This window comes from Apteryx mantelli, unplaced genomic scaffold, assembly GCF_036417845.1.
Source record: "Apteryx mantelli isolate bAptMan1 unplaced genomic scaffold, bAptMan1.hap1 HAP1_SCAFFOLD_91, whole genome shotgun sequence".
NCBI lineage: Eukaryota > Metazoa > Chordata > Aves > Apterygiformes > Apterygidae > Apteryx > Apteryx mantelli.
In genome coordinates, this window is record NW_027118813.1 from 72,204 (window position 1) to 143,688 (window position 71,485).

A 71,485-nucleotide genomic window follows, 5' to 3' on the forward strand; every position below is an offset into this window, starting at 1 on the left:
GTTTGCCCAAAGATGGGAGATCTTTGGAGAGCAGCCTCCACCAGGAATATCAATGACTCCCCCACTGCTTCTGACCTTCCTTCTCTTTCTGCAGGGGTGGGAGTGAGGGCAAATTTAAGATAGCATTTAAAATACCAGCAGGAAATTAGTGGAAATGGAAAGGTCCCACGTCCATGTAAGATGAGTTTGCAAGAGAGAGATGATGAATTATCTTCTTGAACGGCCTGTCTCCTTCCTTTACTACAAAGGCAGTTTAGACAACTAGATTAGATTTAGTCACCTAACTTTTAAATAGCTTAACTGCAGGGAGATGAATCCCATCTGCTGTATAGACATGTGGCATGTGCTCAAGATCCATGATGGGTCTGGATCTACTGCACAGCTATGTCCAGGAGATGCATTTCACATTCTCTGAAATATCACACTGAGCTGCACCGTGTGCTGTTCTGACTGTCTTTATGTGCACAGTAAACTATGCACATCCCAAAATCTGGGATGCATTGAGCCTAATCAACATGACATGGAGAAAGCATGTGTGAAATTGCACGTGCATGTGTTAAAAAAAAAAAAAAAATCCTGCCCCGGAAATCCACCAGCCTTACCCTCCCAAGCCTGCAGTTCTGCGCCATGCCATCACACTGTATTTCCATACCACAGCAATGCAGGAGGCCAGGCTCCATGATTACTCTTTCAAATGCTCATAGGTGTGAAACACTTGGGGAAAACATACAGGAAGACTTCCTTACTGAGCTTTAGCTGTATGCAAGTGACCTATTTAAAGCTAATCAGGCTTCCTCTGTGTTCATCAGAAAGAAGTTAGCATCTTCACAGAGGGCTTCTTCCTTAGGGTGGGTTGAATCATCTCCAGGAGCTGCCTGTCTCTCTCCATTGAGTACAGAGGGGGTTTAGATGACTAGATTAGATTCAGACAAAGCTTTTACATACTTCCTGGTAGATGACATGAGCGTTTTCACCCACAGTCCTCCCTAATTTCTCCCTTTTATCTCTACTGAGAGATCTCAAACCACCTAGGCACCAGCATGAGGTACTTCAGTAGGATGCCTGAATTTAGGCGAGATGAACTGAATCCTACGAGTCAGTTACTCTAACACAAACAGATAATGTAACTCCCTGTATTTCTCTTGTTGGCAGATGTTGAACTTTTGACGTATTTGGTGACATAATTAATACATTCATAATGGATAATTTGCTGAAGGAGCACAGTAACTTAATTACTGCAAGGTGGAAGTTTCACAGTTATTCGATTCACCTCACAGAAGAAAATCCTCTTGTCTTCCCTTTACTCTGCTTCCCAAAATACTTGTGCTGCCTCCCCAGCTATAATACTGGATTGTGTCACTTCCTCCTTTACCTATGGATGCCCCCTTGCATGATTTTTCATAATTAACCTGTGCAGGAGAATTATGATGATTTTCAGAAAAGTTTGTTTTTTGTTTTTTTTAAATTGCGCCCTACTATGGCTAAAGAAAATTCAACAAATAAAATAGCCATCTTCAATTTACCTAAAAACATCAGCACCGGTGTATACGCATTCATACACACTCAGGTTTGTGCCTTCGCCATCTGGTGGCAAAGCACGATCATAGCATGTCCACAGAGCTGAGAAAGTTTTTGGACCGTATATATTTGTTTGAAAATGGGGATTCTAAATAAGTAAGATGGTTGAGAAAGTTTCCGTTTTTCAATGTTTGTTGATAATACCATCAGTTATATATATATACATCATTTGGAGAGCTTCTATTTTGTAAATAGGTGATACTTATTGTTTACTGCTGCTACTTGTTTTAATGTATTATCTTGTATTATCTTGTACTGAACAACATTGCATTGCATCATATCTGAGTGTTGTGGCACAAAAATATCCGACATGCTCTTTTCAGATAGTTGACTATGCATCTAGTCATAGGCTTGAGCAAAAGGCTGTCCCAGCTTATTCCAGTCATAGGTGGGCGCATTGATTTATCTTACCCAAATTTAAACCTCTGCAGCAGATTTGAGTCCATCTGACCTCACCAATCTAATCTTCCTTTAAGGTTTAAAAAAAAAAAAGGGGGGGCCACTTGGGCACCATTCATCTTTTCTTAGAAGAGACATCTTCATAGCCCGGGATCAATGAATCTTCTTTGTAAACTATGAAGAACACGAGATGAAGAGCTTAGGTGAAGGCAATTACTTCCGAGATCATATACCTTATATCATAGACAGCCAAAGCACAGACAGCAAAAACCTCACATCTTGTCCTTCCAACTGGGGAATCCAAGTCACTGAGTGTAATTATAACCCGGTTACTTTCTCATGTATCCTGAAATATTGGAGCTGAGAAAGATATCTGAGCCATATTACATACTAAGATCAAATTTAAAAAAAAAAAGTACTTCTCTTTCTTTTTTCTAACTCTTACATTGCATAGGAGGGAATTTACTAGTTACACTGGATAGTATGAAATTTGCATTTTCCTGGCCTTCAACAAGAAAGGCAAAAAGAGTAGTCTGGAACACCCTAGAGGGGTCCTAGAGGGTCAAAAAAGTAAAAACTGGGGAGCAAGGAAGAACTCCAGAGGTGGTCTGAGGGGACAAGAGAGGTTCTGCAGGGTGTGCAGGGCCAGAAGACAGCTCTGGGGCACAACCAAGGTCTCTGGAGGTGTTCTGGGGGAACAAGAGGGGTCCTAAGGGATCTAGAGGGCCAAGATACAGCTCTGGGGCAGAAGGAAGCTGAAAAAGTAGTCCAGAATGGACTAGGGGGGTGCTAAGCGCTCTACATGGAGAAAACACCACTCTGGGGAACAAGGTGAAACGTGGAAGGCTTCTGAGGAGACTAGAGGGTTCTGAAGGGGGCTGGGGGGGGGGGGGGGCGTGCCGGACAGCTCTGGGGCACAAGAAGCACCCCACGAGGGGTTCTGAGCAGACCAGAGGGCTTCTAAGGAGACTACACGGCCAAGACATAAAAACAGGGCAACAAGAAAGACCTCCGGAGGTGCTCTGAGGGCACAGGAGAGCTCCTATGGGATGTGAATGGCCAAAAGAGGGCTCCAGGGCACAACAAAGGCCTCCAGAGGAGTTCTGAGTGGACTAGATGGGTCCTAAGGGGACTCGAGGGCCACAAGACAGCTTTAGGGCATGACAAAGGCCTTTGGAAGGGTTCCGAGGGGACTACAGTGGTGCTAAGGGGTCTAGAGGGCCTACAGAGGTCTGTGGGTGTAAACCAAAAGGCCAAAGGAGGGGGCCAAAGCAGAATAGAGGGCTGCTAAAGGGGCTGGAGGGCCAGCGGAGGGCTCCGGAGGGACTCTGAGGAGACTACAGGGTTCCACAGAGGGCTGGGGGGCCAGAAGACAGCTCTAGGGCGCTATTGTGGCCAAAAGATGGGTCCAGGGCAGACTAGAGGGTTGCTGAGAGGGCTGGGGGACCAAAGCAGGGCTCCGGGGCACAACAAAGGCCTCTGGAGTGGTTCAGAGGGGACTCGAGGGGTGTGAAAGGGGCTGGAAGGCCAGAAGATGGCTCTGGGGCACAAAAGAAGGCTGAAAGAGTAGTCCAGAGTGCACTAGAGGGGGCGCTAAGGGGTCTAGAGGGCCAACAGAGGTCTGCGGGTGGAAACTAAAAGGCCAAAGGAGGGGGCCAAAGCAGAACGGACGGCTGCTAAAGGGACTGGAGGGCTGACAGAGGGCTCCAGCGCATGAAGAAGGGCTCCAGAGCGATCCTTGTAATCTTGCAGGATCTAGAGAGAAACAAAGACTTCTTAACGGACAGGAGAACAAATGCAGTGCCTTGGAGCACACCTAAAGGCAAATAGATAGGTCCTGAGGGAACTAGGGAGCAAATGTGTGAGTCCTGGGGAGACAAGGGGGAAAACTGAAGATTCTGGGGCATTAACTCACCCACCATAATCTTCCTGCTTCGACCCTATCTCTTACCTCTGAGAAGTTGGCCTTTGCTTTCATTGCACAGGCAGCTGTCAGTTGTTGCGTAGTCTTGGCAGACAAGTTAGGGACCACTGCCCAGGCAGTCGTGACCCACAACACCACATGCTCAGAAAAGTTCTCAGGAAGTCATGCAGATTCATAACCTGAAGGGCAAAAAGCAAATATCTCTTAAGAACAGTTTTTATTTCATCATAGGAGCAATTTTTCCCTCTCTTCTCCATTGTACTGCCTCTAACAACACATCTTCCTCATCACCATTTTCCCTCATTACTTCTACTCTTCTCAGTTGCCCCTGTTGCATCTCAGTTGCATCTTAGCCCTCTAAAGCAGCTGTTTCTCATCCATATGTACTTTTGTTTCCTGTCACCGATTCCCCTTCCTGTTTGTCCTATAGCAGGCAGCCAAGACACCCCGGCCTGGTGTTTAGCCGCACATCCCTTTTCGTCTGGCCAGCAGCTGAGACAGAGCAGAGGGCAGGAAGAAGGGTGGCTCTGAACAGAGTAGACCTGGGTACCAAGCAACACAGAAGCAGCAGCAAGGCATCAAAGAGATCGTATCTTTGTAAAGAAAATACTTATAGTTCCAGGTCCTTAGAGGCAACTGGGGATTCTCTGTATCCGTGCCCAGGCCTCCTGCAGGCTCTTTCCGCATGGTTAAAGGTACCTGAATGCAGTGACCTTGGGAGGCAGTGACACAGTGTCCCTGGGGCTGCTGTGGGGTACCTGTGGCTGTTCCAGGGTCTCTCAGGCTGTTCTAGGCTCCTTGGAGAGAAACAGTGCTGATCACGTTTCCTTGAGGACTTTCCCTTGTGCTGCATAACAGGACAGCTCTGCACCAAGCCCTCCCAGCACCACTGCTCCTCATAGCTGATGCCTAACTAGCCTCAGTTCTGAGCAAAGCTATGACTACCAGTCCACACAGCCCCTCACACTCTCCTTGCCCTCCCCGTTGCTGAGAGTAACAGCCCCAGCCCCTGGGGACAACCCTGCCTGGTCACACCAGAGATGGAAAACACTTCCTGACCTGTACGAGGGAAAAACTGGGAAATTCCACTGTCCCCAATGACCTATGGGGACTCTTGCGTGAGCGGCACATGTCCAGTAAGGACCAGACACAGCAGGCCACTGCTGCAGGGCGGAAAAGGCACAGGCACCTGGAACTACAACTGCTGGCCTGCCACAGAGCACAACGCAAACGGCTGCTGGGAATCCCGCTGACAGAGACCTGCACCTCCTGCCACCTCGAGAGGCGCAACATGGTCTCCCAGAAGGCCAATATAGGAAGACTACACCTCCCGGCAAGCCCTGCAGAGCAAAATGGCCACCGGGAAAACCATTGCCAAAAGACTATACCTCCCAGAAAGCCGTGCAGGCTAAAATGGCCTCCAGGAAGCCCCGTGCCGGAAGACTACTGCTCCCGGCATGCTGCGCAAAGCAACATGGCCTACCGGAAGCCCAGTGTCAGAAGACTACTGCTCCCGGCATGCCGCGCAAAGCAACATGGCCTACCGGAAGCCCAGTGTCGGAAGACTACTGCTCCCGGCATGCCATGGGGGGGGGGGGTTGTGCAGCGCTTCGTGAGGTTTGACCCTCTGGCGATTCCGTTCCGACCCGCCCCTATTCCCCCCCTCGGGACCCGGATACCGCCGCAAAGCCGGGAGCGCGGCCCCGCGAACCCCAGCACCAGTCCCGGACTCCCACGACACCGCCGCGACCGGCCCCGGGTCAGCTCCGACACTGCCTCTGCCCCCCCCCCCCCCCGCAATCCTCCCCAGGGATTCTCTTGAGATCCCTCCTCCCCCTCCCCGACACACTCCCGGTCTGACCCAGGACCACCCCCCCCCCCCACTCCTCCGACCGCGCAATAAACCCCACCACAGCCCCGGCGCTCCCCCTTCCTACCCCCCCGCCCCACCACAGCCCCGGCGTACACCCTCCCTGCCTGCTCTCCATGGCCCCAGTGCACCACTCTTCCCCACCACGTCCTCGGCCGGCCCCCACTGCCCCGGTGCACCGCCATCCCCAGCCCCGGTGCGCCCTGGTTGTGCCGCGTTGCCCGGGATGCTCCCGTCCGCCGGGACCCCAGCACGTGGGGGACCCGCAGCCCCGAGTGTGGACACCCTTGCCCTGCTCACCTCCTCCATGGTGCAGCTGCCGTGCTGGTCCCAGCAGGCGGTGCTCAGCAGCAGCTCCATTGTCCCAGACTGGCCCCAGCACAGGCTTCCCCCAACTGCAACCCCAACCCCGGTGTGTACCCACTGTTGCCATCAGCCCCACCTGGGGCTCATCCTGCCCCCCCAGCCCCACCTGGGGCTGGTCCCAGCCCTAGGGCCCACAGCTGCAGCCCATCAGGAACTGGGGAGGGGGAATGGCTATCAGCCCCATCATAGGCAGCTGGGGCTCCCAGGGTAGCAGAGGCACCCCCACTCCTGAGAGCAGGTTGCTGAAAGCTGAAGGGAGACCCCTGGGGTGTACAGAGAGGAAAAGGAAGTATTCAGGAGACAAGAGAACAAATCCAGAGCTGTGAGTGCAACAAAAGTAAAAAAAGGCAATGATAGAGCAAACAGTGACTCTGGGCGTGCCAAAAGGCAAAGGGAGGGCCCTGGGGCACACCAGGAAGCACCCAGAAAACTCTGGGACAGGGGAGAAAGCTAAATGGAGAACTTTGGGGTGTGCTGCAAAGCAAACACAGGGCCCTGGGGCACACCAAAAGGCACAAAAGGGGGCTTGAGGGCAACCCAAAATGTGAATTGAGGGCTCCTGAGAGCATCAGAGGGCAAACACAGGGCTCTGGGGCAAACCAAAATACAAACGAAGGGCCTTGGTGCACACCAAAGGGACCATAAGGCACATCACACGGCTCGAAGTGGCTGATGGGACAGTGCCTGCAGGCTCCCCCCATCCCCACAGAAACTATCTCCCAGCTCCAGGCACACAGGCCTCATCCCCAGACACACAAGGGACATGGCGAAGTGCTGAAAGCAAATCCGGAAGCAGCCTGGAGACCTCACGCAGCCCTGGAGGGGCCCTGGCTGCCCCCAGGATGATGAGAAACACCACCGACACCACCCCAAGGTCCAGGCAATGCAAGGGAAATTCCCCACAGCCCTGCGAACAGCACTGGGTTCCCTGGGAACCGCAGGGACACCAAAGTACGAGGGACTTGGGGACCAGCTCCCAGCAGCACACACAGTGTGTAACCTCCTCCCCTGGGCATTATCTTCAGGCAAAGTGACGGCAGGAACCACAGACATGAGTGCAAAGAATAAAGCAACTGTTTATTGTTTTACTGAACAGAAACAACACCTGGGCATGAGTCTGCCATGCTTCCCCTTATCCTGTGACACCTGAAGAGTCATGACCGCACCAGCGTTCCTCCATCCGTCGGGGAAGGGTCAGCTCCTGCTGCTGCCCCTGACGTGGCAGGTTTCTGAGTAGTCAACAACCTACCCCCTCTGCTCTTTCCTTCAGGGATAGGATCCAGCTCTGAGAGTTGAGAGGAAAATGCCTGATCTCGCCTGCCTGTGCTTCTGCCCTACCCCAGACTAGAGCCCTGCAGGACGCTTTCACAGTGCTCAGCTCACCCATCGCATCGCCAGTCTCGGTGTGATGGGCCTGCTCCGCATGAAACCCAGACCTCAGGTCAGCGCACAGGGCTGAACGCTGGGTACAGGGGAAGGTTACAAACCTCAAAGGAAGGTTTGCAGCCTGCTGCTTAGGCTTCAGGGCTTACAGTTTATTATCCAAGGATTTAGCCCTTTTCGTTTATCAGTAAGCTGTAAACCCTGCACCCTAAGTGACAAACTGCAAATCTTGGAATCCAAATGGTTGCCAAAGCTTTAAAATTTAGGGATGAGGTTGGATTTTAAATTCTGCGCCCTGACTGCTAAATGAGCAAACTGTAAACTCTGACTGATAAAGACTGAGCCCCACAAAATGAAGTAATACACCATAACCCCTGAGTGACAGACCCTCAACAACAAACTAAACAATAAACCTTAAGTGAAAAACTTCAAACCCTCAGCTTTAAGCAAGAAACACCAAAGCACCCATGAGCATGAGAACAGTACAGAGAAGCCATGGGGTTTTGCCCACAGTTTAAGAAGTTTCCCCTTCATTTAGAATGGCAGCAGAACAGGAAGACACGCACCAAAATCACGTGACAGTTGCTGTTTATAGGCTTGGTTTTAGCCACCATTCAAATGTGAGCATGTGCAAGAATCATGCCACTGCACTGCACTAAACTGCACTTCCACTGAACCTACCTGAAACACTGCAAGCACTAATTCATCTGTGTTACAGACAATTACATTTTTGGTCCTCTCAGCTCTATGGGCAAACATCCACAGCCAATGACACCAGTAACCACCTAGGGCAAAACCAGCTTCCACCTCCCAGCCCTGCTCACATACAGTGCAGTCCCAGGATTTAGCTGTGTCAGCGCTGCAAGTCAGAGCTCATCCTCCATGGCCAGCCACAGATCTCCACAGAGCTCCCAGCTGTGACAATGCTCCTTTGACTGCTGGACTATGCTTCAGCCACCTGCAAAGCGGCCAGAATGGTTACTGAGAGGCACAGCCCTCCTAAAACTACTCCCTAGTCCAAGGCTCATAATTGTTTCCGCAATTATGACTGACCCTCTGTGCTGCTTCACTCACCCTCTCTGGCTCCATTTCATCGCAGGGATGTCACAGCAACCCTCACATACAGTCAGGCTCGCTCAGTCACCTGGCCACCTCCAGCCTTTGGTAGATCATCCTCCTCAGGGAAACTGCCACGGACAGACACTCTCAGAAAGCGCTGTCCAGCCAAGGCAGGATAAAAACTAAGGCCTCCAGAAACTCCAAACTCTGGAGAGACTGAGCTGATGGGAAACTGACTCTGGCTGGGACAGTGCCAGGAGGAGTATTTTGCTTCACTCGCTCAGGCTGCCTAGCGGACAACACAAGCGGCCCAAGTCAGACAGACCCTACTGGAAAGCCCTATGACACGACAGTGTGCCAGAAAGCAGAGTTGAGCGCAGGCTCCTGGAAGAGGAGCAGAGCAAGGCTGATGTAGGGAAGACACCAGTTTGCATAAAGGCAGACCTGACAGAAAACTGGGCTCAATGCCAGCATCACGATCGTGACTCAAGCTGCACCACACAGCAGCCCCGTCTGCGCACAGGCGGACAAAACGCAATAACTGCAGACTGCGCTGACGAGTAGGACAGACAACAACAGCAGCAGCTCCAGACCGCCCTACCACGAGCACCTGTCCTAACATCCGAGTACTCAGAGCCTCTGCTGCTCTCTGCCTCCGTGACACCTTCCTTCCCCAGGAGCCTCTTCACTGCCTGCTACATCCCCCACTGCATCTTTGGCCCATTACTGCTCCCCCACTGCACAGCCACAGCCCTCCACACGCAGAGTCACTGCAGAGGTGTCTGACATGACTGAAACCAGGCAGACTGATGGGACCCACTGGTCGCTGCTGGCACCGGACAGAGTGACAGGGAAAGAAAGAGAAGGATGGCGAGCTGGACAGAGGGACAGGGAGTGGAACCGGACGGATCCAGTCAGCCCGGAAAAGCTCTCGCCACACTCCAACCCACTTGCCTGCCGAGCACGCAAAGTCCCTGCAGAGGTGTCTCACAAGACCCGAACCAGGCAGATTGATGGGACCCTCTGGGTGTTGCTGATCATCTCTGCTGAGTGCCAACTGCCTCTTGGCACCTGCCACACCAGACAAAACACAAAGGAATGACAGACCTTCAGCTGGGCACAGGGACAGAGAACAGAAGAGAAGAAAAGAGGGATAAAGAGCTTGGCAGACGGATGGAAAAAGAAAGAGAAGACTAGAGACCTGGCCCCAGGGTTAAGGGTGCTGCACAAAGGAATAGACAGAGAGGGATAGAGGGCCAGACAGATGGATGGAGGGCTGCACAAAGGACTGGGGAGCAGAAGAGGGAAAAACAGAGATACAGAGGTGGACAGAAGAATAAAGAGAGGAAAGGAGGGAAGCGGAAGCAGACAGAGGGACAGGCAGCAAAAGAGAAGGGGGAAGAACCAGAGAGAGGAATGGGGACTGGAAGAGAGGGACAGGGAGCTGGTCAGAGCAATGGGAAGAGAAAGAGAAGGATGAAGAACCAGCCAGAAGGGTGGGGAGAGAAAAAGAGGGAGGGAAAGTCAGACAGAGAGATGGGATAGAACAGCAGAAAAGAGGGATAGGGAGGCCAATAGATGGATGGGGAGCTGAACAAAGGGACGGAAATAGAGAAGGCTGGAGAGAAGGACAGAGGGCTGGAGAGGCAAAAAGAGGTACAGAGAGACAGATGAGAGCGGCAGAAGGATGGGGAGGCGGACAGAAGGACAGCGAGCAGGTAGTGGGATAGGGAGAGGAAGAGGAGCTGGACAGAGCAACAGGGAGCCAGTCAGAGGGATGTAGGTATTGAGAGAGGGATGGAAAGCGTACAAGAGGAATGGGCAGCTGGGCAGAGAAAAGAGTAGCTAAACAAAGGGATGGGGCACCGGACCGAGCCATGGGGAAAGAAAGAGAAGGATGGAGAGCTGGACAGAGGGACAGGGAGCAGAACTGGATGGATCCAGACAGCCTGGAACAGCCCTTGCCACTCTCCATCCCTGTTCACCTGCCAAACACGCAGAGCTCTCTGCACACCACCGTGCCCAAAGCCCACTTGTGGGTCTGCTGGCCTGTTTCCCTACAGCTCCAGGGTGTCTGCGTCTGCAAGAGCGAGGGTGCACGCACAGGCACAGACTGGGGAGGAACTTTGTGTTCACTCACGGTATTTTACTACTCCTTGTGCCTTAGCCCCTTTCAGAGGCTTAACCCCAAATTCTCGCAGCCCTTAACAACTTCAGTACCCATGGCACCTAGTTTTTCCACTCTCCAATCTTCCTTGCTCTTTCCCGTCTTGTTTGAAAATCCTTCTAGACCCCTTCTGTAATAACACGCTTCCTTAAAACAGTATCACCAAAATCAACAAAATGGGCTGAGCTGCTCCTCTTCAAGTTGCCAGCCCTCAGAACGTTAGCCTGCAAATGAATCAAACCACCAAGGTCACTGGGAGAGTCTCGTTTTGGAGCTCTTCCCCCCCCCCCAAAGCTTTAATGATGGTTCCCTAACCTGGGCAAACACAGATCCTCCTTTAAGCACTGTAGCGGTTTTTATTCTGGGGTCCCAAGTTGCTGTTATGACATTAAGCAGCCACCTTGTGGCCTCGCTAGCAACAGCAATGCCGTAGCGATTGGGCTACCAGGCGCTATTCCCCCCCTCCTTTGCTGGTCTGTGAATTGTGGCTTATTACTCACAAGTCCGGTAAGGACGCGGCCGACCCTCCTATGGCCAAAGGCTCCTCGTCAGGACCAAGCAGAGAACCTTTCCATCGGCATTGGGAGTCTCCTGGCTGCTCTTGACACGTGATAACTTACAAAGGGCTGAGGGCGGTAGCCTGTAGTTGTTCATGGTGGCATACAGTCGTTCCCCGATGTTCTGAACACCTAGAATTAACACAATTTATAAATACAAAAATATTACCACTATAGGGTATAAAGCCAAGCTAAAATTTCTGCAGCCAAAGAAAACCTCTTCATGTCTGACAGAACGAGCTATATGCACCAGCGCCTATAGCTCAAGGCTAGCAACCCCTCCCAGGCGACATTCTTCTGGCAGGCTGCGTAGCTGAACTCCTCCGTCTTGCCTAAGAGTCTCTGCTGGGACATAACAACTTTGTCAGCCAGTGCTTGTTGATGGAGGCATAGTAAAATCCATCGCCCTACAAAAGTATAAAGCAAAGCAAAAAAACAAACAAAAAAAACATTCAAAGCTCTGCAGAGAATCATAAGAATCCAAAGCTGTTTATAAGCACAAAAGCGGATCTAATACACACACAAGCAAGGTAAACAAGAATACGCAAGCCACAAATACCGCTTCCCCCAACCCCTCTTTTGGGAGCTATGACGACAGTCGGGCTTGCTGTGAAAGGGAAGTTAGACTAAGTAGCCACTAGAGATTAATCTTTCAGAAGCCTCCTGTGTCCACATTTTTGGCACAACTGTGCTCTGTCAATTCAGACACACACAAGAAGATCCACTTCTTGTAACACTTGCACAGTAAACCCCCCCACCCCACCGCACCCCGCTCGTTAAGATTAGTGCCCGCTGTGCCACTCGGATAGATGATACTCTGCTGTCTATTCGCTTCCCTGACATTAGCTACTTCAGAGGGAATTGAGCAGATTGGATTGCCTCTGTCCTCTCAAAGGTGAAAGTCTCAAAGACAGTTACAGCCCAGACTGCTGCTAAACAGTCTTTCTCGCAGCCGGAGAATTTTTGTTCTGGCCCCAAAGGGGATGTAAGGATGATGCTACTGGCGCCCACTTTCCCTTACCGCTGTTTTCTAACGGTGCTGCTCCCATGGACTCAGCAGATGTGGAAAGCATTACTGAAAAAGGCTTGCCTTGTCCTGGGAATTTGAGGGCAGCAGATTTTACAGCCACTTCTTCCAGTTCAGTGAAAGCAGCCTCACGTTCCTTGTTCCGTTCCTGACTCCTTTCCAGTAATTTCCACCACAGTCTGCTGATACCAGCAAAGCTATGTTAACACTACAGGGGGAAATTAAATCCTCCTAAAACTGCTCTAAGTGCTGATGAGAAGGAGCCTTAACTCCACAAGGCTTTAACCTTTCTTCCATCTACTGTCTTCCCGTTTCCCCAAGTACCATTGCCAGGTAATTAACCTGGGGTTGTGCTAACTGAGCCTTCCTGAAAGCGCTCTCTTAACTTTACAATTTGGACACTTCTGTCTCTCTGTCTCTTCAGTAACTCTGGCCACTTGACCACCATTCCCCTAAGGTAATAGTTTGCTGTCTTGTCATAGATGCATAAAGTCACACGCGCAGAAATATATGTATGTAGCATACTTTCTGTAATGCGTACAGACCTTCCATTGTATGCTGGTGATCTATTATTTCGACCGCTATTAATGGCGATCCTTCCTCGCCAGGAGGAACGGGCTTTCCCTTTTTGGGCGATGGAGTTGGTTCCAGCTCTCAGTTGGTTCCATTTGATTTCATTACTTCAGCTTGCTTACATTTTTCTGATCTCTTCAACTTCAGCCATGGCAATTAATCTAAAAATTAAATATTATATCTTTCCCTTTCTATATATGCACGTATGATAACAAAACGGAACGGGTTACTTGGTCCTCAGTGCTGCCTCTGGGAGGCTGAAATAACTAAGAGTCATTATCAAGAGTTACCTTAGTTACCCATGCCAGAACACCTCCTTCTGTAGCAGTTTCTGGTGATATCAAGGGTCCGCTAAACTGCATTTTGGCTTCCTTGTTTCATCCCATCCCTTCAGTATTAATCACAAAAAAACTGCTTGTCCAGCTTTTCTCTTTGTCAGCATTTCCTATCATTGGTTCCACCTCCGTTAGAAAGAGATAAACTTGCATTTTACTTGCAGTGAAACATTACTTAGATTTATGCATGTTCTTTTTCTCTTTACCGTGTTCTTTTCTTTTCTTTTTTTTTTCTTTTCCTTAAAGGAAAGGTCTTAATACAGCACCTTGCATCATACATTGCAGGGTAAACAGTTTGGAAACATGACACACAGCAATTAGGGCTAGGTTAATAGACAGGGAAGCACATCACCTAATACTTACCTACACCATCTTCCATGAAACCTGATTTTTATTCTGCTTCAGTATTATTGTTACTGTTCAGTATCCTTTCTCAAACCCTTGTATACACACGCTTAACCAACAAGTCTCTCAGTCTTTAGCTACACAGAAGAACAACAGCACTTGATTTGCCTCTCTCTGCTTCAAACCTATTACTTTTTTGATACAGCTCCTAGATTCCTCTTATGCTCGGATGCTGACCTCACAGGTGATGACCAAAATGAACAACTGGATCACTAGGTCTAGCTGCTTCTCTTCAAGATGCCCCTCTTCAGTGGGCTACCCTGCCAAACAAACCAAGAAGACTGATGAGGCTGTGAGGGTATCAGATCCTTGGACCACTTCTCCAAGGCTTTCTGGGTGATTGACATAATTGCTTCTCTTCACATTACTCAAAGCCACATTCATCTATTACCTAAGACTAAACTGTTTCTATTTGAAGAGGGGACTGTTGTTTGTTGAAACTTTACATATAGTCCATAACCTGCTATGCATCATCTCTAGTCCCTTCTGCTTTCACAACGCTTTCGGTAATTAAAGGTGGCAATTAAGAGCACCCATTGTCCTATGGGCTGGAGTAAGACATTTCTCCTGCTCTGAGGAGGTGCCTAAAACCCATGCTGTTTTCTGCAGCATCACTGGGGCTTCCCATAGCCCATCAGTGCTCTCTTAGGCTTTTCCCAAGACTTTTATTTTTTTAGGTTATTCCTTAGCCTGTAATTTTATGTCAATGTTCTCCTTAAGCATTGTGCACAACATGATTATCCCAGGTCAGCCACCTTTACAGAGTCCTCTTGCACGCACAGAGCCTACTAAGAGGTGGCTCAGAAGAAAAGAGAGAAAAATCTGTTTGTCAGCTGTGCACCCACCCATCAAGATTCTTCACCAAGAAGTGCTGTAAATTCCCTTTTCTCTAAAGTGGGACCAAGTCCAGGGGGAGACACAGATCACCCCCCATATTTATTAGAACACCTCACTGCTGCGGGGACTGGCTCTGGGAGTGGTTTTAGGATTGTTTGGGGCTTTGGGACAGAGTTTAGGGGAAAGTCTGGAGTCAGTGACCATGTTGCGGCAGGGTTTGGAGGCATTTAGAGGCCTGTGGGGCTGTTGGGGCAGGACTTGTGGGTGGTTTAATGGCTTTGGGGGGGCTGGTTGCAGGAAGGGTGGGAATCTGCAGGGCCCTCAGGGTGGGGGGGGCCATCCCAGATGCGCAGTGAGCGCGTAGGGGTGCCGCATGTGGCTGTCAGCTTTGCAGGAGGAGCCACTGGTCTCCTGCCCCATGAGAGGGGAGGAGGAGGAGGGATCTACGAGCTTGCAGAGAATGCCAGAAGAGGCAGCAGGGAACTCCCCAAGGGCCCCATATCCCAGAAGAGCTGTGAAGGACCCTACGTGCCAGACAAGAGGAGGCATCAGGCTGCTGGGCCACTGCTGGAGACATCCAGACCCCTGTGCAGCACATGAGTGCCCGGGGAGCCGTCAGAGGCAACGGAGGACCTGTCACCACATACCGCACTGGGGAAGCCCATGGCTTTGGGGCAGCCGTACAGGAGGGAGCAGGGCTCAGCGAGGCTCAGCAGGGCTTTCAGTCAGTTGGTGCGCATGTTGGCTGGTGACCACAGTCTGTGCCTGGGGGTGGGGGAGGCCTCCAGGTGCCTGGGAGTGTCGTTCTTCTATCCATCTTCTTGCTTGCCTAGCCACAACTCTCAAGGAAATAACCTGGGGCTGCACTAATCGTACCTCACGTACGATTGAAGTGACCTTCAACCTGCTGGGTCCAGAAGTTTTAAACCTCCTTGGGACTTACCAGCACTCTCGGGCGTGCCTGCCATAACAGGAGCCGTCCTCCCGCGGACACTGCGCCACAACCCTCCTCTGGGGCCCGCCTGCCTCCCCGCTCCTCCGGGCCACATCCGCAGGGGTGAGCACACGCCCTGCCCGCGCTGGGGAGGAACTGGGGCCCTAAAGGCGACACACAAGGTGGGAAAAGTCCGACCACGCTCTGGCAGACGCTGCCCCACGCAGACCCTGCCCTGCACTCCTTGCGCGGCGCGGCGCCAGGCCCAGTCCCTGCCACCCCTTGCCCTGCACTGCCGCCTCCACGCACCGGTGGCACCAGTGGCCAGGACGCAACCTGACGCCTGCAGCCGCCCAAAGGTCTGCGCTCGCCTCACCAGCACCCCCAGATCCTCGACTCCGGGCGGCCTTGGCCCTCACCCACCGCCGCCACCGAGCGAAAATGCCAGCCCCGCTCGCCGCCGTGCTGCTCCCCGCTGCCGCGCATGTGCAGGCCGCCAACGCAGCGCGGCTGCAGCGAGGGCCCGGTGCTTGAGCACCGCGCGTGCGCTGTCTGCGGACCGAGTGGGAGGGGCAGGGGGGAGCAGGGGGAGCGGGAGGGAGGTGAGACCTGCAATGGCACCCTCGCGTGCTTGCCGCATGGTGCCGCAGCTGGCCAGCTCGGGCGTGTGAACCGCAGCCCGCTGCGGCCCCGTGGGGCTCCCACCAAGCAACGAGCGCCCCGAGGCTGCCCGTGCCCGTGCCCGTGGCGGGCATCAGCGAGCAGGCTCTGGTGCTGCCCCGGTGAAAGGGCACCGCGGAGCAGCTCCGAGATGGCACCGCCCGTCCCCGCGACACCAGGAAGCACCGATGAGGAACAGTGTTCTGCACCACCAGCCTGTGAGCACCGGGAAGGGGCGACGAGCACGGCCCATTTGCTTACCTGTTACCGAAGCACTGGAGAGTAGTGGCGAACACGGCGACGGGCACTGCGTGTGCGCGCCGGCTGGCTGCGGTGTTCTTTGTACGCGGGGGGAGGGCAGTGGTGGCTGCAGCACGGGTGCGTCGACACCCGAGGGCAGCAGTGAGCACGGGAAGCCAGTGCGCGTGCGCTCGCCTTGCGTGTGCAGTACGGAGCTTTTGACACCCGGGGGCAGCAGTGAGAACGACGGGAGGCAAGGCGCATGCGCTACGGTGCAGCAGTGCTTTTTCGACACCCGAGCGACACATGTGCGGTAAGGAACAGACACAGCGGGCCACTGCTGCAGGGCGGAGAAGGCACAGGCACCTGGAAGTACAGCTCCAGGCCTGCCACAGAGCACAACGCGGCCGGCTGGTGGGAACCTCGCTGACAGAGAACTGAACCTCCCGCCACCTCGAAAGGCACAACATGGTCTCCCAGAAGCCCCCTATGGGAAGACTACATCTCCCGGCATGCCCTGCAGACTAAAATGGCCACTGGGAAAACCACTGCTGGAAAACTATACCCCCCCCCCCCGCATGCTGTGCAGACTAACATGGCCGCCCGGAAGCCCAGTGCCGGAAGACTACTGCTCCCAGCATGCCCGGGGGGGGCGGGATGCTGCAGTGTTTGATCCTGCGGCGACTGCGTTCCGTCTCGCCCCTCTTCCCGCCGCACGCCCGCCCTCGGGACCCGGATGCCGCCGCAGAGCCCGGAGCGCCGCCTCGCGATCCCCAACACCGGCCCGGGACTCCCCCGACACTGTCCACGGAGAGACTGATATTTTCGGAACGCGACGGCAGCTGCGAGCACGGCAGGAAGCAGTGCGCATGTTGCGGGTGCAGTACTACTTTTTCGACACGCGAGGGCAGCAGTAAGCACGGCGGGGCGCAGTGCGCATGCGCACCCCCCCCCCCGGTGCCGTTCTGCAAAAGACTAATGGCTTGATCACCTGTGTACCACTTACCTGGCTTGATTACCACAGGTATTAGTAATGAAAGTGCATAGCCTTCTCTAAAAGGTAAATACGGTCTTTTCAAAACTTCCAGGGACTCCACAGAATTGTCATTACTTTTGATTGGTAGCCAGCTTCTTCTAACCCAGCTGCAAGAAACAGTTTGCCCTCAAGTCACAACTTTCTGCTCCCCAGGGGTTAAAAGGAGACCTGTCATTCACTACTATCTCTCAAGATGTACAGCAAGCCCTAAAGTACAGGACAAGACACCTTCTCTAAGGAAACTGGCTGCTATGTCTCCTTCACTGCAGGTCTATCTTAGTATCGTGGTCCATTCAACAAACAAAAGAGTACGATAAATGTTTTAATCTGCTCCAAGTGCTTTCATGTAAGAGAACAACATCAAAATGTGTTATTATGGGATTTAGTCTTCACTACACATGCTACCCCAGTGCCATGGACTTGCTTTAGAGGATCGGTAACGTACGCATTTTTGCGCTAATATTCATGGAATGAATAGGCACCTGATCAAGTATGATTGTTCATAAAAAACTTTGACAATGTGTTGCTAGGTAACAAACCTAGGCAAGCAGTTATTTCCTCTGATCCTTCGGCTTACATTTCTTCAGCTGGATGTAGTCAAAGGTGTCTTTTTCACGTCCCACTGTCAAGGCCACCCCAGCTAAAGGGGCTGGAGGGCCAAAGGACGGCTATGGGGCACAAAGGAAGGCTGAAAGAATAGTCCAGAGTGCACTAGAGGGATGCTAAAGTGTGTAGAGGGCCAACAGAGGCCTGCAGGGGGAAATTAACAGGCTAAAGGAGGGGCCAAAGCAGAAGAGAGGGCTGCTAAAGGTGCTAAACGGCTAACAGAGGGCTCCAGGGCATGAAGGCGGCCTCCGGAGGGATTCTGGGGGAACTAACAGGCTCCTAAAGGGGTCTAGAGGGCCAAGGTACAGCTCTGGGAAACAAGGAAGGCCCCAAAAGTAGCCCAGAACACGCTAGGGAGGTCCTAAGGGAACTAGGGGGCCAAAAAAGTAAAAACTGGGGAGCAAGGAAGACCTGCAGAGGTGGTCTGAGGGGACAAGAGAGATTCTGCAGGGTGCGGAGGGCCAAAAGACAGCTCTGGGGCACAACCAAGGTCTCCGGAGGGGTTCTGGGGGAACAAGAGGGGTCCTAAGGAGTCTAGAGGGCCGAGATGCAGCTCTGGGGCAGAAGGAAGACTGAAAGAGTAGTCCAGAGTGCACTAGGAGGGTGCTAAGGGGTCTAGAGGGCCAACAAATGGGCCTAACCCAAACCCGAACCCTAACCCTCTAACCTAACCCTAACGCTAACCCTAAATGGCCGCAGCCCTAAACCCTAACTCTAACCCTGTACCAGGGAAAAACAGGGAAATTCCACTGTCTCCAGTGACCTACAGGGACTCTGGTGTGAACAGCACATGTCCAGTAAAGGACAGACACACCGGGCCACTGCTGCAGGGTTGAGAAAGCACAGGAACTACAGCTCCTGGCCTGCCACAGAGAACAAGGCAGCCAGCTAGTGAGAACTCGCCTGCAGAGAAGTAACCTGACACCACTTCGAGAGGCGCAACATGGTCCTCTAGAAGCCCATAATGGGAAGACTACATCTCCCAGAATGCCCTGCGTATTAAAATGGCCGCCCGGAGGCTAGGTGCTGGAACACTGCGCCTCCCGGGATGCTCTGCAGACCAAAATGGCCGCCCGGAAGCCCGGTGCCGGAAGACGAGAATTCCCTGCGTGCCGCAGCGCTCAGTGAGGTTTGACCCTGTGGTGATTCCGTTCCGCTCCGTCCCGCCCAGGACCCGGAAGCGGCCGCAGAGCCTGGAGCGGGGCCCCGCGATCCCCGACACCGGCCCGGGGCTTCCCCAACACCGCCGCGACCAGCCCCAGGTCAGCTCCGACACTGCCCCTGCCCCCCCCGCGACCCCCCGCAGTGCTGCCCCTGGGATCCCCCCGCCTGACACGGTCCCGATCTGACCCAGGACCCCCCCATCCCCGCGCTACTCCAGCCGCGCAATAAGCCACCCCAAACCGCAGGACTTAACCTCCATTTTCAGCCACAGAAACAGCCCATTGACCCTCCATTTCCAGCCCCCAAAATGTAGGATGTAGCCTCTGTTTTTTGTCCCCAAAACAGTCAGCCTCGCCACCGTTTTCAAGTCCCCAAAACACGTCTCAGTCTCCATTTCTGGACCCGAAAACAGAGGACTTAGTCTCCATTTTGAGTAGTAAAAACAGCCAGCTAAGCCTCCACTTCAGGCCCCAAAAACACAGGCCTCAGTCGCTGTTTGCAACCACAAAAGCAGCCAACTAAAAGCCCCTCTTTCTGGCCCCCAAAATGCAGGACTTCTTGGCCTGTTTTCAGACACAAAGGCAGCCAACTAAGGCTCCATTTCTGGTCCTCGAAGTGCTCGAACTAGCCTGTGTTTACGGCCCCAGAAACGCAGGATTTTAGTCCCCATCTTTGACTCAAAAACGGGGAACTTAGTCTCTGTTCTCAACCAGAAAAACAGATGGCTAGGCCCCTGTTTCTGAGCTCAAAAATGCATCCCCAAGTCTCCCTTTTGGGCCCCAAAACCTCACAACTTCCCTTCCTGCCTGCCCTGGCACGTGGCCCCCCAAATCCCTGTTTTTGGGACGCAACCTCCTGCTTGCCCCTGCCACTGGCCTGTGTGCGGGGTTCACGGGAGCAGCCCCATCCCGGGCTGGCCCTGGGCGGCTCTGGGCCGTGCTTGTGAACTCAGCTGGGGTGGCCCTGTGGGGAGGGCCCGGCCCTGGGTGCGAGGCAGCCTGGGTGGCGCTGGGGAAGCAGGGGGTGCTGGGCTGCAGCCCTTCGCGCTTTATTCCCTGGCCGAGCCTGGCCTGGCCCGCTGCAGCCAGGCAGCCCTGCGCCCTGGCCGTGCTCATAGCCCCAGCCCCGGTCCCCCCAGCCTGGCATGGCCCCACAGCCGAGCCCTGCCGCTCTTCACCTGAGGCCACCGCCGCTGCCCTCCCAGCCCCCAGCGCCCAGGTCACTATGGAGGGATGGAGGAAGGGGCGGACAGCTGTCATGAGGGGCCAAATTGAGCTCCCCACCCGCGGCGGCCCACACTCACCCCTGGGGCTCTCCCTGCCCTGGCCCCATTCCCAGCTCCACCCCATGCTCCTGGCGCCGCCCCTGGAGAGCAGCTCCACCCCCGGGTCTGCACTGACCCCCAGGTGCCTCCCAGGGACTCCTGGGGCCCCTTGGCCCCCCCTAGCCCCCACTTGCCCCCCGGTCCCTCCACTCCCCATGGAATCCCCAGGGCCCCTCTCATCCCCTGTCCCACCCCAGTGCCCCCCAGTGTCCTCAGGCACCTCCCGGTGCCCCCATCATCCCCAGTGCCCCCCACTCACCCCTGGTCTCTCTGCTCCCCTGTGTCCCTACTACCCCCAGGCTGTGTCCCTGGGCAGGGCATGGCGGGGGGGGGCACCAGGGCCATGTTCTGGGTGCGGCAGGGCCGGGGTCAGCGCAAGACCTCCAGAGAGCCCAGACACAGCCGGCACCTTCCCTGTGTGGACGGAGCTTTATTGCCCTCCTGCCCCGGGGTGCTGGGGTCCCCCAGCGCAGGGCACTGGGGCTGCCGCCCGCCACACACAGGAAGCCTCGGCACGCTGCCGCCTCTGCTGAGCTGCAAAGACAATGCAGGGAGGCACCATGGGTGCTTGGCAGCCGTTTCCCCCACGGCCCTGGGTGCCCCGCGGTGCCCAGCTGGGGGTGGCTTCCCTGGCCAGGAGCCTAGGGGCCGTGCGAATCCCCTCTCCCCACGCCCCACTGGCTTTCAGCACCAGTGTCCCTGGCCGGCACCCACGGGGCCTCCGGATGCCTCCCTGTCCCTCGAGGCAGGAGCCCGGCTGCCATCACCTATCTCCCAACAGGAATGCCAGGTCCCGCTGCTGGAGCCACTTGGCTGGTGCGGTGTCCTGGAGGATGCCTGGCACACAGGAAAACGCAGCCATTAGGACATGGCCCTAGCCCTAAACCCCAACCCCGGCCCTGGACCCTGACCCCGACCCAGGGGACGCAGCCGGGAGGAGCGCGAGAGCTCGGTGTTGCCTCTCACCCAGGACAATGACGGCTGCTGCCTGCGATGCCTGGTAGCTCCCCGTGCAGCAGCTCTGGGTCGTGCTGAAGAGCCTCTCCAGCAGCGCGGGGCAGTCTCGGGCCTAGGGCAAAGCAGGGACGTGGGAGCTCATCTCCGGCTGCAAACGCCCCTCCGCGCACCCACGGCCGGGCGGCCCTGCGGCGCAGGAGCCATGGGACATCCGGCCGCAGGGACGTGGGCCCCAGCGCAGAGCTCACTCACCAGGTGACTGCAGACCTCATCCTGCAGCTCGGCTGCACTCAGCCCAGCGCTCTCACCCTTGAGCAAGTTCGGGTACCTCTGACATTAAGGGTCTTATCCAGCTGGTTTTTCCCTGTCTCCAAGTATGAAGGTTTCACAGTCTCTCTAGGCTTCTGTCCCAGCGTTTTGTCACCCTCTGGATGAAAAATGTTTTCTTTGTTAAAAAACTTGTTTGCATTGGAATTTTTCATCTTGTAAGCACCATGTGTAAACAGTGAGAGGGGGAAGCTAGTCTATTTAGTCTATGCCATGAGGCCTGGGCTATCTTTTAATAAGTCCTCTTCCAGACTGGCTTCAATGGGCTATGTATGAAAGTGGGACCTCTCATTTCTGTTTCTCTGTGTGTCTAGTTACAATGTGCTGAGTTCAAGGGAAAAAGTCTGTATGTAGGTGACAGAGCAGAAATATTCAGTACTACTGTGCTTGCTAACATGCATGCTATTTCCAGCCTGCCTTCAACCCCCCCCCCCCCCCATGTCTGATATGGGGAAAGAACTCCTTCTCCTGCAAGGTATTGGAGAATTCAATAAATGCTTGTTACTTAAATTACTGCTTGCCTTGGTCAGTGAGGAACAGGACAATGAAGCTGAACCAGGTGTCTGGGTTACATAACCGATGTCTTTTCTCTAGTCTTCTCTCCTCACTCAAGCTAGGAGAGAATATCTATGAGGCCTGATTCTTAGGCTTCCTTGAGTCCACATGGTGAATAATGCATGTATGTGATCTATTTGCTCTGTGGTGTGGTTTTCTTTTTTCTCTTTTTCTTTTTTTTTCTCCAGGTGACTATTCCTATATCAGGATATAGGAACTGTCTCCCGAAGTCTGTGCCCATCTCATAGCACTACCACCAATGGCTTGCCTCAGTCATTTGGAGGTCCTTAACATAGACACCACTTGCTCCATTTGTCTTGACTACCTGCAGGACCCTGTCATGATTCCTGGTGGCCACAGCTTGTGTAGAGTCTGCATCACCCACTACTGGGAGCCAGTGGTCAAGGACTTCAGCTGCCCAATGTGTCAGCATGTTTGTGCTCAGCAAGTCATGTACCCCAACCAGCAGCTGGCCAGCATAGTGGAGACAGCCTGGCAGTTGCCTTTTGTCAAGGAAAAGATGCAGAACGAGAAGCTCTGCTGCCAGCACCATGAAGTCATCAGTCTCTTCTGCAAGGAGGACCAGGAAGCCATGTGTGTGGTGTGTGCAGCCTCCCACGGCCATCTCGCTCATACAGGAGGGCCCCTGGATGAAGCCCTCAAAAAACAAGGTAAGCAAGTGGTATCTCCCAGAGGTACTGCTAGAAAGCATTTCCTTCACAAGGTTTGAGATACCTGGCATTCCACTCCAGTCTTTAAACTTCTAACCATCTCATCCTAAGTAAGGAAGTAGGGCAGTTCAGACCCACCAATACTTGTTAAGTCACAGGAATGCAGCAGAACAGTCTGGGAACAAGTGTTGCATCTCTAGTTTGACTTTGACGCTAAATATTTCAAAAGGGTGCTGGTGACCAGAGAAGCTCTAGAGAAATTTGTATTCAAGCACCACAGTTTGGAAGTGGAGTCTAGGGATCAGAACATGAGTAGATTATGAAAGAGGATGTAGGACCTCCCCAGTTCTGGGAAGGAGTTTAATCTAGGCATAAGAGCTGAGTGTAGGCCCAATGACTACTGGCTCCTACCCGCTCTAAGCAGCGAAGCAGAACTGATTAGTAGATTCTGCTCTTCTCTGCAAACAGGGAGGAGAAAGGCAGTCCCTGCTACAGAAGGAGGAGGGTACGTGCTGGGGGCTCAGGGTTTCGTTTCTATGATCCAGTAAAGAAACTGGAGTCTAATGGATAGAGCAGGGAGGAACAGGAACTAAGGCAGCTGTATGTAGAAATGTACCTATACCTCATGGCCAGCTTGAGGTGAGACCACCCAAAACTGCAGTAATGATTCCGACATCAGAAACTGATGTTACTGCTCACAGGCTCTCCATCTTGAAGCTGAAGAAACATTCCAGCAGCTGAGTGGGATGTGTGGTTCACCCTCTGAGGCAAGCTCAACCAATTGAGGTGGCTGTGTTGGTGGCTAGAACCAACAGTCTGACAAGTGTACTTATTCACTTCACCCGACAGTAGATGCATGGTCAGCTAATTAGCTTTCTAGAATACTCCTGTGACTATACTGACATCTAGTGGAATTTAGGCATCTAATTCATCTAAATTTAGATGTCTTAACCTTGGACAGAATCCCAGCAAAGGTGTCTGCACAAGTTGCATCCAAAATGTTGGAGGCATTTTTCAGGGCCCTCCCCCATTCTTCTTTTTTTTTTCTCGGAATCACAACTTAGGATTCGATTAGTCGTTTTCAGAGGCAGGAGGGAGTGTTAGAGCAAAATTTGTGATGTTCCACTGAGTAATTCCTGCTGTCCCATATCTGAGGGTGGAGTCAGAAGTTCCATTTTGATTCAGAGATACAGTAGGTTTCCTGGAAAGTTGCTCTGGTGATTGACTCCCTAGAAAAAATTAATCTATACAGTGTAGAATTATCTTGCTTTGACTCCTTTTCTGCACTTCTAGCTGCTGTTCAGAAGCTAAATTTTGAAGGCAGAGGACTATTGTAACCTGTATTGCTGCTGTACACGCAGGTGTTCAGAACTTTAACCCAGAAACACTCTGTGTAGTACCTGATGCAGATGTTCAGTGTGAATAGCCAGAGGATTGCTGGAATTTATAATTGACACCCCATGAAAGCAAAGTGCGTGAAGTGACATGTCAGATCAATTGGTATATGACTCTCAAGTGATATGATCCAAGCCTTCTCAGTGCTGGTTCAGCATCTGATGCCTTGGACCATTTTGCCTGAGTAGAATCTCTTGCCCTTCCCTCTCCAGGATAAGCTACAAGCTTGCGTGGAGCATCTGGGCAGAAAAGCAAAGGATTTGAAGGAACATTTATCCATGGAGGAGAAAAAGCCCAAAGAGCTGAGAGTAAGTGGAAGAAGGGGCAGAGCTGGGAGGAGTGGGGTAGGGGCCTTCTCTTTAGGCCCACCCAGCTGGAGTGAACTGGAGTGGTGTGGTGAGCTCAGAAGAGTTGACAAGAGGGGCTCTTCCCTTCCCTGGGGGTGTTGCCTCAGGTCAGTCCCCAGCTGGGAGATGCTCTCTAATCTCCTGGTGACTTCTCTGTCCCACAGGAGTTAGTGTGGAACTGTCATAAACGCATTACCTGTGACTTTGAGGAGCTGCGCTCCTTCCCGGAGCAAGAGGAGGACCAGCAGTTGCATTGCCTGAGAGCAGAAGAGATTGAGATGCTGGGGAGGCTGAAGACCACCACAGCACACCTCTCGGAGCAGTGCTGCTCTCTCAACACCCTCATGGTGGACATGGAAAGATGCCTGGAGTCCAGAGCAGGGGTGCTCAAGGTTTGTATGCTGGGGCTTTTGCTACCACCAATGTGTGGATCACAGCCTTTCAAAGAAGCTCTTGTGGCAGTCGCTTTCTCTGGGGCAGGGGTGAAGCTCTGCCTTGCATTTTTAGAGGTCACTATTAATCTGTATGGCCCTCTGCAACCAGGAGCCCTGGATCTCCCTGTTTAATCTCTTCCATGTGGTCTAGCTGATAGCAGCATGACTTTCATCTTTCTTGGTGAGGTGAGGAAAAGGCTGAGCTTTAAACTTAGTCATGGTAGGTCTGCACCTTGGAAAGCAAGACTTTATACTCAAAGGGTAAAAATGGGGTGTGACTCATCCAGATGTCATGAGCCAGACCTTACAAGTGCTGCCTTTCTTTCCATTTCCCCCAAATAATTAGCAGAATTAATGACACCTGGGTTAGATAAAGCCCAGCACTAACAGGCAAAAGGATTGCTGGGCATGCAGACACACCCTACAATATTTATGCTGATGGGGGTGTTTTTGGTGGGATGTGACTTACTGTCTTCCCTCTCCTTTTCTAGGACATGCAGAGTGTCCTGCAGAGGTGATGTACCCTATTCCTCTTCCTATTTGGGGGGAGGGGAGGGGATAGGGAAGGAGCTGTTAGTAGTTGAAGATGCAATTGCTTGGTAGGAGTGCTCCTTTCCTCTGGGATTAATGCCATGCCAGTGCTTCAGTGCAGTGCTAGGAGACTGGCTGCATTGCACTGTAATAGAATGATCCCCCTGGAAGATAAAAGCTGATATATTGGTGGTCAGTTCCATCCTTTGCCTTTTCTCAGACCAGGATAGTTATACTGACTCTGGGCCAAATCCCAACATATATGAACTGTCAGCTTCTTCCCCTTAATTTTTTCCTCTCATGGTTTCTCAGTGGGAATATAGACTTTTGGTAAGCTTCCAGCATTTCAACCTTAGCATAGCAATAATTCCTAGAAACAGCTGCTGTGTTTTGTACTAGGGAATGGCATCTTCTAGACACTGTGATTGATTCGATTACTAGATGAGGTCACTTCTTTCCTTAGGCATGAAACACTTAAGAACCTGGAGCTACCTTCTGTCCCTCTTGAGCTGAAGAGGGCAATGGCCTGTTTCCCTAGGCCGTTATTTCAGCTTAAGAAGATACTGAAGAAGTACACTGGTAGTCAAGCTATATAGAGACCTAGGTCTGGGACTTGAGTCCAGTCCTTGGCTCTGAAAAGTGTCTTCTGTTTGGCAGTGAATTCACCTGTATGTCTAGGCCTGGTTTAAAATGTTGAAGTGACTAGACTTGACTCTTCTCATTTAAATGGTTGTCTTGTTGGTGAACCCAATGAATGGGCTTGAGGGCTCATTTGTGGACCCCTTTGTGGAGAAAGCCCATTATATCAGTGCATGTGCTCAGCAGCACCCCTGTCACTCTGCCAAAGTGCAGAAGTGACCCCTGGTCCCAGTATTGTTGGTGCCTGCCTGAATAAGGGTCTAGAGTGGGGCGCTTGAGAGATGAAACAGATGATAGTGCAGACTATCAGAGGAAGGTAAGCAACTTCAGGAGAAAGGTGGCATAGCATAGAGCTAAGACAGTTTGGGGTAGGGACTCAGAGAAAGCAATTCAAGCGTGTGGTATGGTGAGGAGATGGGGCATGGAGGGTTGACAGATGCCCAGCTGCCTTGTGGTCAATGGGCAAATGGCTGTGTAATTGCTCTTCTCTAGCTGATTCTTCTGGGGTGAGGTGTGTGAATCCATTGCTCCCTCCCCCTTGGTTTTCCCTGCTTTCTCACAGTCTCTGCTCTGCCAAAGGAGATGTGTCTCTGGACCCTCAGACAGCTCATGCCAGTGTGGTGCTCTCGGAGAATCTCAAGAGTGTTTATTTCACTGACATCACCCAGGAGCTGCCACACAGCTCTCAGCGTTTCACCACTTACCCCTGTGTGCTGGGATCATCTGCCTATTCATCAGGCTGCCACTACTGGGAGGCTGAAGTAGGAGACAAAACCCACTGGGCCCTGGGTGTCTGTTATGAGTCTGCCAGCTGCCATGTAGAGGACCCCAAGCAGGAGATGGGCTACTGGAGGGTGCGTCGATGGAATGAAAAATACGTGGCCATGACCACCCCCTTCATCCCACTGCTGCTTAGTGTTTGTGAGTGTCTCTTAGAATTGAGTCCCACCCTTACTGTCAGTCAGGACACTGAACTCTGTGGGAGGCTCTGTAGCATCATGGTTTTGACATGGAAGAACCATTGCTTTCCTGGAGAAAGTCTTGTGCAGGTTATTTGAACAGTGGTCACCAGCTGACTTGTGGAACGCTCACCTGCCAGACTTTTCTGCTGTGACAGCTTAGTACACTATTGTTCAGACTCGTGGGAAGAGCAAAATAGTCTTTTGAATTTGTCCCTAATGGCACAAAATGTTGGTAAGTACAGACATGGTCCCTTCAACAGCGGGGATGTAATATCTCTGAATATTGATTTCAGTCTTCTTTCTCTATATTGTCAGGAGGCAGACACCTGTGGTGCAGCATGAGCACAGGAATAGTGTGCCCCTCTCTACAATCAACTTAGATGTTGCAGATGAAGTTGAATGGATATGATGTACAAGGCAGCAGCTGAAGCACTTCCTTGAAGCCATCAAGTTAAATTTGACAAAATTTAGGCTCTTGCTTAAAATGCAATCTGTTTCAAGTGTGAAGTGAAGAGAAATACTTGAATGAGCAGCTGGAATGCATGGAGCTTTCCGTGGGGACAGGTGAGGGACCAGCTGAGAGCTCATGGGTCAGGACTGGGGGGCAGACCAGCATGGGTGACCATGTAATGGGTGTCTGCTGTAGACAATCTCTTCAGGAAGAAGAAATAGGTGAGGCATTCTTCAGAGAACTGGAATAAAGTTTATGTCCACAGGCCCTGGTCCTATGAGCTTCAGCCACCCTGATATTGGCTGGCTGGACAACAGAGTAGGGCACAAGAAATCCAGGGAGTTTATGGAGTGCATTGATGACAACTTTCTAACACAGGTGATCAAGGAGCTGAGGAGGAGAGGCACTCTGGATCTCATACATACAAACAAGGAAGGACTGACTGGAGATGTGGAAGTCGGGGGCAGTCTTAGCTGCAGTGACCACAAAATGGTGAGTTGAGGATCCTGTGAGGAGGGAGCAGAGGACAAAAAGCAGGATCAATACCCTGGGCTTCAGGGAAGAGGGGTCCAAGACAGCTGGCTGATATTCAAGGATCACCTCCTCCAAGCTCAAGAGTGATCCATTCCAACAAGCAGGAAATCAAGCAAAGGTAGCAAGAGGCCTATGTGGATGAACAAGGAGCTCCTGGCTGACCTCAAACCTAAAAAGGAAGTGTACAGGAGAGATTCCCAAGGACTGCAAGAGAGCAAACGCCCCTGCTACCTTCAAGAAGGGCAAGGAGGAGGATTCAGGGAACTACAAGCCAGTCAGCCTCACCTCAATCCCTAGGATGGTGATGGAGCAACTAATCCTGGACATCGTTTCCAGACATGTGAAGGAAAGGTGATAGACTGGAGGTAGACGGGATGACTTTATGAGGGGAAAACTCTGCTTAACAAAGCTGCCAGCCTGCTGTGAGCCATTCCCCCTGGTGCCCAGCCACACGATTTTACATCTATACACTCATTATTATCACAATTTCCTGGCTGTTTTTTTTTTCTTTTTCTAGTTTTTGAATCCTAGCTTTGGATCTCAAAGCAAATAGAAAGCTCGGAAGGAGAGGAAAAGTCTTTTTATGCATGCCATACTGCTGTTGAGATTTGTTTAGGCCTCTTCTTTGCACTGTGCATGCTACTGCATTGTGTAACCCTGCAGACTGGTGCTTCCACCGAGGGTTGTCGGCCTTATAGCTGAGGAGCTGTCACTATGGGGTTTATGTAGGCAGCAGAGGGGCAAGTGTTTGTCTGGAGAAGGGCTTTGTTCAGCCCTCTCATGCCACACCAGGACTATGTTCCTGGAGTAACGCGATCAAAGCAATCTGATTGTGACTAATAGTGGGATTAATGAGCTTTGTCAGGTCTTGAGCTGTCCAACTAAGGATGCTCGTTATGACCCCAGGCCAATTACAGACTTAGCTGCTGCCTTCAGACATGGGGCTGAGAACAATCCTTTTTTCTTTCATGGCCATTTGTGTTTCAGACATAGAGACAAGATGCTCTGAGGTAGTTCTCTTGCAAGGGAATAATCCCTCGCTGCAGCTGACATTGCAGGTGGGCTCCATCCTCCCTGCTAGGCTCCCTCAGAATGTTCTTTATTCTAAAATTAAATTAAAAACTGGGTTTCTAATGAAAACTTTGTCCCCTACTTTCCAGGTTCTGCAAAGGAGATGGAGTAGCAAGAAGAAATCTGCAGAGTAGGAGGCCTGGGACAGCAGAAGAAGACAGGGAAACTTGTGAATTGGCCTTATCTTTGCCAGAAACCATTTCTGAGTTTACTGCCTTTGCTATGTAGACCAAATTGGTCAGTCAGCTGTGTATCATCCCAGCAAAAAACGAGTAGTTCAAAACCAGCTCAGTCCAGGCAGTTTTAAAGCTGCAGCCCTACTAGTGCAATGCAGGCAGCTCTGTTTGACCCATCATCTTTAAATGAAATAGATCACACCAGGGTCTCTGTGGGTTTTTGGAGATACAGCAAAAGCATTGTAGAGATCCTGCCAGTTTTCACAGGCTGCTTTTCCTTCAAGGCGGTCTCTCACTGTCCCTAGATTAGAGCAATAATAAAGTCTGACTGTAAGATGAGAGAGCTGCTAATTTCAAGGAGTGAAAGAACTTGAGATTTTAATGATGCACACTGGAGCCAATTTAAACACACTCGCAAACTCACTTGCCAAGTTGCATCATTGCAATTTGTCAGGCACAAGTTTCTTAACTGTACCTACGGAGACCTTACTAAAATCATCCTAAGTCATTTCCTGGAAAGACAACCAAATATATTAAATTGCTTGCCTTGAGTCCTTAGACACAGGCTCCTTAAAGCTGTAACCTACCTGGAATTTGCATTTGGCTTCCTTGTCAAAGTCAGAGTGATTAGTTCAAATCAATACATGTAATAATCTGCATAGTGTTTCCTCAGAGAAAAGCAAAGGAAATCACAGACATTTCCCTTGGAGGAAAGGTAAAGCTTAAAAAAAGAAACTAGGAAATTACAGTTTCACAATTACAGATGAAGCAATTAAAAAAAAATCTGAAATTCCACGGTTTTGTTCTTATGGCTATGTTAACATCCATCAAATATTACTAGTCATCAGTTAATAAGTTTCAGCCAGACGTGCCTGTTTTCCACAGTCTCTCCATTTTGCCTCACCAGCACAAAATGTCGTCTTAAAGGCATACATCTTAATGCTGAGAGAAATCAAACTGGCAACTGAGGAATCCAGTGCTGAAGTCCATCACTGCCACAGGTTATGAAACAGGTTGCCCCTTCCGGGAAAAAAAAAAAAAAGAAAAGAACTTTAATAATAAAATAATTGAAATTTGACAGTATACATAATCCAGCCCAACTTGTTCTCTCTCCTGCCACCTCTCTCAGGTTATTAGGCAGAGCAGAGGGGTTGCCTTGGGCAGCAGATTAGTAATGGCAGCAAAATTGCCAAGACCCCAACAGAGCAGAATCCTGGAAAATTTCAGTGGGGCATAAATGGAGGTGGTCACTGAAGGAGTGGGGCAGGGAGGGAAGAACAGCCCCCTCCCCAAACTGGCAACCGTGTCCTTGTTTTCTTCTGTATCCTTAGCAGCGGGTAGTAAATTCCAGCTCTTCAGGGCTGTCCCTGCACAACTCTGTGGCCTCCTTTCACGTTTGGCAACAAAATTCAACTGCCGAGAAGCCTGTCAGCCAACCCTTCAAGTCTACCAGTGCAACTCTCATCCTAAACCTTACCCAACAAGCACCCCATAGTTCCATTAAGAATCCCAAATCCTATTTTCCACTGCCATGTTCCCTACGAGATCCAAGATCAAGAATACCTCCAGCCCACCTCTGCCATATGTGTCAACTCACATACCCAAGCGAGGGCTGCTACCTACAGACTTGGAAATAGAGAGTTCAGTCCCCTGTCCTGCAAAGACCTTTGGCATCCCAGATGGTTTTCACACAATGTCAGACCATGCAGACATACCACTTGCCCCCACCCGTGAACATGAGCTCTAACCTTATTATAGTGCAATGCCTTTCAAACTGAAGAACTCAGCACTGAGGATAAGCTGGCTGCTGTTGCAAGGCCATGGCTGAAGAAGGTAGAGTCCAGGGGGTGGGGGAACCTGGATGTGTTGGTGGCCAACACTGAGGGGGTCTGTGAAGTAAGTGCCAAGGTCTGGCTGAGCTCCTGGAGCAAGTGACTCAGCTGAGGAAGACTCCAGGGGCTGTTTGGGGAAAGAATGGTCCCACTGTGGTGGCCTGGTTAGGTTGTGTGTGAGGACGCTGACTCTGGATGGAGGGAAGGCAAAGGAAGGGAGGAGAGGACTAAAAGGAGACATGGCTCAGAGTAACAGGAGGAGAATAAATGAGTAATTGGAGCAAGTGACAGAAGCGAGCGTGAGAAGTGCAGTTTAGGGCACTACCTAGATAAGCTCAAGCAGCTGGAAGTCCAGACTGGCACTCAACCTAGCCTCCACAGGTAACGACACAGACTGTGAATGCTCGTAATGGCAGAACTGAGCTGAGCTGAGGCCAGGGTTTACCTTGTTTCAAGCAATGACAGGCTGTGAGGCGATCAGAAATTGCAAAAAAGTCATTTGCGCATCCTCTGCAGACATGTCCCTCGTTTGTAGCTGGCTAACTCTGCTCCTAAATTCACTGTTTCCACCATTCTTTTATTTCTCCCTGAAGTCCAGCTGAGCCCCTTCAGTTTTGGGCCATAGCCACCTGCTGCTATTTCAGTCTGCCCTCACCCCCATGCATATCTGAAGACCTCTTTCCCAAAAGCTGTTCCTGTGAGGTAATTACATACTCAGTTATTTCCAGCTGATAAGCCTCGTGTGCTTAGAGATGCATGCGATGGACACACATGCAGCATTACCACTACCTTAATAGCCCCGGTATTCCTCCACACATCCCACAGTGCCTCCATCTTCCCACAGGTCCCCTTCCCGCTTCCAGCACAACATCTCCCAAGGAAAAATAAATAAATAAATAAATAAATCATCTCTGTAAGTGCTCCTATTCCCAGGTTTTTAGCGCTTCCTTTTAAACCAACTGCCCAGCTAGTCAGCTGGTATAGTTTGACTTTGATCCATTGTTACATCTGAGATGGAGAAGCACTTCCAGTTTCCAAAGCATTTTTCATACCTACTTTCTTCTCTAGCTTCATTTAATTCAAAACACACTCTGTTATTACATACTATATGACTGTATTGCAATGTCTATGGTATACATTCTGAAATATCTAAAAATTTCTTTATTGAAATTAAATGATTCAAAATGATCAAAATGAAGCATTTGATTTTTCTCAATTGAAATTTAGCATAATTGACCCAGAAGACATTTCAGTGTTTCAACATTGCTCTCTCATGCAAAAGGAAGATTAGAGAAGTAGGAATTCACCATTGAAGAGAAACACTGTTTGCCCAAAGATGGGAGATCTTTGGAGAGCAGCCTCCACCAGGAATATCAATGACTCCCCCACTGCTTCTGACCTTCCTTCTCTTTCTGCAGGGGTGGGAGTGAGGGCAAATTTAAGATAGCATTTAAAATACCAGCAGGAAATTAGTGGAAATGGAAAGGTCCCACGTCCATGTAAGATGAGTTTGCAAGAGAGAGATGATGAATTATCTTCTTGAACGGCCTGTCTCCTTCCTTTACTACAAAGGCAGTTTAGACAACTAGATTAGATTTAGTCACCTAACTTTTAAATAGCTTAACTGCAGGGAGATGAATCCCATCTGCTGTATAGACATGTGGCATGTGCTCAAGATCCATGATGGGTCTGGATCTACTGCACAGCTATGTCCAGGAGATGCATTTCACATTCTCTGAAATATCACACTGAGCTGCACCGTGTGCTGTTCTGACTGTCTTTATGTGCACAGTAAACTATGCACATCCCAAAATCTGGGATGCATTGAGCCTAATCAACATGACATGGAGAAAGCATGTGTGAAATTGCACGTGCATGTGTTAAAAAAAAAAAAAAAATCCTGCCCCGGAAATCCACCAGCCTTACCCTCCCAAGCCTGCAGTTCTGCGCCATGCCATCACACTGTATTTCCATACCACAGCAATGCAGGAGGCCAGGCTCCATGATTACTCTTTCAAATGCTCATAGGTGTGAAACACTTGGGGAAAACATACAGGAAGACTTCCTTACTGAGCTTTAGCTGTATGCAAGTGACCTATTTAAAGCTAATCAGGCTTCCTCTGTGTTCATCAGAAAGAAGTTAGCATCTTCACAGAGGGCTTCTTCCTTAGGGTGGGTTGAATCATCTCCAGGAGCTGCCTGTCTCTCTCCATTGAGTACAGAGGGGGTTTAGATGACTAGATTAGATTCAGACAAAGCTTTTACATACTTCCTGGTAGATGACATGAGCGTTTTCACCCACAGTCCTCCCTAATTTCTCCCTTTTATCTCTACTGAGAGATCTCAAACCACCTAGGCACCAGCATGAGGTACTTCAGTAGGATGCCTGAATTTAGGCGAGATGAACTGAATCCTACGAGTCAGTTACTCTAACACAAACAGATAATGTAACTCCCTGTATTTCTCTTGTTGGCAGATGTTGAACTTTTGACGTATTTGGTGACATAATTAATACATTCATAATGGATAATTTGCTGAAGGAGCACAGTAACTTAATTACTGCAAGGTGGAAGTTTCACAGTTATTCGATTCACCTCACAGAAGAAAATCCTCTTGTCTTCCCTTTACTCTGCTTCCCAAAATACTTGTGCTGCCTCCCCAGCTATAATACTGGATTGTGTCACTTCCTCCTTTACCTATGGATGTCCCCTTGCATGATTTTTCATAATTAACTTGTGCAGGAGAATTATGACAATTTTCAGAAAAGTTTTTTAAAATATAGCGCCCTACTATGGCTAAAGAAAATCCAACAAATAAAATAGCCATCTTCAACTTACCGGAAAACATCAGCACCAGTGTATACACATTTATATACACTCAGGTTTGTGCCTTCGCCATCTGGTGGCAAAGCACGATCATAGCATGTCCACAGAGCTGAGAAAGTTTTTGGACCGTATATATTTGTTTGAAAATGGGGATTCTAAATAAGTAAGATGGTTGAGAAAGTTTCCGTTTTTCAATGTTTGTTGATAATACCATCAGTTATATATATATACATCATTTGGAGAGCTTCTATTTTGTAAATAGGTGATACTTATTGTTTACTGCTGCTACTTGTTTTAATGTATTATCTTGTATTATCTTGTACTGAACAACATTGCATTGCATCATATCTGAGTGTTGTGGCACAAAAATATCCGACATGCTCTTTTCAGATAGTTGACTATGCATCTAGTCATAGGCTTGAGCAAAAGGCTGTCCCAGCTTATTCCAGTCATAGGTGGGCGCATTGATTTATCTTACCCAAATTTAAACCTCTGCAGCAGATTTGAGTCCATCTGACCTCACCAATCTAATCTTCCTTTAAGGTTAATTAAAAAAAAAAAAGGCAAAAAAAAAGCACTTCTTGGGCGCTGTTCATCTTTTCTTAGAAGAGACATCTTCATAGCCCGGGATCCATGAATCTTCTTTGTAAACTATGAAGAACACGAGATGCAGAGCTTAGGTGAAGGCGATTACTTCTGAGATCATATATCTTACATCATAGACAGCCAAAGCACAGACAGCAAAAACCTCACATCTTGTCCTTCCAATTGGGGAATCCAAGTCACTGAGTGTAATTATAACCCGGTTACTTTCTCACGTATCCTGAAATATTGGAGCTGAGAAAGATATCTGAGCCATATTACATACTAAGATCAAATTAAAAAAAAAAAGTACTTCTCTTTTTCTTTTTTCTAACTCTTACATTGCATAGGAGGGAATTTACTAGTTGCACTGGATAGTATGAAATTTGCATTTTCCTGGCCTTAGAAATTAGTAGCTGAAAGATCTATTTCCCATCTCTAGTTTCTTTGCTATGAAGTATGGCCATTCATTTTCTTACACCCACTGCTTAATCCTGCCTGCTATAACACTCGATTTCAACACAGATGGAGTTGCTTGCTTTCTCAACTGGGAAGTAACATCTGTGTTCACTTTGGAAGTTCTTGTATGATCCAAGCATAAGTTGCTATGTAATTGCTTGCAAGTCTTCTTTTTTTTTTTTTTTTCAGTAAGGACTGGATTATTTACCAGATTTGCTTATAGACCCTTGATTTCCAGATGTCTATACATACATATAGAAGCTCCATCGTTAACCAGATGAAAGCCTGTTCAGATCTCCTTATTTTTCAGAGTGCTGGGTATTACCAAGAGTGGAATAAATCCAAATCTTCTCAACATTTTGGAAAGAGACCATCTCTGTTATACAAAACAGAAATAACAGAGATAAAGTCTGTTTCTATTTAAAAGTAGACTGAAATTTAGCAAAACATCATTTCAGGACAATGTGGAACTAGAATGTTACAGTCTAGGAATCCTAGAATAGCCTCATTTTCACACGTGTTCTTTGTGGCTTGTATGTCCAATTTATTGATAGAATTGATACAGCAGCAGCAGATTGTAGTGATGTATTCTTCTGTGCAAACAAATTGCAGTTACTTACCTTTGGTTTAATAAAGACATGATAAATGAAAAAGAATATGAATTTAACTCTTTTCGTAGTCGTGGAGTTTAAGTGCAGTTGACATCTACTATGGAATATCATTGTAATCCCATGCAGACAAATGCATTTGAAACCTTCATTTCAGGATGTGTAGAATGATAAGCTCAGGATGCTCCAGCCAGGGCCTGTCCCTCTGGCCCTGAGCCAGGTGGGCAGAGAAGACCTAGAGATGGCAGCCAAGTTCAACCAAGAATCCAGATGACCAGGAGAGTTCACAGTGATGAAGCAGGTATGAGGTCAAGCTGAGAAGTCAGCCTGCGGGTCAGAGCCAGGATCAGGTAACCAGGGACAGAGACAGTCCAGTGACTACTGGGCAGGCCCAAAGTGACAAGATAGGTCCAGGGTCAAGCTGGGAAGTCAGTCCACAGGGCAGGGTCCAGAGCAATGGAGTCTGCACGCTGAGCTGAGCTGAGCTGAGCTGGAGATCAGTGCTCCTCTAGGATAGCTCAGAAGAAACTGAAGGCCCAGGGTTGAGCTTAAATGGGGCTCCTGGGCCCATGGGCAGGAGGTGCAAGTGGATGCCTCAGGCGAGGATGATCAGGCCCATCAAGGCCTATTAGTGCCCTCAGACCCTGGAAACAGTAGTAATTGAAATGCTCACTAGCATAGGTAATTTTGATTTAAGAATTCAAAGAACTGGGAAATGTTACTACCTCTTTAAGATCTGTCAGAGACTATTTCTTCTGTTTCCAGTCTCATTTAGCCTACTTCCCACTAACAGCTCTTGAACATTGATACCTATGTATTTCCCATTATTAGACTGTGACTTAGTGGCATTCATAGTGCTCCAGCTTCACACTGGAACAATCTAGGTAGATAATGTATGTTACAGCTGGTTTGGGATAACACAGACAAGTGATTACATTTCAGAATGGCATGTTGGATGAAATCAGTATTGTCCTCATTGACCAAAGGAAGTAAGCTGTTCACTGCTAGCGGGAGCATATGATCATGATCAGTTTTTGCCAGTTGTTCTCCAGAGTGTATCAAGACAAGATTGCTTACCTAATGTGAACAAATATCTGAGCAAAACGTCAGGAGAAAATTACACCACAGTAGCTGAGTTCCTCCTCCCAGAGGTCTTAGACCTCTGCTGCTCAGTCATCACCCCCAGGACTGTGGCCAGTCTCTTAGCAGAGAGCAAAGCTGTCTCGTTTGGTGGCTGTGCTGCCCAGATGTACTGTTTCTCTACATTTTGCACCAACGAATGTTTCATTCTGGCTGTGATGGCATATGATCAGCTGGAAACCACTGCTGTACAAAGCCGTCATGTCATGAAGTCTCAGCATCCAGCTGTGACTTGGTTCTTATTCTTGTGGGTCTCTAATCTCAATGATACACAGCAGCTGTGCCTTTTGGGTGTCCTTCTGCCATTCCAGCATCACCAGTCACTTCTGTGGTGTGGTACCCCTGATTAGCCTCTCCTGCTCTGACTTCGGGGTTAACAAGATCATCCTCACAGCATTTTGCATCTTAGGTGACATCTTTGTCATACTGGAGGTACGCATTTTGCTACATCTACATCATCTCTGCCATCCTGAGGTGTCACTCCAGCGAGGGAAGGCACAAAGCCTTCTCCACCTGTGCATCCTGTGCACTTGATAGTTTTTGCCATATCCTTTGGCACTCCAGCTACACACCCCACAGCTCTGGCTCCTTGTCTGACCAAGACCAGGTGATATCTGTGTTTTATACAATGGTAAGCCCCACAGTCTACAGCTTGAGGACCAAGGAGGTAAATGAGGCACTGAACAGACTGTTACACGGAGAAAATTGTTTGTCAGTCAATAAAACCTCCAAAGGAGTTGGAACAGGTGCTTAAAAAATTAAAATGATGAGTACAGCTGTTCATGGATGAATTTACTCTGAAATAATTGCTCGTTATGCAACAGAAGTAGGAGAAAAGTGAATGCAGAAGTGAAGAAAGAAATAACTGTAACATTAAAATCTTTTCTGTAATAGCAAGAGCTACAGCTTTACTGTGAGAAAGTACAATTGTGACACTTTTGAAGGTGATTAGTTTCACCTAAGTTTTTACTTTCAAGTTTGATGCCTTGAAGACATCCCAGCTTTGTTTTCAACTGTTGCTAACTAGTACCAGTTCAGCAGTATTGCTTCCATGTTCTGTTTCCATTCCCTTACCTCATACATCCTTGTAGTCTTTTTTTTCCTGACTCCCAGTCTGAAGGTGATCATTAACCTTTCAGTAAAACCGGGTCACATTCATCAGGCACCTTAAACTGTTTACAGTATTAGTGATGTGGGCGACTCGAGTCTTCCATGCAAGAACAAGTTACCACACAGCAGGTGGTCCTGAGGGACAGCCTACCCTCTTTTGTTGTGGGTGAATATCCTTGAACCAATTCACATGCATCGCAGGCTAAAAATGTGCACACAGAAGAATTTTTTACAAATGCTGAGGCTGGGATTCATCCTACTTAAGTTTAGACTTCTGTTAATGAGCTGCCAAAGCATAAACCAAACTTGTAGGCTCTTTCTATAGCTCATGAAGGCAAATAAAAGTCTGTTTGCCTCCATAGTTTGATCACACCTGTCTCTGTCTCCCTTGAAAGGTATATACTTATATCTATGAATTACAGGAAGAGTGTAGAGTGACCAGCTCAGGTTTATGGAATTATTTCAAGTCCATGTTAATGCAGCTTAATGCTGCCCTGAGTTCTGGTTTTGGATCACATTCCATCTGACTCAGGGAGCTGGCTCTTAGAGAACAAAAAGCCACTGGCTTCAGTAGAGAAAGACTTCAGTCACATGGCCATGGAAGTAGCACAGAGAAGGAAACGGAATCTGCCATAACACTGCCTCAATACACAGAGTTATTAGACAAATGGGTGTAAGACCATTTTTCCCTATCCTTAGGAAGGACTGCAAGTAAAGGTCCCATAAAAAGCTACACTCCCTCTCACTGGGGGTCATCACTCAGAGCAACCCATTCTGCCCATCCTGAACCACTTAGACCCCTTAATGTGTAAACGTAGTGTCTGAGGAAGAAATATGTTCCACTCTTCCATATCCATAGATTTATCATTAAGACTGACAGGTGTTATTAAACAATAACCAGTCAGTTCCCAGAGCAACACTGGCAGGATCTAGAAGTACAAATTTTCTGCAAGCAAACATTTTCATGCTTCCTAGAATACCATGGAGGTTTCAGATATTCCTGACTAAACTCTGAGAGAGGACTACAGCAAAGAAAGATAAATAACCCAGACAAGCAATACCTGTTGATCCGCTTTTAACCCAGCTATCTCCTGAACACCACGGCTTTCACGTAGTCTAGACGAGAACTCCGGAAGCCATTACATTGCCAGTCTAATCCAGTCTGGAAGAGGACTTGGTCCAATGCAAATACATTGCAGACCTCATGGTGCAGCCCAAAGAGACGAGCTTCCCTCACTCATCATCTTACACATGGCACTGCACATTCATTGTCCCAGGAGTCGCCCTCACTCCACAACACGAGCAGCCACTGTAAGCACAGTCTAACCGGGGCTGCGTTACCTGGGACATTTCTGCCTGCCTAAGCCCCACTGATGACTTTCCCTGCTAGGGACAGTCAGAGCAGATCACTCTTCAGCTGAGTAACCCAATTCAGCTCTCTGCTCTGAAGGCCAACAGTTTGTCGAACAACCTCTAAGCCCTCAAAGTAGCACAAATAAGCTAGCTTTTCTGGCAGGTAGAGATGTCCTTAAACTCATGCCAGAATCAGGGGAAGGGTCTTTGTTCGTATGTCTCAAAGGCTCCTCAGCTTCCCAGAACAGCTTTCTTCATCATCTTATTGTAAAGTAATTTCAATAAGTGCCAAGTGATATTGCAAGAACAGAGAGAGGTTAATGGCAAACTGTTTACTAAAGCACGATATCTATGTCAACATCTTCCAATAGACCATTATTTTTCTTTTCTTCAAAAGAGTTAATTATTCAAGGACCTTAGAAGAAAAATATATGTGGGATTAGGTGCCAGTGCAAAGGCAGTGTTAAGGCAGAGGCACCAGAACTCTAAGCAAATCACCAGCGATTACCTACTTGAAGAATTTTCTATCTGCATTTGAAGAAAAATCTACCCCGATGGATGGACACATAATCTGAGCCTGGATGGTCCACAGATGAACAGGTTATCACAGCAAAATATATGCTCCACAGATGAGCAGGCTGCCTGAAACTAGATGGTCCATGAGCCAAAGAGGTTATCTAACAAAGGACACGAGTCCAAGGGTAGATGTGTTATTAGAGACAACAGGAGTTTTCTGTGGAAAAACCAGCTAACTGTGTATCAGGACTGTGCATTTTAATGAGAGGAAGAATTATCAAGTTTGATCATAATTAATAACAGAGGTGGATTCACATTCAGATGGCATACTTAAACTCCATGGAGTTGCACTGCAGTTCTTCAGAATCAGATAAGCAGAACTGATTACTCTGATATCTTACACTGTACTGCTATTTACATGAATATGGTCTTATTATTATTAAAAGAATTTATATTAAAGTTTGCAGTCTAAAGCTTTGTTAAGCTTTGTTTGTGAGTTGATAGGGACAGACCAGGGTTCCCTGAATTTGCTAGGATACTTATGTCATCAGTTTCACTAGTAAAAAGTACTAAGGGCAGGAATGAGATGGGCGTGTCCTATAATCAATGACAACAAAGACACCCTTAGAGGATGATTCCTTCTGCTTATCACACTTATCTTAAGATGGGATGAATTGTCCTCTGAAGGTGATATTGCTTCCTTTGTCTATAGCGGGAGCCTAGAATAGATGTTGACTGGACCCCTAACCAAGGGCAGGGGAAATTAGTTCACAGAAAGATTCTTCATTACAGTGCATCTGCTGAGACTCCTAATTAAGGCCTGGTGTCTTGCAGGAGATCTAATTTACAGACATTAAACTGCATCGAGAGTCATAAATACACCAAGTACTTCAGTAACACCATTTTTCTGAAGAAAGAATTCCAAAGCGGCAAGCTGAGTGTTAGAATATCACATTTAGAATATCACATTTCATACTGAAGTTGTTTCTCAGCGTGTCACTCCACTAATGTTTCACAATGCCCAGGCTGCAGGTCAGCTGCAACATATAGGGAAAAGAAGGAGCTGTTGCTCCAAAGGCAGTACTGAATTGCGTAGTTCTGCAAACATCGAAGCAAATAACATTTATCTGGGCATTTGTCTGGAGCAGGGAGGGGCTCTATTGCAAGTTTGAAGTCCTAAAGTTTTTCTATTTAGATAAATCTTCTGATTTGTTTCAGTAAGATGTCTTTGAAGCGAAGAAGGAAGCTACTCACTATTACGAAGGTACATGAAATGTTTGTAGCTTTTGAAATAAGAGTTTATTTCTGGGGTCAATACGGCATAAAATATCTTGCACCTTCATGCAAGGAAGGTAGGCCTATTTCTTCATTTTAGAGATCAAAAAGATCGTTTTCAATCTGCAGATAGAATCATAGAATAATTTAGGTTGGGAAGGGTTTCTGGAGGTCATCAAGTCCAACCTCCTCCTCAAAGTGCTGAGTTACGAGTGCTGAGGGAGCTGGTGGACGTTATTGCTAAGCCACTCTCCATCATCTTTGAAAGGTCATGGAGAACAGGAGAGGTGCCTGAAGACTGGAAGAAAGCCAGTGTCACCTCAGTCTTCAAAAAGGGCAAGAAGGAGGACCCGGGGAACTACAGGCCAGTCAGCCTCACCTGCATCCCTGGAAAGGTGATGGAGCAGCTCATGCTGAAGGCCATCTCCAAGCATGTGGAGGAAAAGAAGGTGATCAGGAGTAGTCAGCATGCTTAAGCTTCACCAAGGGGAAGTCATGCTTAAGCAATCTGATAGCCTTCTACAATGGGATGACTGCCTGGGTAGATGAGGGGAGAGCAGTGGATGTTGTCTCCCTTGACTTCAGCAAGGCTTTTGACGCTGTCTCCCATAACATCCTCATAGACAAGCTCAGGAAGTGTGGGTTAGATGAGTGGACAGGGAGGTGGATTGAGAAGTGGCTGAATGGCAGAGCTCAGAGGGTTGTGATCAGTGGCGCAGAGTCTAGTTGGAGGCCTGTAGCTAGTGGTGTCCCCCAGGGGTCAGTACTGGGTCCAGTCTTGTTCAACTTCTTCATCAATGACCTGGATGAAGGGACAGAGTGCACCCTCAGCCAGTTTGCCTACGATCCAAAACTGGGAGGAGTGGCCTATACACCAGAGGGCTGTGCTGCCATTCAGAGAGACCTGGACAGGCTGGAGAGGTGGGTGGAGAGAAACCTCATGAAGTTCAACAAAGGCAAGTGCAGGGTCCTGCACCTAGGGAGGAATAACCCCATGCAGCAGTACAGGTTGGGGGCTGACCTGCTGGAAAGCAGCTATGTCGAGAAGGACCTGGGAGTGCTGGTGGACACCAAGTTAAGCATGAGGCAGCAATGTGCCCTTGTGGCCAAGAAGGCCAATGGTATCCTGGGCTGCATCAGGAAGAGTGTTGCCAGCAGGTCGAGGGAGGTGATCCTCCCCCTCTACTCAGCCCTGCTGAGGCCACATCTGGAGTACTGTGTCCAGTTCTGGGCTCCCCAGTACAAGAGGGATGTGGCACTACTGGAGCAAGTCCAGCGAAGGGCTACAAAGATGATTAGGGGACTGGAGCATCTCTCTTATGAGGAAAGACTGAGAGAGCTGGGCCTGTTTAGCCTGGAAAAGAGTAGGCTGAGAGGAGATCTTATCAACGTGTACAAGTATCTGAAGGGAGGGTGTCAAGACGATGGAGCCAGACTCTTTTCAGTGGTGCCGAGCGACAGGACACGAGGCAACGGGCACAAACTGAAACACAGACAGTTTCATCTGAACATGAGGAAAAACTTCTTCACTGTGAGGGTGACAGAGCACTGGAACAGGTTGCCCAGAGAGGTTGTGGAGTCTCTATTTCTGGAGATATTCAAAAGCCACCTGGACGCGGTCCTGTGCAATGTGCTCTAGGTGACCCTGCTTGAGCAGGGGGGTTGGACTAGATGATCTCCAGAGGTCCCTTCCAACCTCAACTATTCTGTGATTCTGTGAAAGCAGGTTCAGTCAGATCAGATTGCTCCAGCCTGATCCTGTTGAATTTTAAATATCAGCACAGATGGAGATTCTACAAATTTGCACCTAATCCAGTGTTTGATCACTCACATTGGGGCAGGACAGGGAAATTTCCTCCTTCAGTTTCCCAAGTAGTCCATGGAAGAGAGCAACCTGTTGATAGCAAGCTCATTGAAGCCCTTTTCTGAAAATTAACTGGGCTAGTTGCTGTGCTTTAGGGCAGAAAATGTTGGGTAGGTTGGAGGTAAACAACAGCCAACTATGCAAAGACAACTCAGTGTGTAAAGGCAGTCTGGTCTTTTGTGCAACTAAGCAGGGTAAGCATTTTCCTCACTTAAACTGTGTACCTAACCATTATAGGCTGGTTTTAATCCTGCTGTTTGCTTCTTGAAATGGGCAAGTACTTCTGAAGATTTGGCTCAAGGGGGGAATAAACTGGTTTGGTACCTACAGTATCTTCTCTTGCCTTTCTGGATGAAACAGGTCAGTAAGAGAATAGTTTTGTACATATGCAATACCTTGAAGCCTATGCTAGAAACAGACCTCAGCTGCCGCGCTCCACGGCCGCTCAGCAGGACTTTACTGCAGCACAGAGCAGAAGCAGCCTGTTCCCACACCGCATCCAGGAACCCCAGGCACGCTGCAGCTCTTGAAGCACCTAAGCTCGTGTTGTTCCCAATTGCCTTTTTTTTTTTTTAATGTCTAAACTTGACAGTTATTACGACGACAGGCTCGCAGGAGGCAGCATATGAATGGAGGATGAACCGAAACCTCATGCTGCCTGCCAGGTGCCTCCACTTTGCTGTGACTTAGCCCTGGAGGCAGTGATACCGCGGAGACAGCAGAGCGGACGTGCAAAAAAAGAGGCTGCGCCTAGAGGACCGGCTTGGCGGCAGCTAAAACCAACCGTGCGCGCTAGTGTGGCGGTTTCCATACCGCGCCACCACAGGCTGCCGCGGCCCCGCTGGGCGTCTCGGGGTGCGTTGCTGCAGGGCCGGCGATGGGGCGCAGGGCTCCCTCCATGAGGCTGCCCAGATCTTTCCACATGGGCATCCCGAAAGAGGATCTGAATCTCATCAGATTTTCATACAGCAGAAACCCAAATGGGGTGGTTCTACTTTTTCTCTTTTTCTTTTTTCTTTTTTAAAGACAACTTAGCAGCCGGATGGTTTTACGCAGAATCCGCTCCCCTCACCCCACTTTCTTGCAGGTGTTTTTTGCCACTAGGGTTGTTTTCACTATCAGCCCCATGACTCTGAGGCGGCAGCAAACTTTGCACTGACCCTCAGGCACCCGAAAAGACCCTTCCTCCAGCAGCGTCAAAGTCAGGCTATGTCAGCGCGCAGTGGTCCCCCTGGCTCCATGGCCGGCCACTGCCCCAGGCATGAGCCCTGCCGGACAGCTCGGGGCAGCCCTCCCCTCCGTCCCCCCAGCCCAGATGCATGCAGAGCTCATTTTAAATTATTTAAATTATGCAATAGAGGCTTTTCTTCATCTTCTTTAATTTCTTTTCTCTCTCCTGGCTCTCCAGTCAAAGCACCACTGGCAGCGTGGACACGTGCACCCCTCCCACCCTTCTGCAGCGGCAGAGCTGGGGCAATGGGAGGCAAAATGCTTTTGCACTGACCCTGCTGCTGCAAAACCCTTGGCTCGATCCCACTGTGAACAGCAGAGCCTGGACAGCCCGGTTCAGACAGTCCCCGATTTCTCCTGGGTTCGAAGACCCCCCCCAGGCTCTGTTTCCCTCTGATCTAAAGCAATGAAGTTCTGTGCTGCAAAGAAGTGGAAAACTCAATCTGCGTCCCACCTGAGGGCAGATTTGGGGGGCAAAAGGCTGGAGTTTGTGCTGCACCTTCCCCTGCTCGCTTTGGCCTGCGTCTCCTCCTTCACAATGTCCAGCAGCCCGAGGAGCCAGAACCCCCAATCTGCCCCCGCGAGGCCTCCCCTTCCTTATTCATGGAAACACATGCACAGCCCATACAGCTCTCCCCAGCGTGCCACATGCTGCATTTAATACTCTTCCAGGAGAAAAAGCAAAATCCATAGCAGAAAATCTTTTAATTCCTCTGCTGCCGCTCCAAACCAGGTCCCTGCTGCTGAGAGCCCCCCTGAGCTGCCGGCGGGATCCCAGAGGCCAGGGGTCCCCATCGCCTCGCAGCTCCAGGGGGTTTCTCCAGGCTTGGCCGGGCTTTCGCACGCTCCCTGCAGGCAGGAGGATAAACGGGAGCGGTGAGCGGCTGCACGGGGACGAAGCCATCCGGCTCCGAGTGCCACGGAGCATCCTACCTGCCGAAAGCCTCATCTGCCGGACACGGTAGCCGTGGGTCCTCCAGTAGTGCCTCCCACTGGCTCCGAGCTTGGACAGCATCTTGGTGATCTACTTTGGGAAGCAGAGGGATGGCAGGAGCTTGGCTCACGCTCGCCCCGCGGGAGTGGGTACTCTGGAGGCCGGAGAGCCTGTGCCACCACCTGTGTGCAGCTGGGGGAACTCAGCACTGCAATTTCTGGGCGTTTAGAGGGGGAAAAGTGACTTACCAGCGAAACCACAGCCTGCTTTTGGACCAGGTGATGCTTCGCTTGCAATTGCCTGTCAAGAGGGGGAGAAAATCAGCAAGGAGCAAGGCAAGCAGGAGACTTGCATCCCCCTCTCCCAGAGGCACAGGGCACAATCCTGCCATCCCAGCTTCCCCCCCAGGGTCCCCTGCAGCATGGTGTGAGGGAGGATTAAAGCCGAGCACCAAAGGCAGCTCAGCGTTTCCCTGGCTCCCGGAGAGCCTGGAGATCTCTCCCTTCATCTGTGGAGGCACAGAAAGGTCCCCCAGGATGGTGGTGTCATCCCACTGGAGTTGTCTCCGTCTCTCCTGGCCTCCTGCCTCGCAGCCCCTTGCAGCCAAACCCCATCCCGCCAGGAGAGATGGGACTCGGCACAAACAAAAGAGCGGCAAACGAGCCCAGGGGGAGGGCACGTATCGCGCATCTCCAGCAGGTGCCCAGCAGCAGAGAGGCAGGAGGCAACGGCTCCCGCCCTGGGGGCTCCCGCGCCACCGCGCGCCACCTACTTCTCCAAAACGCCCCAGATCTGCACCTCCATCTGCAGAGCCTCCACGGCCGTGGCCACGCTCTGCTGGACGGACTGTGGGGAGATGCGGGGCAGGGCTCGGCGGGGCGAGCGGTGGCGCGGCCCTGGCTTTACCAGCAGTGGCTCGGCGTGCAGCCGCTCCAGCAGCGCCGCCTGTGCCTCGTCCTCCAGGCGCTCCCAGCGGAGGGGCTCACGCCCCAGCAGCCGCAGCAGGTTGGCAGTGTCAGCGCGGGCATGCAGGGCGCTGCCGAGCGCCAGCAGCAAGTCCACGCTCTGCATGGGGCCTCTGTCCCACAGGTGCCCAAGCACCTCTTCCAGCACCACCGCCGCCGCCAGGCAGCCTGCGCCGGGGGCACCGTGAGGGATAATGCGCCTTGGCCGGCAGAGCCCCCTGGCATGGGGACCACATGGGATGGGACGGGACAGGATGGGACGGGACGGGCTCGCCCAGGCGGACGAGGCTCCGGGTGACTTCATACTGCACCGGCGCTCTGCTGCATCCGCGCAGCTGGAACAAAAAACAACCAGCAGAGCCCGGTGGCACCCAAGCCCCCAGCACCCGGCGGCTCTGCCACCGCCCTCCACACCACCCCCTTCTCCCTGTAACCCAACTGTGGGCTGATCCCGCAGCCCGGGGTCTCCACCGGCACCAAGCAGGCGGAAACCCCCCTAAAGCACATCAGGGACGGGTGCTGCCGCCAGCACTACGTACGTGTTCAGTAGAGTGGCCAGGACGGGCTTCTCCGTACTCCCAAGGCAGCCGAGGGCCTGGGGGGCAGAGCCGGCAAGAGGGGGGTCGGAGCGGGGCTGGGCCGGTGCAAAGAAGAAAGCCCGGGCCGGGGTGCCCAGCTGGGGTGGCAGCAGGCGAAGCCCTTCCCTCCTCCCTGTCCCGGCTGCAAAGCAGGGCAGCGCAACCAGGGGCCTCGCCACGCCCCCACGATGCTCTGCCGCCCCCTCGCCTGCACCGCGCAGACCTGCACCTGCTGCGCCGGTGAAGCCAGGCCCTCAGTGAGCTCCTGCGAGGTACAAATTCGCCGCCAGGGACTGGAGGTCCTGGCCAGGTGAGGGGGCAGCGAAGGCATCACACCTGACCGAGGACCACCCCCCCCCCGCTTTAAACCACCCTTCAGGTCCTCGGCCAGGTGCGACAGGTGGGGGCTGCCACTGGGGTCGCCCCACCAGATGCGGGCCTGGGCCCGGCCAGGGGGAGATGGGCCGGCTTAGCGCCCTGATAGCTGGAGAAAGAGCCCGCCGGTGGCTCCGCACCTGGTCACCCACGCCTCCTTTGCAGCGCCTTCCCACAGGATCCCTGGCGGCAGGACGGGCACTGGCGGCGGCTGCATGGCGGTGCCCCAGGGGACAGGTTTCCACCCCATGGGGTCTGAAAGGGGAGAACAGAGCCCGGTAAAATCCCAAGCGGCTGCGCGCAGTGGCGGGGCATCAGGTGCCGGTACCTGGTGGCAGGAGGGCTGGGGCAGCTGCGGGGGCCGGCCCCGGGGTGCGTCGCAGGTGCCGGCGGGCATTTCAGGCTCCCAGCCCGTGCTGGGAAGCCCAGGGGCTCTGGGCGGTGCTCAGCAGCCGGCACCTCGAGGTGCCACTGCGCCCTGCGGTGCACCCCGGCGTGGAAGCCGGGAGCAGAACTGGGGTGATGTCAGAAGGAGCTGTTACACTGTCACGCTATGAAGGTTCCACAGCAACGACTGAGACAATAGCATAATAATAGTAAAAAAATGTTTATTTCCTCACACAAATTATTAGATTAGTAACATCCATTAAAATAATGCGATTGCTAATTTAGAAAGGATAACACAAACCCCTCTGTTACTAATTTAGAAAGGATAACCCGAAACCGCCGATTACTGCGCTCTTCATTGGAAGGACTGCTTATCCCTGCTTGAAAGCTTTCTTGTTCACTCTCTTAGTGAGAGGACTCTCAGCCTCGAGGAGTTCCCTTAACCCAGTGTCCCAGGAAAAGGGGAGGAGGGGGAATACTCACGGTCCAGCCGGAGAGGATGGTCAGGTCACGTTCCCGTCCCTGCTCAGACTCTCCTCGCTCCTAAGTCTCTTTTTATACGGCTGGGGCTCTGGGCAAACAATGCTTTTGCTGACCTCTGCGAGTTTCACAATCCCAGGACTGTTTGTTTGTCTGCTTGGGAGGACCCTGCTAGCGAGGCAAGACCACAGCACCTCCGTATTGTTTCTTCCCTCCCTGCGGGGGTCCGTGCAGATTCCAGGCGGCAAACTTCTTCAGTCTTGTTAATGCTTCCAATCCGCAACCTTGCGCATATCAATCCTTGTGCATATCGGTTGGTAGACTTCTTTAGTCCTGTTAACTCCTCTGTTCAACAGCTTTGCACGCATCAGTTCTTGTGCATATCAGTTCTTTTGCATATCAGTTGCCAAACTTCAGTCCTGTTAATTCTTCGCTCGCCCGTCAGGAGCAGCTATGATGATGTCAGAACCCCCGATTACATCGTCCTCCCCCTCCGCAAGAGCAGAGGGAGGCAGGGGCCCCCGGTGCACCCAGGGAGCGCGCCGAGACCCGCACGCTGCCCTGGCGGCCCCACACGCAACGCGTGTGTCCGTGCACCGCCCCCCACGCATGTGCCCAGGCCCCCCCCACACACACACACCAATGCACCTGCACAAACACCAGTTCGCACGTAGTCCCGCACCCCAGCGCACACACGTCCATGTGCCTGCTCATGCATGCGCCCACCCCCATGCACATGCTTATGTGCGCACACGCACACTCCAGCACACACAGGCATGTGCACGGCCCCCTCCGTGCACACATGCATGCCAGTGCACACATGCACACCCCTGTGCACATATAGACATGCCTGCTTGCATCCCACACACCCCCAGTGCACACATGCATGCACATACGTACACCCCGGTGCACACACCCACATACATATGCACGTGCCCACCCCTGCGCACATGTGCACCCCAGCACATGCTACCAAAAGGCCCAGACAAGAAAGTCTCAAAGGGAAGCGGGGGGAAATGGGGGAACTGTTACCAGCTCGGACAAGAAGGAGTCTCAACAGGAGCCTCAGACAAACATACCCAAGGACACAGGTGCAGCTGGGACTGATACATCCTGAGAAAGTACAGGTAAACCAGCAGAAGCCAGTTGGAGCCAAAATTAGGACCGAGACAGCTTTTCTCAGACAAGGAAGCAGGCCAAGTTGAGACCCTGTATGGAAAAGTAGAGCAAAGTTCATGGCAAGATGCTGAGTGACACCTCTTCTGACACCACTAGGGACCACCAGAGACCCCCACAGAAGACCCCCAGAGAGTCAGACCACATGCATAAGGATTATGTAAATGTAATAATTAGTTCTAGGAAATAGAATGAATATGTATAATAATTCCTGGAAATTTAATGCATATACATATGATAGAGCAATAGAAACTTTAGATGATGAGGCACACAGGGTGCACGTTGGGTGGAGCTATGCCCCGTGCACCCGGTGCCATAATAAAGAGAATGTCTGCTTCTTAATGCTACGTTGGTGTAGCATTTTCTCCCGATTTTGGTGACACACACATGCACATGAAAGCATACGCTGCAATGCACACATGTACAAGCACATGCATGCACCAGTGCACATGTGCACCCTAGCACACACATGCACATGAAGGGCACCCACTATGAACAAGCACATACACAGCCCAGCACACACATGCAGCAAACACACATGCCAGTGCGCACACACACACACGAACTTGCACATCCCAGTGGACACAGGCACATAAGAAACACATGTTCCCCCCCAGTGCACATATACACATGCAGGCATGCACAGACACCCCAGTGCACACGCACACACACATGCACACCCTATCATGCACTTGCAAAAACACTCTAGTGCACACATGCACATGCCTGCATATAACACAGCATACACATGCACACACACACGCCCCTTCATGCACATGAACACACACCAGCACACACGTGCACATGTGCACACATGCACACTCCAACATGCAGATGCACGCACACCCCTTCATGCACACATTTACATGCACGCACACCCCTTCATGCACATGCACACATGTAGCCCAGCACACACACACGCACATGTGCACTGCCCCCCCGCCCCAAAGCAACCCTAGCCCCAAAGCAACCCTAGCCCCAAAGCAACCCTAAACCTAACCCTGCCCCCTATTTATGGGGGGGGAATGATTGACTCACAGTCATATTTGCATACTAGACAGGCCTTAGTTGGCACATGCTCAACTAGCCCCTACATATGTGCTGTTTACAGGGAAATCAGGTTGAGGGGGACAGAGCACATCAGTGGTGGGGGGGGAAAGCAGCACACCATCACAGAGCCCTCCACACTACACTCACTGTCAGCACTCACACACACACACACGCGCGCGCGCACACAGAGTCAAGACACACCAACACCCATGGCCTCTCAGCTTAGCTTCTACAGTGCTCTGGGTCACCATCTGTCTTCAAGAGGCATCCTCAATGGCAGCTGCATCCTCTCTAATCTTCCTCTGGTCACCACATTCACCTTCATCACCTGCCAAAACAGAGCACAAGCAGTCACCCCCAGGCCAGTCAGCTCCAGCCTCATCCGCAAGAGTGCCCACCACCAAAGCTCCATGGGCGCTCCGCTCACCTGCACCGCACCGATCCTGAACTCCAACATTGTGCTTGGGGGGACACCCGCAGCACCTTGAAAAAGCAAAACAAAATGACTCTTCTGCCAGGCGATACTCACCAATCCCACAACACCCATCAGGAATCTGCTCACCTGACATCCTCAGCCATGCCTGGGAAAGGCCCACACAGGACCTGAAAAAGCAGAGCAAGAGACATCACCGACAGGCAGCCCAGCACTACCCACCGCACAAGAAACCTCTGACCCAACAAGCGCCCCCCTCTCACCTGCTCAGGCTCTTGTCAACGCTCAGCTTTGCCTCTCCACAACTTCCTGCAAAACTTGCAAACACAAACAGAAAGCAGGCGCTCGGGTCACACCTGCAAAACCACAGCCCACCCACATCAACCATTTGCTCCCACACCTTCACCTGCTCTGCTCGCCCATCCCAACTACCATGCAACCGGCCGCCACGCCAAGGCCTGTCATGCACCTGTAAAACCAGAACAGCAGTGGGCAATGGGGACAGCACCAATGAGACAACAGCCCTATGCTAGGCTCTGCCACCGCTCTCAGACCGACACTCACCTTGCCGTGCTCCTCCTGCACGCGAACAACCCGCTCTCCACATTCCTCCATGCCTACAAGCACAAAGCAAAAATTAACCAGGGAACCGCTGACCGCAATACTCTGCTTTCAGCAACAAATCTCTAGTTCACCTTCCTAGGGCATGACCCTTTCTTCCTCCATCTCCCTCAGGCCCGCTGGGAATGCTGCACCACATCTACAAAAAAACAACATAAGGTGGAACACACAGAAGCTGACCAATCACCATTCTAGTTCATCACTGCCACACTCTGCACGCTACCATTGCTAACACCCACAGGCAAGGCAGCTCCAGCCCCACACAGACAGACATACACACAAATATCAAACACAAACATGGAGAAGAGCCCCACACAAAAAGAACTACTCCTACACATAAGACGCTGCCAGCCAGAAAGCCCTACAATGCTAAAACCATGCGGCTCTGATGCTCTGGACAAGCCCAGAAGAGAGTCAAACGCCACCACCCATGATGGAAAGGGGCTGGCAAAGTCAGGAATATTGATGCACAAGAGGCCAGCAAGAAAGACCTGAGTTCATGACAACACAGGGAAGAAAACCCTGAAAGAACACCAGAAACACACGGAAGAAGAACGGCCAAGAGGATCTCAAAGATGGCTGCAAAGATGACTGGCAACAAATAGCTACAATGCAAAGCCAGTGGGACAGACCGCTGCTTTTAGCTGACTGCACAGAAAAGGACACAATTCATTGGCACAAAGCTGATGAGTCAGACCAAGCAAAAGTCAACGGATGCCTACCGCGCTAGTGCTGCACAGTGTGGGCTGTGCTCCCTGAGCACGAGGAACAAGAGCAACATCAAGACCTGAGCAAAAGATAGCACAGCTACAACACACACCACACAGACTACAGAACAACACAGACACAGGTTGGAGCTGCCCTGCCTAGCACACCCTCACCTTCTGCCATGCACACCCCACCGTCTCTGTCTCACACACAGCACTCATCCAGAAGAGCCCATACTACACTGAGTCTTGGCTGTGTGTGCGCTGACATCAACACCCTTTGCCCCTCAACTTAGTTTCTGCAGTGCTCTAGGTCAGCATTTGTCCTCAATGGCAGCCACATCCTCTCTGATCTTCCTTCAGTCACTTCATTTGCCATCATCACCTGCCAAACCAGAGCGCAAGCAGTCACCCCCCAGGCCAGTCAGCTCCAGCCTCGTCTGCAAGAGCACCCTACATCAAAGCCCCATGGGCACTCTGCTCACCTGCGCCGTGCCAATTCCAAACTCCAACATTGGGGCTGGGGGGACGCCCACGGCACCTGGAAAAACAAAACAAAGTTTCTGTGCTGCCAGGCAGCACTGACCAGCCCTAGAACAACTGAAACACCATTCTGATCACCCATTCTACCTCACCTGAAATCCTCAACCATTCCTGCAAAAGGCCCACACACTACCTGAAAAAGCAAAGCATACAGCCCCAAAAGCCAGGGTAGGCGTCAGAAGCAGAGCCACAGAAGAGCACGTGGCAGTGGGTTCAGGGGCACGGACATAACAAAGGAGCTGGCAGGCAAGACTGCCAATGGTTTCCTTGTGGTCCAGAGAAGTCCAGCAGTTTCTTCCCTCTCAGCACTGAGGCTTGGGCAGGAAAAGAGGTGAGCTTGTTAGTTGTTTGTAGGTTAGTTTCTGAGCCCTTGGGGCACATGCACTTACTCACAGTTGCGTTTGGTGTCCAATGATGTGACTTCCTTTCTCATCGTACTGCACTTGCAGGGTGGAAGGGTGCTTTCTTTCCCCTTCAGATAAAGTCAGGGCTCTTCTACAAGTCTACATACCACAAAAAAACCACACAGTTTCTCCCTGAACACAGCTGACAATATTTCTGAGGAGCAGCAAAACATCCAGCAAGCAAGCCAGAAACCAGACTAGCTGATGAGAGTGATACCTCACCTCCCCCCCCAATTGCTGGAGATACTACAAAAAAACAAACAAAAAACCCCCACACACCTAGGGTGTAAATGTAGGAGGAAATGTTTTCCCAGGACCTCTGCTGTCTCCACTTGTCTGCAGTCCAGGAGAGGGACAAACAACTCCTCAAGTGTGATCATCTTGGAAGAGTCCAGTGATGAAGCTCCATCCCTTCCACAGTAAACACAGAAACACCAGAAAACAATACTGACAGGTAACAGAAGATACAACTGGAGACTCAGAAGCCTTCTTCCACCCCTGAACACCCCACACCAAGATATTGACCCCAAGAAAAAGACTGTCTGCTACAAGCAGCTGTCTAGCATGCTCACAACTCCAGCTTGAGCCATCCCCTTGCTCTTACATTAAGGAATGGCCTTTGCTTCTCCAAATGCAGCAATAAATCTTCCTGGGTAGCTTCACTTCCTCAAATGCTGTTATTTGCCAAGGCAATTCCAGAGCACTGCTCCCATAGCAGAACAAAAGCAGAATGAACTCCCTGGCCCCAGACCCTGGGTTTATGTAACCCTAATCCCACCCACTGACCCACCCACAAGCCCTTGGAAGGGGAGGGGCAAACCAATGGCACCCATAAATACACAGGGCTAGGCAGAAGCAAGGCTTTTTCTTCCACTCAATATCTAGAATGGAGAGCATAGAAAGGATAAACAGACCTCTTTGATGAAATGGACCATCTACTTGGTTACTGAGACTTCATGTACTGTATCCATAATATCAGGAGATATGTCAACTTTTTACCCTAACTAGCACTAGCCTTTGCATTAAAAACTAGAAATCACTTCTGCTTATGCTTAGGAAGAAAGCTACAACATTCCACATAACCTATAAAGGGCACACTATACCACACTCCTGTAATTGGTTCAGGCCTGCAGATAGCACAGCTGTTCTAGCAGGGCAGCATTTCCTGTAGGGTAAAGCAAGATATCAAAATAAACTCCTGGAACATGTATGCTTCTGTAATATGAGTACTTCCAAAGAGAGGTGTTTCCTATATAGCACCTAGAGTAATTAGAAAAAGTGATTAGTGAGCAGAATGGGTAGATCTCCAGGGGGACACGAGCTCTGTTTCTCTAGATGAATGAGACACACAAGGAGACAAGAGGGGTGCTAAGAGGACTGGAGAACCAACACGGGGCTCTAGGGCACAAAAAAGGCTTCCAAAAGAGGTTCTGAAGGCACTAGAGGGGTCCTACAAGGTCTAAAGGGCCAAAACAGAGCTTGGGAACAAAAGAAAGGCTGAAAGAATAGTCCAAAGTAAAATAAAGGGGCTCCTCAGGGCTCTACAGGACAAACAGAGATCTGTGCAGAACAACAAAGCTCTAAAGAGGAATCCAGAACAGATCAGACATCTCTTACGGAGACTAGAGAGCAACTAAAAGAAGCCAGAAGAAGACAACCAAGGCCTCCCAAGGGGCCCAGAGGAAAACAGGGGTGCTCAGGCAACTGAACGATGAAAAGAGCACTCTAGGGCATAAAAAAGGCCTCAGGAACAATTCTGAGAACACTACAGAAGTCCTAAAGGAGCTAGAAACCAAAAGACAGCTCTAGAGAACAAGAAAGGCCAAAAGAGTAGTCCAGAACACCCTAGAGGGGTCCTAGGGGCACTAGATGGCCAAAAAAGTAAATACTGGGGAGCAAGGAAGACCTCCAGAGGTGGTCTGAGGGGACAAGAGAGGTTCTGCAGGGTGTGGAGGGCCAGAAGACAGCTCTGGGGCACAACCAAGGTCTCCGGAGGGGTTCTGGGGGAACAAGAGGGGTTCAAAGGGGTCTAGAGGGCCAAGATAGAGCTCTGGGGCAGAAGGAAGCTGAAAGAGTAGTCCAGAATGCACTAGAAGGGTGCTAAGCGCTCTACACGGCCAAAACATGACTCTGGGGAACAAGGAAGAAACCTGGAAGGCTTCTGAGGAGACTAGAGGGTTCCAAAGGGGGCTGGGGGGGGGGGGCCAGCAGACAGCTCTGGGGCACAACAAGCACCGCACGGGGGGTTCTGAGCAGACCAGAGGGCTCCTAAGGAGACTACATGGCCAAGACATAAAAACAGGGCAACAAGAAAGATCTCCAGAAGTGCTCTGAGGGGACAGAAGAGGTCCTATGGAATGTGGGTGGCCAAAAGAGGGCTCCGGGGCACAACAAGGACGTCAGGAGGGGTTCTGAGCAGTCTAGACGGGTCCTAAGGGGACACAAGGGTCACAAGACAGCTTTAGGGCATGACAAAGGCCTTTGGAAGGATTCCAAGTGGACTAGAGAGGTGCTAAGGGGTCTAGAGGGCCAAGAGAGGTCTGCAGGGGGAACTAAAAGGCCAAAGGAGGAGCCAAAGCAGAATAGAAGGCTGCTTAAAGGGGCTGGAGGGCCAACAGAGGGCTCCAGGGGATGAAGAAGAGCTCCAGAGGAATTCTGAGGGGACTGGAGAGGTACTAAGGGATCTAGAGTGCCAAGATACAGCTCTGGGAAACAAGGAAGGCCCAAAGTATAGTCCAGAACACACTAGAGTGCTCCTAATGGGACTAGATGGCCAAAAAATGAAAACTGGGTAACAAGAAAGACCTCCAACGGCGCTCTGAGGGGACAGGAGAGGTCCTATGGGATGTGGAGGGCCAAAGAGGGCTCCGGGGCACAACAAAGGCCTCCAGAGGAGTTCCGAGCAGACTAGATGGGCTCTAAGGGGACTCAAGGACCACAAGACAGCTTTAGGGCATGACAAAGGCCTTTGGAAGGGATCCGAGGGGACTAGAGTGGTGCTAAGGGGTCTAGAGGGCCAAGAGAGGTCTGTGGGTGGAAACTAAAAGGCCAAAGGAGGGGGCGAAAGCAGAATAGAGGGCTGCTAAAGGAGCTGGAGGGCCAACAGAGGGCTCCTGGGCATGAAGAAGGGCTCCAGAGGGATCCTTGTAATCTTGCAGGATCTAGAGAGAAACAAAGACTTCTTAAGGGACAAGAGAACAAATGTAGTGCCTTGGAGCACACCTAAAGGCAAATGGATAGGTCCTGAGGGAACTAGGGAGCAAATGTGTGAGTCCTGGGGAGACAAGGGGGAAAACTGAAGATTCTGGGGCATTAACTCACCCACCATAATCTTCCTGCTTGGATCCTGTCTCTTACCTCTGAGAAGTTGGCCTTTGCTTTCATTCCACAGGCAGCCGTCAGCTGCTGTGTAGTCTTGGCAGACAAGTTGGGGATCACTGCCCAGGCAGTCATGACCTGCAACACCACATGCTCAGAACAGTTCTCAGGAAGTCATGCAGATTCATAACCTGAAGGGCAAAAAGCAAATATCTCTTAAGAACAGTTTTTATTTCATCATAGGAGCAATTTTTCCCTCTCTTCTCCATTGTACTGCCTCTAACAACACATCTTCCTCATCACCATTTTCCCTCATTACTTCTACTCTTCTCAGTTGCCCCTGTTGCATCTCAGTTGCATCTTAGTCCTCTAAAGCAGCTGTTTCTCATCCGCATGTACTTTCATTTCCTGTCACCGATTCCCCTTCCTGTTTGTCCTATAGCAGGCAGCCGAGACGCCCTGGCCTGGTGTTTAGCCGCACACCCCTTTTGCTCTGGCCAGCAGCTGAGACAGAGCAGAGGGCAGGAAGAAGGGTGGATCTGAACAGAGTAGACCTGGGCACCGAGCAACACAGAAGCAGCAGCAAGGCATCAAAGAGATCGTATCTTTGTAAAGAAAATACTTATAGTTCCAGGTCCTTAGAGGCAACTGGGGATTCTCTGTATCCGTGCCCAGGCCTCCTGCAGGCTCTTTCCGCATGGTTAAAGGTACCTGAATGCAGTGACCTTGGGAGGCAGTGACACAGTGTCCCTGGGGCTGCTGTGGGGTACCTGTGGCTGTTCCAGGGTCTCTCAGGCTTTTCTAGGGTCCTTGGAGAGAAACAGTGCTGATCACGTTTCCTTGAGGACTTTCCCTTGTTATAGGTAAACGTGACAAATTGACAACCACTCGGGCCGGGTTGCATAAATTCCAATTTATAAAATAATTGAGCAAGTCACAAGTAAGCAAAACAGCGCTGGGCGGCTGGGGGGGAGTCTCCTGCTCCACCAACGGCGCGCACAACCCCCCCTCACAGTCTCCTTATATGCGATTCCAGTTCCGGGTATACGGGGCACCTCCTGTAACTTCTGCGTTTGCGCCGGCTGTTGCTAGGGGGTCTTCTTCAGCCCTCTGGTGGTCGTGGGGATGAAGGCTGGAGTCTTCCTCTGCATTGTGTGCCATATTAGGCTATCTAAACTAACATTGCCGCTTCGCTAGCTCAGCTCAATTTTCTCAGGCGGGGTACATGCCCCCCCCCACAGGCTGTAGGATGTTCCCACAGATGTTCCCAAGGCTGTTTCTCGCTGATGTAACAAATTAGTACATACCACAATACAAGATGTTCCCAAGGCTGTTTCTCACTTTGATGCAACAAATTAGCACATATCACACCCTTGTGCTGCATAACAGGACAGCTCTGCACCGAGCCCTCCCAGCGCTGCTGCTCCTCATAGCTGATGCCTAACTAGCCTCAGTTCTGAGCAAAGCTGTGACTACCAGTCCACACAGGCCCTCAGACTCTCCTTGCCCTCCCCGTTGCTGAGAGGAACAGTCCCAGCCCCTGGGGACAACCCTGCCTGGTCACACCAGAGATGGAAAACACTTCCTGCCCTGTACCACCAGGGAAAAATAGGGAAATTCCACTGTCCCCGATGACCTACGGGGACTCTCGCATGAGCGAAACATGTCCAGTAAGGACCAAACACAACAGGCCACTGCTGCGGGGCGGAGAAGGCGCAGGCACCTGCAACTACAGCTACTGGCCTGCCACAGAGCACAACACGGCCGGCACAACATGGTCTCCCAGAAGCCCAGGATGGGAAGACTACACTTCCCAGCATGCCCTGCAGAGTTAAAATGGCCACCGGACAAACCAGTGCCAAAAGACTATACCTCCCAGCGTGCCGTGCAGGCTAAAATGGCCGCCCGGAAGCCTGATGACAGAAGACTACTACTCCCGGCATGCCGTGCAGGCTAAAATGGCCACCCGGAAGCCCAGTACTGGAAGACTACTGCTCCCGGCATGCCGGGGGGGTGTAGCACTCCGTGAGGTTTAACCCTGTGGCGACTCCGTTCCATCCCGCCCTTTTCCCCCGCCCCTCCGCCCGCCCTCGGGACCCCTCAAGCACTGGGTGCCTCTCAGCGACCTGTGGGTGCTGTGTGGGAAGGACGAGGCAGCGTGCGGCTGTGAAGATGAGGAGGACGTTTTTGGCCTCAAATGCACCAATTCCCTCGTCCTGGTCTGGACCACCAAGGTCTGCGTGGTCACCTTCCGGTGAGTCTTGGGGGCGCGTCCAGGGCTGGGGGGGTGCAGGGCACCGTGCTCGCCTTCAGTCCTCTCCGGGCTTGCTGGGGCTCAGCCCCGGCTGCGGCAGAGAAAGCAGAGGCCCCGCTGCGCTTTCAGACGCACCCACGGGCACCTCCAGGCGTGCACAAGCCACCCGCCACTGCCGCCACGACCCTGCAGCTCTGCTCAGCCCAGCGACACTGTGGGGGGACACCGAGCGGGGGCTCTGCTGCATGGCGGTGTGGAGCAGTGCCAAGCAGGCCAGCTGTGTCTGGGGCCCTGTGCCACTCCCCAGCAGCAGCAGCAGCAGCAGCAGCAGCAGGAGCGGGCTCTGAGGCTGTTTCTCCTTCTCGCTGCAGGTCGCAGGAGGTGAAGGAGCGGTGGCTGAACACCATGTTCAGGTGAGCCCTGCCGGGGAACTCAGCCTGCCTGCGGCGGCGTCAAGGCTGCAGGCGGTGCAGAGCTGCCGGGGCAGCTGCCTGCAGCACAGCAGCACGGGAGGTGGGGGAAAGGGACGCCCCCTGCGCGGGGCAGCTCTGGGGCCGAGCGGCAGCAGCTGCTTCGCCTTGGCACAGCAAACGAACAGCAGCGCCCTGGAGCTGGCCCCACAGCTCCTGGCTTGCGTGGATGGGGAGCCCGAGCTGCCGCTGCCCCTTTCCCGACGCAAGAGGCCCGGAGGCAGCGGGGCCGGGGGCGCTGCAGAGCGCTGCTGCCAGCCAGCGCCGCACGAAGCTCTGTTGTGCCAGGGTGGCGTGGGGGTGCGGGGCTGGTGTTGGGGCAGCGAGCAGAGGGGGCTGCCTGTGACCGAGCTCTGCCTTCGTCCCTGCGCTGTGCCCAGGCAAAGCCCAGGAGCCCAGGAGACCCGGCTCAGCCGCCTGCCCTGCCTTCGGCTCCTCATCAAGTCCGTCGGCTTCGACGCTCCCGTAAGTGTCCCGGGGGTTTCCGCTGCGCCCCGAGCGCCACAGGGCTTTGGGGAAGGGCCCCCGCCACCAGCTGCTCACGTGGCTTCTCTGCTCTCTTGCCTAGTCGGGGTCGCCGACTGCCCACAGCGTGGAGGCCTTGACTGCGGCGGAGGTGAGTAGGGGCTGCCTCTGCCCCGGCCCTGGCTGGGTGCTGGCGGGAGGCATCGGAGCTTCGGGAGGGCACGTGGCAGGGCCCGAAGCCCTGCAGACACCGGTCGGTCGCTGCTGCATGGGGCCATTCCTGCAGCCCAGCATCTCCTCCACAGGAGTGTGACGACCTCGGCTCTTCGCTGCAGCTGCTCACAGCTCTCTGCGTGCCTGAAGCAGCTCCGGAGGCACCCGAGCACACGGGCAGCTCCGCAGGTAGGACGATGCACTGAGCATTGGCACCGAGCAGGGCTGCTGGTGCCAGTTGTGCAGCTGGAGATCGCAAGGCGCCTGTGGCCATGCCGAGGGGGGCAGAGGGCTCGAGACCTTCTGGCAGTGCTTTCCTCCTGCCACACTTCCCAGAAGTTCACAATGACAAGACTCACTGCACAAAAGGCATCGCACGTGCTGAACCTCTGTAGCCCTCTGCTCTTCACAGCGCTGCTCACTAGGGACTGCAGCTGCACTCCCCGGGCAGGATAGTGCCCCCGCGGGCACTTGGCTCTCCTCCTGAACTGCTTCTCACCTCCATAGCTGCTAAGGTTGCCCCTTGCCATGTGCCATGTGCCATGTGCCATGTGTGGGGCTGCGTGCTCCCACCGGGAAAGTGCCCTTTTGGCCCTTCAGAGGCCCAGGAAAAAGGAGCTGACAGCCTCTTTCTCCCCACAGCACACCCAGGTGCTGCTCTGGAGGACGCCTCTGCCCTCCACAGCCCAGAGGCTGAAGCTGCCTGCGGCCCCCCAACCGCTGAGACGTAGCAGCCCAGAGGCAGAAGCCCCAGCGGGAGGCGCAGAAATGCCTCTTGCGTCTCTGCTCCTCCACTGCCTGCTCAGAGCAAGGAGCTTGGCACGCTGCGCAGGAGCCTCTCGGAGGCAGCCCTGTCCTTCCCGGGCCGCTGGCGAGGCTGCAGAAGGCGCCAGAGGGGCACCAGCCGGGCGCCCAGTGTTGCGGATGGTCAGCAACAGCTGGGCATGGAGAAGGGGGCCCTGGAAAAGCCACCTGCCATGGAGGCGGCACCACTCTCGGCTGCCTCTGCACCCGCACCGTCCTCCAGGTGCTCCCTGGAGAGCTGCCGGGCTGCTTCGCAGGGCCCCTCCATAAGCCTCCTGGGAGCTGCTGCCATTCCCGCTTGCTGCTTGCCGGCGGCGAGAGCTGCGAGAAAGAGAAGGAGACGGAGGAGGAGACAGAGAAGGAAAAGAAGAAGGAGAGAGAGAAGGAGAAAGAGGGAGACAAAGAGAAGGCGAAAGAGAAGGAGAAGGCGAAGGCAAAAGCAAAGGAGAAGGAGAAGAAGAGAGAAAGAAAGAGAAGGAGGAAGAGAAAGGGAAAGGGAAGGAGAAGGAGAAGAAATGGAGAGCAAATAAAGGGAGGAGAAAAGAAAGAAAGAAAAGACATGGAGAGAAAACCAAGAGAAAGAAAAGAAATGGCGTAAAAAGAAATGGAGAGAAAAGAAAGGGAAAGAAAAGGAAGGGGTAGGGCAAGAAAGTGAAGAGAGAAAAGCGGGGAGAAAAAAGGTGTAGAAAGGAAGGGGGAGAGAAAAGTGAGGGCAAAAAAGGGGGAGAAAAGGGAGAAGAAGAAAAGGGAGCAAAGAAGATGGAGCTAAGAGAAGAGGAGAAAGAGGAGGGAGAAAAGGAAGAGGGAGAAAAAAGGAAGAGGGAGAAAAAAGGGGGGGGGAGAAAGAAAGGGGAGCAAAAGGGTGAAAAAAGCGGCCAAATGAAGGGGTGCTAGAAAAGGGGAGGAAAGGGAGAGGGAGAAAAGGGAGGAAGAAGAGAGGGGGAGAAAAAGAGTGAGAAAAGGGAGAAGAAAAGGAGGGGAAGGGGAAATAAGCAAGAGAGAAGCAAAGGGGGACTAAAAAAGGAGGGTGGAAATGGGAGAGAAAGGGGAACAAAGAGAGGAGGAAGAAAGGGGAGAAAAAAGGAGGGAGATAAGCAAGCGAGGGAAAAAATGGAGAGAGAAGAAGGCAGGAGAAGAAGGGGGAGGTAAGAAAGCGTGAGAAAAGAGGTGTCAGGAAAAAAGGGGGAGAAAAGAGTGAAGAGAAATGGGGAGAAAAAGCAAAGGGAGAAGAAAGGAGGAGAAAAAAGGGGGAAGAAAAATGGGGAGAAAGGAGGGGGAAATAGCAAAAAGGCGGGGGGGAGAAATAAAAGGGGGAGAAAAGAAAGGCAGAGAGAAAAATGAGGAGAAAAAAGGGGTGGGAGAGGGGAGCTAAGAAAAGAGGGAAGAAAAGAGGGGAAGCTAAAAGGGGAGAAAAGCGGGGAGAGAGGCAGAGCAAAAAGGGGGGAGAGAAAAAAGGGGGAAGGAAAAAGGGTAGGAAAAGAGGGGAGAGAAAAAAGGGGGAGAAAGCCTGAGGAGGAAAAAGAGGGAGAGAAAAGGGAAGAGGAGAGGGGAGAGGAAAAAGGAGGAGGGGCAAGGGGGCAAGAAGCGGAGGGGAAAGGCCAAAGGGAGAAGAAAGGGGGAGAAAGAAGGGGGAAGGAAAAGGGGAAGGAAAGAAGGGAAAGGAATAGAAAAAAGGGGGCGAGAAATGGGAGAAATCAAAGGGGTAGAAAAGGAAGGCAGGGCAAAGACAGGGAGAAAAAGGGGGTGGAAAGGAGGAGCTAAGAAAAGAGGGAAGAAAAAAGGGGAAGGAAAAGGGGTAGAGAAAAAGGGGGAGAGAAATGGGAGGAAAAGGGGAGAGAAAAGGGGGAAGAAAGAAGGGTGGAGAAAAGAAAGCAGGAGAAAAAGAGGGGGAGAGAGAAAGGAGGAGGAAAGGGTGAGAGAAAAAGGGGGAGCAAAGAAGAGGGGGACCAAAAGCAGGGGAGAAAAGGGGGGAGAAAAAAGGTGGGGAAAAATGGAGAGAAAAGAAAGGAGGGGAGAAAAAGAAGGGAGATAAAAGGTGGAGAAAAAAGGGAGGGAGGGAGGGAGGAGGGGGAGAGGAAAAGGCGGAGAAGAAAGGGTGAGAAAAGCGGGGAGAGAAAAAGGGGGGAGAAAAAAAAGAAAAAAGGGAGAAAATAAGCGAAGGCAGAAGAAAAAAGGGAGACAAAGGGGAGGAAAATGGTGGGAAAGGGGGAGAAAAGAAAAGAGGGAAGAAAAGAGGGGAAGATGAAAGGGGAGGAAAAAGGGGGAGATAAGAAAGCAAGAGAAAAAAGGGGGAGAGAAAAAAGAGGTAGAAAAAAATGGAGAAAAGAATGGAGAAAAAGGGAGAGAGGGAAAAGGGGGAGAGCAACTGAGGAGAAAAAAGGGGGAGAAGAAAAAGGGGGAGGAAGGGGGAGAAAAGGGGGGAGAAGAAAAGGGGGAGAAAGAAGAAAGGGAGAAAAAAGGGAAGAAAGAAGGGGGAAAAGAGGGGGGGAGGAAGAGAAAAGGGGGAGAAAAGAAAGGCAGAGAAAAGGTGGGGGGAAAGGGGGGCTGGAAAGGGGGAGATGAGAAAAGAGGGAAGAGCAAAGGGGAAGAGAAGGGAGGACAGGAATGGGAGAAAAAAGGGGGAGAAAAGGTGGAGAGGAAAGGGGGCAGGAAAGCAGGGGGAACAAAAAGGGAGGAGAAAAAGGTGAGGAAAAATGGGGAGAACATCAAAGAAGGGAGAAAAGGAGCTAAAAGGGGGAGAAAAACGGGGGGAAGGGGGAGAAAAGAGGGAAGAAAAGGGGAAGAAAAAGTGGGAAGAGGAGAAGGGGGACAAAGATGGGAGAAAAAAGGGGGAAGATGATAAAAGGGGGGGAAGGGAGGAAAGGTGAGAAAAAAAGGGAGGAGAAGGGAAGGGAAAAAAGGGGAAGAAAAAATGGGGAGAAGAACTGGTGAGAAAAGCGGGGAGAAAAGAAACGGGGAGATGAGCAAGGCGGATAAGGGGGGAGATTAGCAAGGGGGAGATAAGGAAGCAGGGAGAAAAAGGAGGGGAAGAGAAGGAGGGGAAGCAAAGGAAGGGGAAGAAAAGCGGGGGAAGAAAAGAAAGGGGCCAAAGAAGAAAGGGAAAAAAAGGACAGGGAAAAGGGAAAGGAAAGAGAAAAAAGGAAAGACAAAAGGGACGAAGGAAAGGAAAGGAAAAAGGAGAAGGTAAAAAGGAACGAAAAAAAGGAAAGAACAAAAAGGAAAGGAACCCCTCCCCCCCCCAACCCCGCCTTTGGCGGCATCCTCATCCCCTTGTAACAGCGGGAAGCCTGCCGGGACGGGCAGTGTGCTTCTACCTGTGGGAACTTGTCTGTGGTTAGCACTGACCTCCCCGTTGAGGGCCCCGGGGAGCCTCGGACCAGGAGCAGGGGGACTTTGGATTTACGCCCGTGTAACTTCACTGCAATAAAGCCCTTTTCCGCAGGACGATTTGACGGCTCCTTGTCTCTCCCTGCAACACTCGGGCGCCAAATGTCCTCCACCGACTTTGGGATGGTTCTGCAGGTGCGGCGGGGCTGTTTGCATGCCCTGGCGTGCACATCGCCGTAGCAGCAGGGCAAGGCACTGAGCAGCGGTAGCACTGCTGCTGCTGCTGCTGCTGCTGCTGTTGTGGGAGAGGGCAAGGGAGATTTGGGGAAGCAATGCCTCTGTGCCAGGGAGTCAAGGGCCACCGCCGAGAGCAGCAGTCCCCAGGGAGGGGCAGAGAGAAGCTGCCGAGAGGTGATGCTGCTCCAGAAGGTGCGTCCGAGAGAAGGCGGCCACGGGCACGGCAGGGCTGCTGCTTCCCGGGTGCGGCTGTTGCCCGGACACTGAGGAAAGGGGCAGGAGAGCACCTGGCCTGGCAGGAGCCGCGAGCGGCAGAAGCCGCATGCTGACAGGCTGCAGCTAGGGAAGGTGCCCCCTCCGTCGGCCCCTGTCGGCAGGGGCACTCTCCTCGCAAGGCAGCCGAAGGAGAGGGGCCCGCTGCCACTTGCAAAAGGCATTGGCCATCCTTGGCCATCTGCAGCTCTTCCGTCGCGTGGCGTTCAGCTCTTCCTTGCAGAAACCAGAAGCATTTTGTCCTGCTGGCACGCGTGGGCAGGAAGAGACAGCCCATGCCGTTGGTGCAGAGGAAAGACCCAAAGGCCACAGAAGCCTCCAACTGCCTCTAAGCAGAAACACAAGGATTTCTTTGGCAGGGGCTGGCTCACTGCAGTATGGGACTGTGAGCAGCCTGGGGGTGCCAGGAAGAGGACGTGCCCGTTTCCTGGCCTCTAAGCAGCCCAGACAACCCAGGGAGGAGGAGCCCAGGCACTTGCCCAGAGAGGAAGGGGGTGTCTCTTTGGGCCCAAGGGGGTGGCCCAGGGCCGACGGGACAGTGATGCTCAGCAAGCTTAGCCGGGCTCCCAATACTCGGCACACATGGGCCTGAACCTTCCCACTTGCAGCTTCTGGCTAAGAAAAGAGGCCTTGGTCCTCTGGGAACCTCTTTCCAGGCACTTGCAGCACGCCGAAGGAAAGCAAGAGAGGGGCACCAAACGCAGAGGAGCTCTACACATCGGTCACAAGCAAGGGCTAGGGGGAAGGAGTTGCCTAAAACTGTGCTCCAGCCCCTCTCAGCTTGCTCTTGCAAGTGCAAGAAGCACCACGATCGAACAAGACCTAAATGGAAACGCACCCCACAGGAGATGTAGCCCCTCCCTCCTCTCCAGAGAGCCTTTGTCTCCCTCCATCTCTTTCCTTAAGGACTTGCCCTGTCAGTCCACCTGTCCCTTTACACAGGTGACCTCCAGACACGCACTTGGCAGGCCTCCAAAGACTAGAAGCCCACAGAAAGCAGAGGGCTTTGCTTTAGTGCGCCACGTTCTGCCTTCAGCTCGGAAAACTGCTTTACCCAGCTACCAGAGCGCCCGACCACAAGCACGGGGCCAGCCCAGCCCTCCTGGCCTCCAAGGCTAAGGCCCCCGAACCACTGTAGCCAACAGGGGAATTCTCTGGGGGCCTTTGCCAAAGCTGCCTTTGGCTCCCTAGCCACAAAGACCAAAAGCCCTTTGACCAACAGCTGCATCAACGGGAGCTGCCTTTGGGCACAGGAGCCAAGTGATGTCGGCGAGGCCCCTCTGCTCCTTGGGATACTCCATGACGACTATTGCACCCCATGCTTTGCACATCCTGTTACCAAAGGCCCCAGGCAGGGGCAGAGGGACACCCTGGGGGGCGGAAGCACACAATGGTGTGCAAAGGAAGCAGAGGGGTGCAATGGGGGGCAGAGAGGTCAGGGAAGTGCCATGGGGTGGCAGAAGGGTGCAACAGGGTGCAAAGTGGGCAGAGGGGGCACAGGGGTATCATGGGGGGCAGTAGATGCCATTTGGTGCAATGGGGTGCAATGGGAGGCGGTGGGGGCAGAAGCCTGTAATGGGGTACCATAGGGGCAGATGGGTGCCATGGGGGGCTGAGGGCTGCAAAGTGGTGCCATGGGAGCAGAGTGGTGCCGTGGCGGGCAGTGGGGGTAGAAGAGTGCAGTGGGGTGCCATGGGGGACAGAGGGGTGCAATGAGCTGCCATGGGGGGCAGAGAGGGCAGAGGGGTGCAATGGAGTGATTTGGGGGGCAATGGGGTGCAATGGAAGCACAAGGGGAGCAGAGAGGTGTCATGGGGGCAAAGGGGGCAGAGGGGTGTCGTCAGGGGTAGAGGGGGCTGAGGAGGGCAATGGAGTGCAATGGTGAATAAATATATAAATATGTATAAATATGTATAAGTATTGACTTTTTCCCTTTAGACAGTTCTAAGGCTTGAGTTAAGGCAATAATTTCTGCTTTCTGGGCAGACGTATTTGCGGGGAAAGCGGATGATTCTATCTCTCCTTGCAAAGTCACCACTGCATATCTGGCCTTCCATTCTCCCCTTACTGTAAAGCTGCTTCCATCCGTAAACAGTTCCCATTCAGGATTTGTCAGGGGCTCATCTTTCAGGTCAGGCCGGCTGGAATAAACTTCCTCAATAGCCTGCAAACAGTCATGTTCCAATTCTCCTTCCTGGTTTATCGGGAGCAATGTAGCAGGATTCAAAACGGAAGACGCTTTTAAAGAAACATCATCCTGTTCAATTAAGGCGGCTTGATACTGAAGCAATCTACTTGGTGAAAGCCAGGGATGTCCTTTGTGTTCCAATACTGCTAAAATGGCATGAGGTACCTATACGGTGATGGGTTGTCCTAAGGGCAATTTCTGTGCCTCTTTAATCAATAATACTGTTGCACCAACTGCTCGGAGGCATGCCGGCCATCCTTTACTCACATCATTCAGTTGTTCAGAAAAGTAGGCCACTGCTTATGCAGAAATGGTTAAGCGAGAGAGGGTATGATCTGATTGGGATGAGCAATCCCGTTCTCAGGGTAAGGGAAGGAATGTAGGCCAAGGCAAGCGATCCTTGCAGCGGCCTTGAGCACTACAAAAGAGGGTATTCACAAAACTGGTAAACAAGTCTGGAAGGAACTAGGTTCCATAAATGTCGACGGAGCGTGGACAGCAACCTTGCACCAATCATATATCCGCTTTATGCGTGTGGACAGAAACTGTAGCCAATCCTGTAACTATTGCTAGCACATGCGTATTGCTTGTCGATATATATACTTTGTGTAAGCTCTAATAAAGGGAGAACGACCATACTCATATTGAGACTCCGTCGTTACTCCGGGCCCGTCCCCCCACTCCGACAATCCATCTGGGGAGAAAGGGGTGGGAAAAGAGCCTCTGGACAGGTGACACTCTGTGAAAGGGAAAAGGGGGCCTTGTGCTCCATGGGGGACTGAGGTGATTCCCACAGGCACAATGGCTGTGTGACCTGGGAACAGTGAGGGACACATTTCCCAGGGAGGTACGTCTGCTTGGGGGGCAGCAAGCGCCTGCCAGGCTTTGGGGAGACTCTCCCATCAGTTGCATTTTTCTCCTGACTAGGAATTAGAGCCTCATTTTGTGTGTCTGTCTCTCTCCCCCTCGCTTTGTGGATTTCAGCGCCTGGAGTCGCATATCACAGAATCACAGAATCGCAGAATCACAGAATGGTTGAGGTTGGAAGGTCCCTCTGGAGATCATCTAGTCCAACCCCCCTGCTCAAGCAGGATCACCTAGAGCACACTGTACAGGATTGTGTCCAGGCAGGTTTTGAATATCTCCAGGGAAGGAAACTCCACAACCTCTCTGGGCAACCTGTGCCAGTGCTCTCTCACCCTCACGCTAAAGAAGTTTTTCCTTCTGTTCAGATGGAACTTCCTGTGTTTCAGGAACTCCCAGGATGCCAGCATGAGCCTTTCTCAAGACAGCAGTGTTTGGCTCCTCACTTAGGACAGGCACAGCTGGAGAGCCCTTCTCTTACAACTCTGGAGCTCACTCCTCTGAGGCACAAACAGTCCCTTCTCTTCGCAGCACGGCTTGGGGAGAGTCTCTTCCTTGGCAGAAGGCCAGCCCTCTTTCAAGGAGGATGCTCAGGGCTGCCGCTGACACCAGGGGGCAGGAGTACAGCCAAGGCCCACAGCAGCGATGCGCTCAGAAGGAAGAGGTCCACACGCTGCAGATGTCACCCCAAGAACGTGTGCCAGCTCCAGCAAAGGCCAGAGACTGTCAAGTTTCCATGATGCCCCTGCGCGATCCAGAATCACATCCCTGAGGCCAGGGCTTCACTGTGCCTCCTCTCATTGCTCCTGGCATGGGAACGACCTGGCTGACACCCTCATGCTAGGCACCTCCCTGCAGCCCCAAGCACCTCCCGGCACTTCATCCCCAGGGGAAGGGGCTCTGGGTAACCCTGGCATGGCAGGTGCACGGCTGTGGGAGGCAGGGGGGCTCAGCCAGGGCGTGAGAGCGAGTTTGTGCCTGCTGTTGCAGCTGCTTTTCAAATGCTTGCAGGCAGATTTGACAAGAGGTAGCGATGTGTGCAGCCCAGCTGGAAACATGGAGGAAGGCTGAGATGCGCACACAGATGAGAAATGACCCCAGGCAGTCGCTTGGACAAATACCACCAAGAATGGATGGGCTTTCCCCTCTCCCACAAAGCCCCTCCTTCCTCTCCCTGCAGCACCCAGGGCAAAGAGGGTTTTTCTCATGCAGCCTTCGCTGGAGGGAGAGCAGCAGCCTCTGCAGTCTGTGCTTGCGGATCAGACACTCCTTTATTCACAGAGCTGGTGCGGGGCACTGGGAGTAAGATTGCAAGATGGGGCACGGGTGCCTGAGGAGGAAAGGACTGCACCAGTGTTTGGCTCTATCATTTCCAGACAGAGGGTCATCTCTCCTGCAAGGAAGGACCAAGAGAGCTGGGACTCTTCAGCCTGGAGATGAGAAGGCTGAAGGGGGATCGTATCAATGTGTTTAAATATCTGAAGGGAGGGTGTTGAGAGGATGGGGCCAGGCTCTTTTCAGTGCTGCCCGGGCAAACCCGCGGGTCTGCGGGGCACAGAGCTGTGAAAACGGAGGCCCCCAGGACGCCTAGAGCCAAACGGAGGTGCCCAGGGTACGCCAAAAAGAGGACGGAGCACCCGGGAGGGCACGAAAACACACGTGTGCACGTGGGGGGCACTAAAAGGCAGCTGTAGGGCCCCAGGGAGACCCAAAAACCAAGTGCAGAGCTCGGGGGACGCCGAAACCAAACTGAGGGGCCTGGGGCGCGCCAGAGGCGCAAGGGCAGCCGCGGCCGTTGGGAGGGGAGAAAGCACAAAATGGCGGCTTTGGGGGCAGGGCCGGGGCCCTCAGGGGCGGGTCCTGGGGAGGGGGAGATCCGCCCCATCCCGCTCACCAGGGGGCGCCGGCGTCCCGCCTCTGCGCAGCCCCGCAGCGCTGATTGGAGGGGCCATGGGGGAGCCGTGCGCTGATTGGCCAGCAGGCGGGGCTGTGGGGGCCAGGCCCAGGCGCTGGCGGGCAGCAGCGTGGGGCAGCGGGGCTGGCGAGCTGCTGGCGGCCCCTCGTGCCCCGGCAGCGCGGGGACCCCCGTGCCGGCCCCGGCCTTGGCAGCGCCATGGAGCAGAGCGGAGGGGAGGGGAGCGGAGCGGAGGGGAGAGGAGGCGGCGGCGGCGCTCCCGGGCCCCCACCTCGCCGCTGTTGTGTCTCGTGTATGGGTCAAACGTTCAACTTGCTTCTCCCATGTAAGGGGATAGAAGCATAGACCAGCGTACTGTTGAAAGCAGGTATGTATGAAATAAAAGGAGGGAGCGTTAAGGCAATTTCCACTCTGCTCGAGTTTTGCAGAGGAACTGCTGCTGTTCGTTACAAAAGAGAGCAGAGAGTTTTATCGCTGGTGTTGGTGGGGGGGCTGTGCTGCGGCTGGTGGGCAGCAGGGGGCGTCGTGCCGGGCCAGGCCTCCCCCGAGAGTTATCAGTTTGGAGGCTGAGCAAAGCATGTCAGCCGGTGGGCACGCTTTGTGCTGGTTCGTGCCCCGTGACTTTGGTGCTGTCTTTGCAAAAGAGCAAAGGCCCAAAGAAGTGCCAAAGCCCGGCTTGGCGCAGAGCTCTGCCCAGGGCAGAGAGGTGTGAGGGCAGGGCTGCAGAAGGCCCTTCAGCAGTGCCGCAGGGGAGAGATTTGTCAGCCTTTGTCAGCGTCTGCAGAGGGTGCGGAAGGATTTATCATCGAGTTTTGGAAACTACCAGGGACGAAGGCAGGTGACTGCTTTCCAGGCGGTGAGGGGCAATGTCTGCGCTCTCTCCCGGGCTATGCCATCTCGGTGGCGCTGAGCTCACGAGCCGGCAGGTGACAGGAGCTGAGCTCACAGTGGGATGTGCCGCATCTCAGGGAGGTCTCCGCGGTGCCCAGCAGTGCCCTCACTTCGCTGCGAGGCCTGGGCGCTGCTGGGCACTGCTGACACGCTCCCCACGGCTGTGTTGGTTCTCCTGCCTGTCTAGGTGACATGGCACAGCAAAGGCTCTTCAAAACTCTTCAAAGGCGGCCCTGAGAGTGGCCACCTGCCAGCTTCCAATGGAAAGCAGCCCCATCTCCGCTGCTTCTTCTGCAAGCCTGGGAAGTATTGACAGCAGAGGAGGGAGTTCCTTTTAGCCTCTTCTTTCCTCTGAAATGCCATCTTTGTGTCAGGCGCAAGAGAGTGCCAGGCCTAGGGAAATGGCAGGATTGCTTTTTTTAAGTAAGCCCTTGCTCCTTCTTTGACGCTGGCTGCCCAGCAAGAATCTCTTCCCCATCACTAAACACAGTGCCTTATGGAGCACGGAGCAGAAGTGGAAGCAGTGGGCAGGCAGGGTAGAGCAGTAGCTGTAGGAGGCTGTTGTTGCAAAAGCTGCTGCTGCTCTCCTTGGAGCGCAGGAAGAGGGGCATATGCAGGGGCTCTGTGCGCATTGCTGAGGCCACCTTGGTCCCTAGGTGAGTGTTGTAGCTGGGGGTCACCTCTGTTTTTGTTGATGTGACCACGATGAGTGCAGTAGAGCTGCATGTTTGGCAGAAGTGCCTCGTGCTGCAGAGGCAGGGGCCGAGCTTGGGAGCACGGGCCGAAGAACAGCCTGCGCCTGTGCTCATGCAGACTCCTCCTGGTGTCTCTTTGTAGTCTGCTCCCACCGTGTCCAGGAAGCTCCCCCAGGACGAAGGAGGCCGGCAAGCAGCAACCACCTCCTGCTGCCAGCTCCACGGCTGCACTCGCTATTCCCGAAAGCTGTAGGAGAATATTGCAGGTACATGCCATGGGTTGCTGTAATGCCTGTGCTGTTGGAAAGGGTGCAAAAGCCCCGTTGTGCGCATAGCAATTCTGCCAAGATCCCTTAAGAGCTGTTCATGTGACCATTTCCCTTCCTTCCTTCAGATCTCCTTAGTAGGCAGAAGTTGTGCTCTCCCTTTCCAGTGTGTTCTTCCCTCCTGTACTTGCATGAAGCACACAGGGACACTTCCCTGGGGCATTGCTGGCTCTAGCAGCAGGACGTGGTGCATTGTGAGGCTGTGGAAAACGCGCAGGTCTTTTCTAGACGCTGGCTAGTTGAGATCATTGCTCCTCACAGACCGTTCAATTGTGTGTGTAATGAAGTGAGGAGCCTGGCGTAA